Source organism: Petromyzon marinus, chromosome 48 (assembly GCF_048934315.1).
Source record: "Petromyzon marinus isolate PM22_M1 ecotype Great Lakes invasive population chromosome 48, UKy_Petmar_22M1.pri1.0, whole genome shotgun sequence".
Classification (NCBI taxonomy): Eukaryota; Metazoa; Chordata; class Hyperoartia; order Petromyzontiformes; family Petromyzontidae; genus Petromyzon; species Petromyzon marinus.
The window spans coordinates 10,080,933-10,151,385 of NC_133714.1; the positions used below are offsets into that span (position 1 = coordinate 10,080,933).

The window sequence follows — 70,453 nt, forward strand, 5'->3', positions numbered from 1 at the left end:
GTCCAATCTGGAGGGTTTCTCGTTGCTCTGACACCACCCCCACCACTCCGCCCCACCGCTCCCCCCACCACTCCCCCCACCGCTCCCCCCACCACCCCCACCACTCCCCCAACCACTCCCCCCACCACCCCCACCACTCCCCCCACCACTCCCCTCCACCACCCCCACCACTCCCCCCACCACTCCCCTCCACCACCCCCACCACTCCCCCCTACACCCCACCACTCCCCCCACCCCCCACCCCCCACCCCACCACTCCCCCCACCCCCACCACTCCCCCCTACACCCCCACCACTCCCCCCACCACTCCCCCCTACACCCCCACCGCTCCCCCTCCACCGTTACCCCCCACCGCTCCCCCCACCGCTCCCCCTACCACTCCCCTCCACCACCCCCACCACTCCCCCCCACTCCCACTGCTCCCCCCACCGCTCCCCCCGCCCCCACCACTCCCCCCTCCACTCCCCTCCACCACCCCACCCCCACCGCTCCCCCCCACCCCCGCCACTCCCCTCCACCACCCCCACCGCTCCCCCCCACCTCTCCCCCCACCGCTCCCCCCACCCCCCACCACTCCCCCCACCACCCCCACCACTCCCCCCACCACCCCCACCACTCCCCTCCACTCCCCCCACCGCTCCCCCCACCACCCCCACCACTCCCCCAACCACTCCCCCCACCACCCCCACCACTCCCCCCACCACTCCCCTCCACCACCCCCACCACTCCCCCCACCACTCCCCTCCACCACCCCCACCACTCCCCCCTACACCCCACCACTCCCCCCACCCCCCACCCCCCACCCCACCACTCCCCCCACCCCCACCACTCCCCCCACCCCCACCACTCCCCCCTACACCCCCACCACTCCCCCCACCACTCCCCCCTACACCCCCACCGCTCCCCCTCCACCGTTACCCCCCACCGCTCCCCCCACCGCTCCCCCTACCACTCCCCTCCACCACCCCCACCACTCCCCCCCACTCCCACTGCTCCCCCCACCACTCCCCCCACCGCTCCCCCCGCCCCCACCACTCCCCCCTCCACTCCCCTCCACCACCCCACCCCCACCGCTCCCCCCCACCCCCGCCACTCCCCTCCACCACCCCCACCGCTCCCCCCCACCTCTCCCCCCACCGCTCCCCCCACCCCCCACCACTCCCCCCACCACCCCCACCACTCCCCCCACCACCCCCACCACTCCCCCCACCACCCCCACCACTCCCCTCCACCCCCCCCACCACTCCCCTCCACCCCCCCCACCACTCCCCCCCCCCACCACCCCCACCACTCCCCTCCACCCCCCCCACCACTCCCCGCCACCCCCCCACCACTCCCCTTCCCCACCCCCACCACCCCCCACCAGCCCCCCCCATGCGCGTCTCGTGTAGAGCCCTGCCACTGATTGCGCCCGGCCATGCCAAGCGCGGCGCCCCCTGCGCCCCCACCCCCCTGCACCATGAAGCCGGTGTAGCAAACATGCGGCGCGGCGTGCGCGCGGCGACACCCGCCTTGCTCTCTCCACTGCTGCAGCTGTCGCTCGCAGCCGCGGTAGTGGTGGTGGTGGTCGCGGTTGTCGCGGTGTCCGCGGATGGGGCCTCGGGGCGATGTCCTCGCGCTGCCGCCGAGGGTGGCTCCTCGCCGGCGGCGAATCTATCCGAGCGGCGGGCAGCCCGCGGGACGCCGCGGAGACGACGGTAACGGTGGTGGTGGTGGTGACTAGTAGTGGTGGTGGTGACTAGTGGTGGTGACTAGTGGTGGTGGTGGTGACTAGTGGTGGTGGTGGTGACTAGTGGTGGTGGTGTCTAGTGGTGGTGACTAGTAGTGGTGACTAGTGGTGGTGGTGACTAGTGGTGGTGACTAGTGGTGGTGGTGGTGACTAGTGGTGGTGGTGACTAGTGGTGGTGGTGGTGACTAGTGGTGGTGGTCACTGCGTGGTGACTAGTGGTGGTGGTGACTAGTGGTGGTGGTGACTAGTGGTGGTGACTAGTGGTGGTGACTAGTGGTGGTGGTGGTGACTAGTGGTGGTGGTGACTAGTGGTGGTGGTGGTGACTAGTGGTGGTGGTGACTAGTGGTGGTGGTGGTGACTAGTGGTGGTGGTGTCTAGTGGTGGTGACTAGTGGTGGTGGTGGTGACTAGTGGTGGTGGTGGTGACTAGTGGTGGTGGTGTCTAGTGGTGGTGACTAGTGGTGGTGACTAGTGGTGGTGGTGGTGACTAGTGGTGGTGGTGACTAGTGGTGGTGGTGGTGACTAGTGGTGGTGGTGACTAGTGGTGGTGGTGGTGTCTAGTGGTGGTGGTGTCTAGTGGTGGTGGTGTCTAGTGGTGGTGACTAGTAGTGGTGGTGGTGACTAGTGGTGGTGGTGTCTAGTGGTGGTGGTGGTGACTAGTGGTGGTGGTGACTAGTGGTGGTGGTGACTAGTGGTGGTGACTAGTGGTGGTGGTGGTGAATAGTGGTATTGGTGACTAGCGGTGGTGGTGGTGACTAGTGGTCGTGGTGACTAGTGGTGGTGGTGACTAGTGGTGGTGGTGGTGACTAGTGGTGGTGGTGTCTAGTGGTGGTGACTAGTAGTGGTGGTGGTGACTAGTGGTGGTGGTGACTAGTGGTGGTGGTGGTGACTAGTGGTGGTGGTGACTAGTGGTGGTGGTGACTAGTGGTGGTGACTAGTGGTGGTGGTGGTGACTAGTGGTGGTGGTGGTGACTAGCGGTGGTGGTGGTGACTAGTGGTGGTAGTGACTAGTGGTGGTGACTAGTGGTGGTGACTAGTGGTGGTGGTGGTGACTAGTGGTTGTGGTGGTGACTAGTGGTGGTGACTAGTGGTGGTGACTAGTGGTGGTGGTGGTGACTAGTGGTGGTGGTGACTAGTGGTGGTGGTGGTGACTAGCGGTGGTGGTGGTGACTAGTGGTGGTAGTGACTAGTGGTGGTGACTAGAGGTGGTAGTGGTGACTAGTGGTGGTGGTGATTAGTGGTGGTGACTAGTGGTGGTGGTGTCTAGTGGTGGTGACTAGTGGTGGTGGTGGTGACTAGTGGTGGTGGTGACTAGTGGTGGTGGTGGTGACTAGCGGTGGTGGTGGTGACTAGTGGTGGTAGTGACTAGTGGTGGTGACTAGTGGTGGTGACTAGTGGTGGTGGTGGTGACTAGTGGTGGTGGTGGTGACTAGTGGTGGTGACTAGTGGTGGTGGTGGTGCCTAGTGGTGGTGGTGGTGACTAGTGGTGGTGACTAGTGGTGGTGGTGACTAGTGGTGGTGGTGGTGACTAGTGGTGGTGGTGGTGACTAGTGGTGGTGGTCACTGCGTGGTGACTAGTGGTGGAGGTGACTAGTGGTGGTGGTGGTGACTAGTGGTGGTGGTGACTAGTGGTGGTGGTGACTAGTGGTGGTCACTGCGTGGTGACTAGTGGTAGTGGTGACTAGTGGTGGTGGTGATTAGTGGTGGTGGTGACTAGTGGTGGTGGTCACTGCGTGGTGGCTAGTGGTGGTGGTGACTAGTGGTGGTGGTGACTAGTGGTGGTGGTGACTAGTGGTGGTGGTGGTGACTAGTGGTGGTGGTGACTAGTGGTGGTGGTGTCTAGTGGTGGTGACTAGTAGTGGTGGTGGTGACTAGTGGTGGTGGTGGTGTCTAGTGGTGGTGGTGGTGACTAGTGGTGGTGGTGTCTAGTGGTGGTGACTAGTGGTGGTGGTGGTGGTGTCTAGTGGTGGTGACTAGTAGTGGTGGTGGTGACTAGTGGTGGTGGTGGTGACTAGTAGTGGTGGTGGTGGTGGCTAGTGGTGGTGGTGACTAGTGGTGGTGACTAGTGGTGGTGGTGACTAGTGGTGGTGGTGGTGACTAGTGGTGGTGGTGTCTAGTGGTGGTGACTAGTGGTGGTGGTGGTGACTAGTGGTGGTGGTGGTGACTAGTGGTGGTGGTGGTGACTAGTGGTGGTGGTGACTAGTGGTGGTGGTGACTAGTGGTGGTGGTGGTGACTAGTGGTGGTGGTGACTAGTGGTGGTGGTGGTGACTAGTGGTGGTGGTGGTGACTAGCGGTGGTGGTGGTGACTAGTGGTGGTAGTGACTAGTGGTGGTGACTAGAGGTGGTAGTGGTGACTAGTGGTGGTGGTGATTAGTGGTGGTGACTAGTGGTGGTGGTGTCTAGTGGTGGTGACTAGTGGTGGTGGTGGTGACTAGTGGTGGTGGTGACTAGTGGTGGTGGTGGTGACTAGCGGTGGTGGTGGTGACTAGTGGTGGTAGTGACTAGTGGTGGTGACTAGTGGTGGTGACTAGTGGTGGTGGTGGTGACTAGTGGTGGTGGTGGTGACTAGTGGTGGTGACTAGTGGTGGTGCCTAGTGGTGGTGGTGGTGACTAGTGGTGGTGACTAGTGGTGGTGGTGACTAGTGGTGGTGGTGGTGACTAGTGGTGGTGGTCACTGCGTGGTGACTAGTGGTGGTGGTGACTAGTGGTGGTGGTGGTGACTAGTGGTGGTGGTGACTAGTGGTGGTCACTGCGTGGTGACTAGTGGTAGTGGTGACTAGTGGTGGTGGTGACTAGTGGTGGTGGTGACTAGTGGTGGTGGTCACTGCGTGGTGGCTAGTGGTGGTGGTGACTAGTGGTGGTGGTGACTAGTGGTGGTGGTGACTAGTGGTGGTGGTGGTGACTAGTGGTGGTGGTGACTAGTGGTGGTGGTGTCTAGTGGTGGTGACTAGTAGTGGTGGTGGTGACTAGTGGTGGTGGTGGTGTCTAGTGGTGGTGGTGGTGACTAGTGGTGGTGGTGTCTAGTGGTGGTGACTAGTGGTGGTGGTGGTGTCTAGTGGTGGTGACTAGTAGTGGTGGTGGTGACTAGTGGTGGTGGTGGTGACTAGTAGTGGTGGTGGTGGCTAGTGGTGGTGGTGACTAGTGGTGGTGGTGACTAGTGGTGGTGACTAGTGGTGGTGGTGGTGACTAGTGGTGGTGGTGGTGACTAGTGGTGGTGGTGACTAGTGGTGGTGGTGACTAGTGGTGGTGGTGGTGACTAGTGGTGGTGGTGACTAGTGGTGGTGGTGGTGACTAGCGGTGGTGGTGGTGACTAGTGGTGGTAGTGACTAGTGGTGGTGACTAGTGGTGGTGACTAGTGGTGGTGGTGGTGACTAGTGGTGGTGACTAGTGGTGGTGGTGGTGACTAGTGGTGGTGACTAGTGGTGGTGGTGGTGACTAGTGGTGGTGGTGGTGACTAGTGGTGGTGGTGACTAGTGGTGGTGGTTAGTGGTGGTGGTGGTGACTAGCGGTGGTGGTGGTGACTAGTGGTGGTAGTGACTAGTGGTGGTGACTAGTGGTGGTGGTGGTGACTAGTGGTGGTGGTGACTAGTGGTGGTGACTAGTGGTGGTGGTGGTGCCTAGTGGTGGTGGTGGTGACTAGTGGTGGTGACTAGTGGTGGTGGTGACTAGTGGTGGTGGTGGTGACTAGTGGTGGTGGTGGTGACTAGTGGTGGTGACTAGTGGTGGTGGTGGTGCCTAGTGGTGGTGGTGGTGACTAGTGGTGGTGACTAGTGGTGGTGGTGACTAGTGGTGGTGGTGACTAGTGGTGGTGGTGGTGTCTAGTGGTGGTGGTGGTGGTGTCTAGTGGTGGTGGTGTCTAATGGTGGTGACTAGTAGTGGTGGTGGTGACTAGTGGTGGTGGTGTCTAGTGGTGGTGGTGGTGACTAGTGGTGGTGGTGACTAGTGGTGGTGGTGACTAGTGGTGGTGGTGACTAGTGGTGGTGGTGGTGACTAGTGGTGGTGGTGACTAGTGGTGGTGGTGGTGACTAGCGGTGGTGGTGGTGACTAGTGGTGGTAGTGACTAGTGGTGGTGACTAGTGGTGGTGACTAGTGGTGGTGGTGGTGACTAGTGGTGGTGACTAGTGGTGGTGGTGGTGACTAGTGGTGGTGGTGGTGACTAGTGGTGGTGGTGACTAGTGGTGGTGGTTAGTGGTGGTGGTGGTGACTAGCGGTGGTGGTGGTGACTAGTGGTGGTAGTGACTAGTGGTGGTGACTAGTGGTGGTGGTGGTGACTAGTGGTGGTGGTGACTAGTGGTGGTGACTAGTGGTGGTGGTGGTGCCTAGTGGTGGTGACTAGTGGTGGTGACTAGTGGTGGTGGTGACTAGTGGTGGTGGTGGTGACTAGTGGTGGTGGTGGTGACTAGTGGTGGTGACTAGTGGTGGTGGTGGTGCCTAGTGGTGGTGGTGGTGACTAGTGGTGGTGACTAGTGGTGGTGGTGACTAGTGGTGGTGGTGACTAGTGGTGGTGGTGGTGTCTAGTGGTGGTGGTGGTGGTGTCTAGTGGTGGTGGTGTCTAGTGGTGGTGGTGGTGACTAGTGGTGGTGGTGACTAGTGGTGGTGGTGACTAGTGGTGGTGACTAGTGGTGGTGGTGGTGAATAGTGGTATTGGTGACTAGCGGTGGTGGTGGTGACTAGTGGTCGTGGTGACTAGTGGTGGTGGTGACTAGTGGTGGTGGTGGTGACTAGTGGTGGTGGTGTCTAGTGGTAGTGACTAGTGGTGGTGGTGGTGACTAGTGGTGGTGGTGACTAGTGGTGGTGGTGACTAGTGGTGGTGGTGGTGACTAGTGGTGGTGGTGACTAGTGGTGGTGGTGACTAGTGGTGGTGGTGTCTAGTGGTGGTGACTAGTGGTGGTGGTGGTGACTAGTGGTGGTGACTAGCGGTGGTGGTGGTGACTAGTGGTGGTAGTGACTAGTGGTGGTGACTAGTGGTGGTGACTAGTGGTGGTGGTGGTGACTAGTGGTGGTGGTGGTGACTAGTGGTGGTGACTAGTGGTGGTGGTGGTGACTAGTGGTGGTGGTGGTGACTAGTGGTGGTGGTGACTAGTGGTGGTGGTGGTGACTAGCGGTGGTGGTGGTGACTAGTGGTGGTAGTGACTAGTGGTGGTGACTAGAGGTGGTAGTGGTGACTAGTGGTGGTGATGATTAGTGGTGGTGACTAGTGGTGGTGGTGTCTAGTGGTGGTGACTAGTGGTGGTGGTGACTAGTGGTGGTGGTGGTGACTAGCGGTGGTGGTGGTGACTATTGGTGGTAGTGACTAGTGGTGGTGACTAGTGGTGGTGACTAGTGGTGGTGGTGGTGACTAGTGGTGGTGGTGGTGACTAGTGGTGGTGACTAGTGGTGGTGGTGGTGCCTAGTGGTGGTGACTAGTGGTGGTGACTAGTGGTGGTGGTGACTAGTGGTGGTGGTGGTGACTAGTGGTGGTGGTGGTGACTAGTGGTGGTGGTCACTGCGTGGTGACTAGTGGTGGTGGTGACTAGTGGTGGTGGTGGTGACTAGTGGTGGTGGTGACTAGTGGTGGTGGTGACTAGTGGTGGTCACTGCGTGGTGACTAGTAGTAGTGGTGACTAGTGGTGGTGGTGACTAGTGGTGGTGGTGGTGACTAGTGGTGGTGGTCACTGCGTGGTGGCTAGTGGTGGTGGTGACTAGTGGTGGTGGTGGTGACTAGTGGTGGTGGTGACTAGTGGTGGTGGTGGTGACTAGTGGTGGTGGTGACTAGTGGTGGTGGTGTCTAGTGGTGGTGACTAGTAGTGGTGGTGGTGACTAGTAGTGGTGGTGGTGACTAGTGGTGGTGGTGGTGTCTAGTGGTGGTGGTGGTGACTAGTGGTGGTGGTGTCTAGTGGTGGTGACTAGTGGTGGTGGTGGTGGTGTCTAGTGGTGGTGACTAGTAGTGGTGGTGACTAGTGGTGGTGGTGGTGACTAGCAGTGGTGGTGGTGACTAGTGGTGGTAGTGACTAGTGGTGGTGACTAGTGGTGGTGGTGGTGACTAGTGGTGGTGACTAGTGGTGGTGGTGGTGACTAGTGGTGGTGGCGGTGACTAGTGGTGGTGGTGACTAGTGGTGGTGGTGGTGACTAGCGGTGGTGGTGGTGACTAGTGGTGGTAGTGACTAGTGGTGGTGACTAGAGGTGGTAGTGGTGACTAGTGGTGGTGGTGATTAGTGGTGGTGACTAGTGGTGGTGGTGTCTAGTGGTGGTGACTAGTGGTGGTGGTGGTGACTAGTGGTGGTGGTGACTAGTGGTGGTGGTGGTGACTAGCGGTGGTGGTGGTGACTAGTGGTGGTAGTGACTAGTGGTGGTGACTAGTGGTGGTGACTAGTGGTGGTGGTGGTGACTAGTGGTGGTGGTGGTGACTAGTGGTGGTGACTAGTGGTGGTGGTGGTGCCTAGTGGTGGTGGTGGTGACTAGTGGTGGTGACTAGTGGTGGTGGTGACTAGTGGTGGTGGTGGTGACTAGTGGTGGTGGTGGTGACTAGTGGTGGTGGTCACTGCGTGGTGACTAGTGGTGGTGGTGACTAGTGGTGGTGGTGGTGACTAGTGGTGGTGGTGGTGACTAGTGGTGGTGGTCACTGCGTGGTGGCTAGTGGTTGTGGTGACTAGTGGTGGTGGTGACTAGTGGTGGTGGTGACTAGTGGTGGTGGTGGTGACTAGTGGTGGTGGTGACTAGTGGTGGTGGTGTCTAGTGGTGGTGACTAGTAGTGGTGGTGGTGACTAGTGGTGGTGGTGGTGTCTAGTGGTGGTGGTGGTGACTAGTGGTGGTGGTGTCTAGTGGTGGTGACTAGTGGTGGTGGTGGTGTCTAGTGGTGGTGACTAGTAGTGGTGGTGGTGACTAGTGGTGGTGGTGGTGACTAGTAGTGGTGGTGGTGGTGGCTAGTGGTGGTGGTGACTAGTGGTGGTGACTAGTGGTGTTGGTGACTAGTGGTGGTGGTGGTGACTAGTGGTGGTGGTGACTAGTGGTGGTGACTAGTGGTGGTGGTGACTAGTGGTGGTGGTGACTAGTGGTGGTGGTGTCTAGTGGTGGTGACTAGTGGTGGTGGTGGTGACTAGTGGTGGTGGTGGTGACTAGTGGTGGTGGTGAATAGTGGTGGTGGTGACTAGTGGTGGTGGTGACTAGTGGTGGTGGTGACTAGTGGTGGTGGTGGTGACTAGTGGTGGTGGTGACTAGTGGTGGTGGTGGTGACTAGCGGTGGTGGTGGTGACTAGTGGTGGTAGTGACTAGTGGTGGTGACTAGTGGTGGTGACTAGTGGTGGTGGTGGTGACTAGTGGTGGTGGTGGTGACTAGTGGTGGTGACTAGTGGTGGTGACTAGTGGTGGTGGTGGTGACTAGTGGTGGTGGTGACTAGTGGTGGTGGTGGTGACTAGCGGTGGTGGTGGTGACTAGTGGTGGTAGTGACTAGTGGTGGTGACTAGAGGTGGTAGTGGTGACTAGTGGTGGTGGTGATTAGTGGTGGTGACTAGTGGTGGTGGTGTCTAGTGGTGGTGACTAGTGGTGGTGGTGGTGACTAGTGGTGGTGGTGACTAGTGGTGGTGGTTAGTGGTGGTGGTGACTAGCGGTGGTGGTGGTGACTAGTGGTGGTAGTGACTAGTGGTGGTGACTAGTGGTGGTGGTGGTGACTAGTGGTGGTGGTGGTGACTAGTGGTGGTGACTAGTGGTGGTGGTGGTGCCTAGTGGTGGTGGTGGTGACTAGTGGTGGTGACTAGTGGTGGTGGTGACTAGTGGTGGTGGTGGTGACTTGTGGTGGTGGTGACTAGTGGTGGTGGTCACTGCGTGGTGACTAGTGGTGGTGGTGACTAGTGGTGGTGACTAGTGGTGGTGGTGACTAGTGGTGGTGGTGACTAGTGGTGGTCACTGCGTGGTGACTAGTGGTAGTGGTGACTAGTGGTGGTGGTGACTAGTGGTGGTGACTAGTGGTGGTGGTCACTGCGTGGTGGCTAGTGGTGGTGGTGACTAGTGGTGGTGGTGGTGACTAGTGGTGGTGGTGACTAGTGGTGGTGGTGGTGACTAGTGGTGGTGGTGACTAGTGGTGGTGGTGTCTAGTGGTGGTGACTAGTGGTGGTGGTGGTGTCTAGTGGTGGTGGTGGTGACTAGTGGTGGTGGTGTCTAGTGGTGGTGACTAGTGGTGGTGGTGGTGGTGTCTAGTGGTGGTGACTAGTAGTGGTGGTGGTGACTAGTAGTGGTGGTGGTGACTAGTGGTGGTGGTGGTGACTAGTAGTGGTGGTGGTGGTGGCTAGTGGTGGTGGTGACTAGTGGTGGTGACTAGTGGTGGTGGTGGTGACTAGTGGTGGTGGTGACTAGTGGTGGTGGTGGTGACTAGTGGTGGTGGTGACTAGTGGTGGTGGTGACTAGTGGTGGTGGTGTCTAGTGGTGGTGACTAGTGGTGGTGGTGGTGACTAGTGGTGGTGGTGGTGACTAGTGGTGGTAGTGACTAGTGGTGGTGACTAGTGGTGGTGACTAGTGGTGGTGGTGGTGACTAGTGATGGTGGTGGTGACTAGTGTTGGTGACTAGTGTTGGTGACTAGTGGTGGTGGTGGTGACTAGTGGTGGTGGTGACTAGTGGTGGTGGTGGTGACTAGCGGTGGTGGTGGTGACTAGTGGTGGTAGTGACTAGTGGTGGTGACTAGAGGTGGTAGTGGTGACTAGTGGTGGTGGTGATTAGTGGTGGTGACTAGTGGTGGTGGTGTCTAGTGGTGGTGACTAGTGGTGGTGGTGGTGACTAGTGGTGGTGGTGTCTAGTGGTGGTGGTGGTGACTAGCGGTGGTGGTGGTGACTAGTGGTGGTAGTGACTAGTGGTGGTGACTAGTGGTGGTGACTAGTGGTGGTGGTGGTGACTAGTGGTGGTGACTAGTGGTGGTGGTGGTGCCTAGTGGTGGTGGTGGTGACTAGTGGTGGTGACTAGTGGTGGTGGTGACTAGTGGTGGTGGTGGTGACTAGTGGTGGTGGTGGTGACTAGTGGTGGTGGTCACTGCGTGGTGACTAGTGGTGGTGGTGACTAGTGGTGGTGGTGGTGACTAGTGGTGGTGGTGACTAGTGGTGGTGGTGACTAGTGGTGGTCACTGCGTGGTGACTAGTGGTAGTGGTGACTAGTGGTGGTGGTGACTAGTGGTGGTGGTGACTAGTGGTGGTGGTCACTGGGTGGTGGCTAGTGGTGGTGGTGACTAGTGGTGGTGGTGACTAGTGGTGGTGGTGACTAGTGGTGGTGGTGGTGACTAGTGGTGGTGGTGACTAGTGGTGGTGGTGTCTAGTGGTGGTGACTAGTAGTGGTGGTGGTGACTAGTGGTGGTGGTGGTGTCTAGTGGTGGTTGTGGTGACTAGTGGTGGTGGTGTCTAGTGGTGGTGACTAGTGGTGGTGGTGGTGGTGTCTAGTGGTGGTGACTAGTAGTGGTGGTGGTGACTAGTGGTGGTGGTGGTGACTAGTAGTGGTGGTAGTGGTGGCTAGTGGTGGTGGTGACTAGTGGTGGTGACTAGTGGTGGTGGTGACTAGTGGTGGTGGTGGTGACTAGTGGTGGTGGTGACTAGTGGTGGTGACAAGTGGTGGTGGTGACTAGTGGTGGTGGTGACTAGCGGTGGTGGTGTCTAGTGGTGGTGACTAGTGGTGGTGGTGGTGACTAGTGGTGGTGGTGGTGACTAGTGGTGGTGGTGGTGACTAGTGGTGGTGGTGACTAGTGGTGGTGGTGACTAGTGGTGGTGGTGACTAGTGGTGGTGGTGGTGACTAGTGGTGGTGGTGACTAGTGGTGGTGACTAGCGGTGGTGGTGGTGACTAGTGGTGGTAGTGACTAGTGGTGGTGACTAGTGGTGGTGGTGGTGACTAGTGGTGGTGGTGGTGACTAGTGGTGGTGACTAGTGGTGGTGGTGGTGACTAGTGGTGGTGGTGGTGACTAGTGGTGGTGGTGACTAGTGGTGGTGGTTAGTGGTGGTGGTGGTGACTAGCGGTGGTGGTGGTGATTAGTGGTGGTAGTGACTAGTGGTGGTGACTAGTGGTGGTGACTAGTGGTGGTGGTGGTGACTAGTGGTGGTGGTGGTGACTAGTGGTGGTGACTAGTGGTGGTGGTGGTGCCTAGTGGTGGTGGTGGTGACTAGTGGTGGTGACTAGTGGTGGTGGTGACTAGTGGTGGTGGTGGTGACTAGTGGTGGTGGTGGTGACTAGTGGTGGTGACTAGTGGTGGTGGTGGTGCCTAGTGGTGGTGGTGGTGACTAGTGGTGGTGACTAGTGGTGGTGACTAGTGGTGGTGGTGACTAGTGGTGGTGGTGGTGACTAGTGGTGGTGGTGGTGACTAGTGGTGGTGGTCACTGCGTGGTGACTAGTGGTGGTGGTGACTAGTGGTGGTGGTGGTGACTAGTGGTGGTGGTGACTAGTGGTGGTGGTGACTAGTGGTGGTCACTGCGTGGTGACTAGTGGTAGTGGTGACTAGTGGTGGTGGTGACTAGTGGTGGTGGTGGTGACTAGTGGTGGTGGTCACTGCGTGGTGGCTAGTGGTGGTGGTGACTAGTGGTGGTGGTGGTGACTAGTGGTGGTGGTGACTAGTGGTGGTGGTGGTGACTAGTGGTGGTGGTGACTAGTGGTGGTGGTGTCTAGTGGTGGTGACTAGTAGTGGTGGTGGTGTCTAGTGGTGGTGGTGGTGACTAGTGGTGGTGGTGTCTAGTGGTGGTGACTAGTGGTGGTGGTGGTGGTGTCTAGTGGTGGTGACTAGTAGTGGTGGTGACTAGTGGTGGTGGTGGTGACTAGCGGTGGTGGTGGTGACTAGTGGTGGTAGTGACTAGTGGTGGTGACTAGTGGTGGTGGTGGTGACTAGTGGTGGTGGTGGTGACTAGTGGTGGTGACTAGTGGTGGTGGTGGTGACTAGTGGTGGTGGTGGTGACTAGTGGTGGTGGTGACTAGTGGTGGTGGTGGTGACTAGTGGTGGTGGTCACTGCGTGGTGGCTAGTGGTGGTGATGACTAGTGGTGGTGGTGACTAGTGGTGGTGGTGACTAGTGGTGGTGGTGGTGACTAGTGGTGGTGGTGGTGACTAGTGGTGGTGGTGGTGACTAGTGGTGGTGGTGACTAGTGGTGGTGGTGTCTAGTGGTGGTGACTAGTAGTGGTGGTGGTGACTAGTGGTGGTGGTGGTGTCTAGTGGTGGTGGTGGTGACTAGTGGTGGTGGTGTCTAGTGGTGGTGACTAGTGGTGGTGGTGGTGGTGTCTAGTGGTGGTGACTAGTAGTGGTGGTGGTGACTAGTGGTGGTGGTGGTGACTAGTAGTGGTGGTGGTGGTGGCTAGTGGTGGTGGTGACTAGTGGTGGTGACTAGTGGTGGTGGTGACTAGTGGTGGTGGTGGTGACTAGTGGTGGTGGTGACTAGTGGTGGTGACTAGTGGTGGTGGTGACTAGTGGTGGTGGTGTCTAGTGGTGGTGACTAGTGGTGGTGGTGGTGACTAGTGGTGGTGGTGGTGACTAGTGGTGGTGGTGGTGACTAGTGGTGGTGGTGACTAGTGGTGGTGGTGGTGACTAGTGGTGGTGGTGACTAGTGGTGGTGGTGGTGACTAGTGGTGGTGGTGACTAGTGGTGGTGACTAGAGGTGGTAGTGGTGACTAGTGGTGGTGGTGATTAGTGGTGGTGACTAGTGGTGGTGGTGTCTAGTGGTGGTGACTAGTGGTGGTGGTGGTGACTAGTGGTGGTGGTGTCTAGTGGTGGTGGTGGTGACTAGCGGTGGTGGTGGTGACTAGTGGTGGTAGTGACTAGTGGTGGTGACTAGTGGTGGTGACTAGTGGTGGTGGTGGTGACTAGTGGTGGTGACTAGTGGTGGTGGTGGTGCCTAGTGGTGTTGGTGGTGACTAGTGGTGGTGACTAGTGGTGGTGGTGACTAGTGGTGGTGGTGGTGACTAGTGGTGGTGGTGGTGACTAGTGGTGGTGGTCACTGCGTGGTGACTAGTGGTGGTGGTGACTAGTGGTGGTGGTGGTGACTAGTGGTGGTGGTGACTAGTGGTGGTGGTGACTAGTGGTGGTCACTGCGTGGTGACTAGTGGTAGTGGTGACTAGTGGTGGTGGTGACTAGTGGTGGTGGTGACTAGTGGTGGTGGTCACTGGGTGGTGGCTAGTGGTGGTGGTGACTAGTGGTGGTGGTGACTAGTGGTGGTGGTGACTAGTGGTGGTGGTGGTGACTAGTGGTGGTGGTGACTAGTGGTGGTGGTGTCTAGTGGTGGTGACTAGTAGTGGTGGTGGTGACTAGTGGTGGTGGTGGTGTCTAGTGGTGGTGGTGGTGACTAGTGGTGGTGGTGTCTAGTGGTGGTGACTAGTGGTGGTGGTGGTGGTGTCTAGTGGTGGTGACTAGTAGTGGTGGTGGTGACTAGTGGTGGTGGTGGTGACTAGTAGTGGTGGTGGTGGTGGCTAGTGGTGGTGGTGACTAGTGGTGGTGACTAGTGGTGGTGGTGACTAGTGGTGGTGGTGGTGACTAGTGGTGGTGGTGACTAGTGGTGGTGACAAGTGGTGGTGGTGACTAGTGGTGGTGGTGACTAGCGGTGGTGGTGTCTAGTGGTGGTGACTAGTGGTGGTGGTGGTGACTAGTGGTGGTGGTGGTGACTAGTGGTGGTGGTGGTGACTAGTGGTGGTGGTGACTAGTGGTGGTGGTGACTAGTGGTGGTGGTGACTAGTGGTGGTGGTGGTGACTAGTGGTGGTGGTGACTAGTGGTGGTGACTAGCGGTGGTGGTGGTGACTAGTGGTGGTAGTGACTAGTGGTGGTGACTAGTGGTGGTGGTGGTGACTAGTGGTGGTGGTGGTGACTAGTGGTGGTGACTAGTGGTGGTGGTGGTGACTAGTGGTGGTGGTGGTGACTAGTGGTGGTGGTGACTAGTGGTGGTGGTTAGTGGTGGTGGTGGTGACTAGCGGTGGTGGTGGTGATTAGTGGTGGTAGTGACTAGTGGTGGTGACTAGTGGTGGTGACTAGTGGTGGTGGTGGTGACTAGTGGTGGTGGTGGTGACTAGTGGTGGTGACTAGTGGTGGTGGTGGTGCCTAGTGGTGGTGGTGGTGACTAGTGGTGGTGACTAGTGGTGGTGGTGACTAGTGGTGGTGGTGGTGACTAGTGGTGGTGGTGGTGACTAGTGGTGGTGACTAGTGGTGGTGGTGGTGCCTAGTGGTGGTGGTGGTGACTAGTGGTGGTGACTAGTGGTGGTGACTAGTGGTGGTGGTGACTAGTGGTGGTGGTGGTGACTAGTGGTGGTGGTGGTGACTAGTGGTGGTGGTCACTGCGTGGTGACTAGTGGTGGTGGTGACTAGTGGTGGTGGTGGTGACTAGTGGTGGTGGTGACTAGTGGTGGTGGTGACTAGTGGTGGTCACTGCGTGGTGACTAGTGGTAGTGGTGACTAGTGGTGGTGGTGACTAGTGGTGGTGGTGGTGACTAGTGGTGGTGGTCACTGCGTGGTGGCTAGTGGTGGTGGTGACTAGTGGTGGTGGTGGTGACTAGTGGTGGTGGTGACTAGTGGTGGTGGTGGTGACTAGTGGTGGTGGTGACTAGTGGTGGTGGTGTCTAGTGGTGGTGACTAGTAGTGGTGGTGGTGTCTAGTGGTGGTGGTGGTGACTAGTGGTGGTGGTGTCTAGTGGTGGTGACTAGTGGTGGTGGTGGTGGTGTCTAGTGGTGGTGACTAGTAGTGGTGGTGACTAGTGGTGGTGGTGGTGACTAGCGGTGGTGGTGGTGACTAGTGGTGGTAGTGACTAGTGGTGGTGACTAGTGGTGGTGGTGGTGACTAGTGGTGGTGGTGGTGACTAGTGGTGGTGACTAGTGGTGGTGGTGGTGACTAGTGGTGGTGGTGGTGACTAGTGGTGGTGGTGACTAGTGGTGGTGGTGGTGACTAGTGGTGGTGGTCACTGCGTGGTGGCTAGTGGTGGTGATGACTAGTGGTGGTGGTGACTAGTGGTGGTGGTGACTAGTGGTGGTGGTGGTGACTAGTGGTGGTGGTGGTGACTAGTGGTGGTGGTGACTAGTGGTGGTGGTGTCTAGTGGTGGTGACTAGTAGTGGTGGTGGTGACTAGTGGTGGTGGTGGTGTCTAGTGGTGGTGGTGGTGACTAGTGGTGGTGGTGTCTAGTGGTGGTGACTAGTGGTGGTGGTGGTGGTGTCTAGTGGTGGTGACTAGTAGTGGTGGTGGTGACTAGTGGTGGTGGTGGTGACTAGTAGTGGTGGTGGTGGTGGCTAGTGGTGGTGGTGACTAGTGGTGGTGACTAGTGGTGGTGGTGACTAGTGGTGGTGGTGGTGACTAGTGGTGGTGGTGACTAGTGGTGGTGACTAGTGGTGGTGGTGACTAGTGGTGGTGGTGTCTAGTGGTGGTGACTAGTGGTGGTGGTGGTGACTAGTGGTGGTGGTGGTGACTAGTGGTGGTGGTGGTGACTAGTGGTGGTGGTGACTAGTGGTGGTGGTGGTGACTAGTGGTGGTGGTGACTAGTGGTGGTGGTGGTGACTAGTGGTGGTGGTGACTAGTGGTGGTGACTAGTGGTGGTAGTGACTAGTGGTGGTGACTAGTGGTGGTGACTAGTGGTGGTGGTGGTGGTGACTAGTGGTGGTGGTGGTGACTAGTGGTGGTGACTAGTGGTGGTGGTGGTGACTAGTGGTGGTGGTGGTGACTAGTGGTGGTGGTGACTAGTGGTGGTGGTGGTGACTAGCGGTGGTGGTGGTGACTAGTGGTGGTAGTGACTAGTGGTGGTGACTAGAGGTGGTAGTGGTGACTAGTGGTGGTGGTGATTAGTGGTGGTGACTAGTGGTGGTGGTGTCTAGTGGTGGTGACTAGTGGTGGTGGTGGTGACTAGTGGTGGTGGTGACTAGTGGTGGTGGTTAGTGGTGGTGGTGGTGACTAGCGGTGGTGGTGGTGACTAGTGGTGGTAGTGACTAGTGGTGGTGACTAGTGGTGGTGACTAGTGGTGGTGGTGGTGACTAGTGGTGGTGGTGGTGACTAGTGGTGGTGACTAGTGGTGGTGGTGGTGCCTAGTGGTGGTGGTGGTGACTAGTGGTGGTGACTAGTGGTGGTGGTGACTAGTGGTGGTGGTGGTGACTAGTGGTGGTGGTGGTGACTAGTGGTGGTGGTCACTGCGTGGTGACTAGTGGTGGTGGTGACTAGTGGTGGTGGTGGTGACTAGTGGTGGTGGTGACTAGTGGTGGTCACTGCGTGGTGACTAGTGGTAGTGGTGACTAGTGGTGGTGGTGACTAGTGGTGGTGACTAGTGGTGGTGGTCACTGCGTGGTGGCTAGTGGTGGTGGTGATTAGTGGTGGTGGTGGTGACTAGTGGTGGTGGTGACTAGTGGTGGTGGTGGTGACTAGTGGTGGTGGTGACTAGTGGTGGTGGTGTCTAGTGGTGGTGACTAGTGGTGGTGGTGGTGTCTAGTGGTGGTGGTGGTGACTAGTGGTGGTGGTGTCTAGTGGTGGTGACTAGTGGTGGTGGTGGTGGTGTCTAGTGGTGGTGACTAGTAGTGGTGGTGGTGACTAGTGGTGGTGACTAGTAGTGGTGGTGGTGGTGGCTAGTGGTGGTGGTGACTAGTGGTGGTGACTAGTGGTGGTGGTGACTAGTGGTGGTGGTGGTGACTAGTAGTGGTGGTCACTGCGTGGTGGTGACTAGCGGTGGTGACTAGTGGTGGTGTCTAGTGGTGGTGACTAGTAGTGGTGGTGGTGACTAGTGGTGGTGGTGGTGACTAGTGGTGGTGGTGTCTAGTGGTGGTGACTAGTGGTGGTGGTGACTAGTAGTAGTGGTGGTGGTGTCTAGTGGTGGTGACTAGTAGTGGTGGTGGTGACTAGTGGTGGTGGTGACTAGTGGTGGTGGTGACTAGTGGTGGTGGTGGTGACTAGTAGTGGTGGTGGTGGTGACTAGTGGTGGTGGTGACTAGCGGTGGTATCTAGTGGTGGTGGTGGTGACTAGTGGTGGTGGTCACTCTGTGTAGTGGTGGTCACTCTGCGTGGTGGTGGTCACTCTGCGTGGTGGTGGTCACTCTGTGTAGTGGTGGTCACTCTGTGTGGTGGTCACTCTGTGTAGTGGTGGTGGTGGTCACTCTGTGTGGTGGTGGTCACTCTGTGTGGTGGTGGTCACTCTGTGTAGTGGTGGTCACTGTGTAGTGGTGGTCACTCTGTGTAGTGGTGGTCACACTGTGTAGTGGTGGTGGCCACACTCTGTGTGGTGGTGGTCACTCTGTGTAGTGGTGGTCACTCTGTGTGGTGGTCACTCTGTGTAGTGGTGGTGGTGGTCACTTTGTGTGGTGGTGGTCACTCTGTAGTGGTGGTCACTCTGTGTAGTGGTGGTCACACTGTGTAGTGGTGGTGGCCACACTCTGTGTGGTGGTGGTCACTCTGTGTAGTGGTGGTCACACTGTGTGATGGTGGTCACTCTGTGTGGTGGTGGTCACTCTGTGTAGTGGTGGTCACTCTGCGTGGTGGTGGTCACTCTGTGTGGTGGTGGTCACTGTGTAGTGGTGGTCACTGTGTAGTGGTGGTCACTCTGTGTAGTGGTGGTCACACTGTGTGGTGGTCACACTCTGTGTGGTGGTCACACTCTGTGTAGTGGTCACACTGTGTGGTGGTCACTCTGCGTGGTGGTGGTCACTCTGTGTAGTGGTGGTCACTGTGTAGTGGTGGTCACTCTGTGTAGTGGTCACTCTGTGTAGTGGTGGTCACTCTGTGTAGTGGTGGTCACTCTGTGTAGTGGTGGTCACTCTGTGTAGTGGTGGTCACTCTGTGTAGTGGTGGTGGTCACTCTGTGTAGTGGTGGTCACTCTGTGTAGTGGTGGTCACACTGCGTAGTGGTGGTCACTCTGCGTGTTGGTGGTCACTCTGCGTGTTGGTGGTCACTCTGTGGTGGTGGTCACTCTGTGTAGTGGTGTTGGTGGTCACTCTGCGTGTTGGTGGTCACTGTGTAGTGGTCACTCTGTGGTGGTGGTCACTCTGCGTGGAGTCATCGCAGTGCTGCAGTCGCCACTAGCACCTGCACAGTGCTACAGAGTTCCATGGCGTAGCATTGAGGTGTATTGTGTTTAATCGGGTTAGGTGAGAACTCCCAGAGACCCGGGGGTATATTAAGAGGATCATTTGCAAGAGCGACCTGGGGACATGATTGCTGCTATGGGTGTAGAATCCCAATTGAGAAGCTTGCGGTGAAATTTTGCAATTTGGCAAAGGCGTACCCTGGCACACAGTGGCCAACTCTTGCGAATTCCGTCACGGGGTCTTTTAACGTCAGCTGTGGAGCAGACGGCGCGAGGTATTATCGAGGTTATTACACCCGCAGGAATGAATGACCAGGGCGGCCGTTGGAAGCTACGTTGCCACCCCCGGGTTTTAACGGCACATTTAGATATTTACGCGATCTAACCCAAACAACCTCTGTTATGGATGATGTTGGTCGCGAAAGCCTATGTGTTAAACTAACTTTACTAATCACCTTTGGTGTGCAGTGGTTATTGATAATTACCACAAACCCGTATTATTCGCTTATTACTACACATGGAGTTAATATTCTGACAAAAAGCCAGGAATAGTCAATATCGTCAGAAATCTAAGCAGCCTCTGAGCCTGCATAGCGCTTAGATGGGTGACCACCAGGCACAAGCGGGATGATATTGGCTTGCAGGCTTCCGTGGTGTGTGGTGTAGATGTCTGGAGCGGTTTTAGTACTGTATTGATAGTGGGTGTGTGTCCACGCAGCGTTCTTGCCAGTGTGCTTGAACTTTCACGGATACCTTTGCGGTTGTCTTAATGGTTAAGTCTAAATTCACTCATTGCTGCAATTAACACTGCCTCTTTGTCCATGTAGGTGTGACAGCGAGCAGAGCTGGTGGAACCCTTACTGGATGCTTCCTGAAGACATGAGTGGGGCTGATTGTTTCTGGGAATCGGCAAAAAGGTCGCCCCACTGATTGACAAGAGGCACTCGCACTGCAAACCACACAACTGCATTTCTTTTGGAATGCTGTGAACTCGAGTCAGGGTCAAACCCTCAGGAGGCGTATGCCGTGCAAGCACCTCACCACCGCTAGATCCCACCCTTGCTGGAGTCGACGACAGAGCTCCAAAGACAATCTGCAATATCCCACAATCTGTCGACGACCTTTGAATGGCCCTACGATCCGTCTAACCTGCCCTCTTCCCTCCTCCACATGTACCCAACCCACGACAACCTATGCCTGATGGCACATACAGTGCTTTCTTGCCATTTGCTATCTGAACTTGCACATTTATTACCTAATCCTGCCATGGAATTCCAGATGATGTCCGCCGATATTACAAAGCCTCGAGTTGTTTGTGCGCCATTCCTCAAATGTCAATCATCTCCAATGTTGCACCATTGAACTGAAAACAATAATCACGCAATGCATCAGTGCTTCAATTAAAATCAATTTTCATGCTCAATACATGTATCGAACCCTGCGTATAATTATTTATTCATATTGAAATTTGAATTAAAATTGCACTGCAGTAATATGCACCCTTGGAAAAACCAACAAGACAGAACAAGCGAGATTGACAATATAAATGCCGCCAGTGCTCTCCACGCTTGCCCGTCCCTCGCACTGTCCCGTCAGCAGCGGCTGCGCCGGTTTATCCGTCCGTGTCATCACATTTGTCATCCAATTGATCTTGCGTCATCCTCTCCTCCTTTCCTCCTACATGGCCTGTAAGATAAGACGATCAAACAGGACAAAATAAATGAGCCTCAAATCTCGTGATGACCTGGAATCGTGTTAGTAGATTGGGTGATGCAGCGGTAACACCTGTGCCTCACAGCTAGAAGTCCCTGGGTTTGATTCCCAACCTCGGGGCACCTTTCTGTGTAGAGTTTGTATGTTCTTCTCCTGTCCTGCACAGGTTTCATCTGGGTTCTCGTATTCCTCCCATAACTAAACACGATAATAATGTAAGTGGTCTTGGCCAATACGCCTTAAATATTGAAAATGCATAATATTACTCGGCTGGGATGACGCATATCGGCAACATCGCCCCCATTCTGCGAAAACTCGGCAGGACCCTCCCCAAAAAGAGTTGAGACTCGGCGAGGCTTCCCTGGGTAATCAAGGGTAGCAACCATCGGCCTGCTCGGGGGGTGGCGTCGGTGGACGGTTGCTTGGCGAGCGTTTGGACGCTGTGCGGCTGCGCTTGTCCTCGTGTGGGTGCGCGACCGTGCTTTTCGTCGTGTGGGTGTGCGACCGCGATTGTCATTGTGTAGGTGTTCACGCGGAGGGAGCGTGGCCGAGTCGCTGCAGCTGGCGGTGGTGGCGTGTGGCTCTCGCCTCGAGGAGACCATGGTCATGCTGAAGTCCGCAGCGCTCTTCAGCCGCGCACGCCTGCACGCGCACATCTTCGCCGAGGACGAGCTGCACGCCGGCTTTCGGGAGCAGGTGAACGCACAGCAGGGCCGGAACGCGTGGCGCCGGCTCCACCACCACCTTGTCACGTCTGTGGTTCTAGCCGCGCCACCACCTTGTGCGCGGTGCTGGTCACCATACACCCGTCGTGTGCCGTGTTGGCTCTTAATTCCGCTCGTAGCAATCGCCCGGGCAGTGCGCGAAGTTCAATTGGGAATCTTCTCCTCCAGCGTGGTGGCGTGGTGCCTCTGCCGCTTGTTAGACTTTTGCGATTTGAATCCGACGGGTCACCCTGGTTACTACTGTGGGTATATTAACTGTACAAATTGTAGGCGCTGTCTGATTCACGGTGGATGTTAGACCTCCTCCAATGTCATTCAAAATGAGTATGCCATTGTGTGCCGGAGTCTTTATCCAAATTACCGGCAAAAACTACAGGCAATACACTAAATTGGGATTACACAGGAACGTCACCCCCTGCTGTAGAACTATTGGAGGCTATAACTATGAAACAGCAGCATCTACGTGCTAGCGCTGCACTATAAGAATGGTGTAATTACCAAATGTCCTAAATTATTATTAAGTGTGGTCTTCCCGGTTTGCCCGCGTGTTGAACATCTCGTCTGCCAAACTTTTGCTGCGCACTGCTGCGGGGATTTTCACCTCAACTCCCGAAGGCGTCCACAGTAGTCCGTGGCGAAAGCTTGAGAGAAGATAGGCTCAACACGCGGCCTAGCCGGGAAGAGCACGCTCGGATTCCGAGTGGCTGTGAAAAACCCCCGTTTTGTAAATGTGCGTGTTCGTTCCCCACCCATTCAGCTGCTGGCGTGGCCGTTGCGGTACCGGAGGAAGCTGCCATTCTCGCTGTACCCAATCACTTTCCCCGCCGACAACGCGGACGCCTGGAGGAAACTCTTTAAGCCCTGCGCCTCTCAACGCCTCTTCCTGCCTGTAAGGGCCTGGAGACACGGAACGCTCCGCTGCTGCGAAACCTGAAGGCGCAAGCAGCGTTGCCACGATATCACGTCTCACGATACGATATTTATTTTCATAATCATCGGGTTTCTGCGTAAATAGCCAGTGCTTTGTAAAGCGGTTCTTGGCCAGAGGGCGTTTTTCCCAGTTCTCCTCGAACGCTAATAAAATGTATATGGATGGGCGGCTTGATGGCAACACTTACGACTAACGTCTGGTGCTTCACAGCAGGATACGCCGCTCCTGTGCCTCTCGTGAGAGCACTTAGAATTCCTGACGCCAGGGCGCTCGCACCATAGCACGTCGACCCGGGAGTGTAGGGCGGCACTCATCTTCGTTGCCGGCCCAGTGGGGGGGGACGGTCGGGGTGACATCTGTAGAGGGGTGAATGGTATCTGGCCACGTAGCTCAGCGGTGGAGCGAGCACCTCGCTATTGGAAGCTTGCGAGTTCAAATACCGGTCGGAGGTCCGTTCGATGGTTCACGGGAAAAGCCGATGTTTTCTGGGCTTCAACTGCAGAGCGCCGAACCTGGCAGTAGGTGGCAATGTTCACCACCACCACCACACCCGGTCACAGTACAAATTATAACCCCGTTTACAACAGAATGTAAATTGGATTCGCCCAAGGATTTTGGCCAAAACGTAAATATCCCACCTCATTGAAGTGGATTATGATTTGCAACATTGAGAAATATTTGTACCCGTCATGCTGTACACCGTACGACTCGGCCAGGTGGCTTGGCGGTTGAGTGAGCGGCTCGCAATCGGAAGGTTGGGTGGTTGACTTGGCCTATCATCTCCACGGACGATAAAATAACTTCCACTTACTTTGCTTTGAAGTCAACAGTGGTTGTCCTGTAGGTCGACTCACTAGCTTGATGCTAATGTGAACCGGACATCACTGCGATTTTATGTGGAATTCCACGAAATAAGTAGATATCCACTCGTACAGAGATAGTTACTGCCGTTGGAACGTTGGTATCGTCTCAATAATTGTTAAACACCGCTCTTCGTGCCCCTCACAAAATTAGTTTTCACACCGACCGATCATTACCGTTAAATAATTTGCAGCTGCTGCTCAAAGCTTTGCACGATTGGTCGGCTCTTATAGCGTCAAGTTGTCCGGCTTCAGGGCTTGTCTTTGGCGTACCATGCCCTAGAAATTAAAGTTCTCATTTGGGATCTATAAGAACCACATTGCCTGTAGCAGCACTGCATGGCACTGCAGTTGTAATGTCCTCAGGCCTGTCCCCATTGATCACATTTAAAACACGTACAACTGAACAAGTGTTAGAATGCGTTATGAAACGTAACTCATTCCTACTGGAAAACAAGTACTGCTAGAAATAATTTTAAATCTATTTAACGTCTAAATGCCCAAGCGCCACCGTATGGGAAAGCCAACCAACAACGGTTGTCAGTGGACATACTTGCCCCCTGCCATAGGCATGAGGAATGTTCACCACTGGCTCCGGGCTGTAAACAGGGGACGAGCGCCGCCTCGTTGCTCAAAATGCCCCCCCCCCCCCATCCCGCGCGCCTGGTGGTGGTGGTGGTGCCGCAGCTGCTGCTGCCCCACGTGGGCTGGCTGCTCTACGTGGACACGGACGTGCTCTTCCTGGCGCCAGTCGACGAGCTGTGGGCGCTGCGTCGCCGCTTCAGGGCCTCGCGCCTCGCGGGCCTCGCGCCCGAGCACGAGCTGCTTCAGATCGGCTGGTACAACCGCTTCGGCCGCCACCCCTACCTGGGCCGCACGGGGGTCAACTCCGGGGTTATGCTCATGGATCTGGCGGGCCTGCGCACCGCGCAGTTTAAGGTGGGAGCCGGGATCGCTCGGTCCGGCGCCGGCATTTCTGAATCCTTTCCCGTGGGTTAATGCGTTAACTCTGTCCGTCGGTCTCCAATAGGTTCGGGGGAGGCATGGTAGCTCTCGTAAAGGCGAGGCGGCGATTTAAGCTTGGGAACAACGTTGCGTCGCTACGAGGGACCGAACCGTGTTTTGCGATCCCTCAGAACGACATGAGCGCCGTGCCGCTGGGCTGGAGCGAGATGCTGTTGCCGCTGTACAACAAGTACCGGCTGAACATCACGTGGGGCGACCAGGACCTGCTCAACATCATCTTCCACTACAACCCCGGTGAGGCCCCCGCCGAATCAGTAGCGGGGCGGGAGCGTGTCGCCAGACAGAGCCGCTCTGCATCGAGGGTTTCTGTCCGGCGGGGCCCGGGAGGAAACGTGGCCTCCTCCCACGCGCGACCACCGTCGGCCCTGCGCTTTGACGAGTACAGCGGCGCTGCCGTCGCTTTGGCATTGAGAAGAAAACCGCAGAGCGCTTGCTGAAGAGCCGCCGACAGAAGGTCGCCATACGAGGCAGCGGGCGGTGTGGTGATTTGTAGCGTTGGCGCTCGCGGTCGCTGGGCGTGCGCCAACAGGCTCGGGTGGCACTACCGCGGGTGGCGGTGGTGCATTTGTTCAATCCTGGCCGCTTATCAGCAAGTTTATTTATTTACACAAATGTATTCATTCTAGATTTGAAGTTTTCGTGACTGCAAGGATCCATACTCTTGGTTCTTTCGGTAAAGTCACGTAGGTAAAGAAAATTTTAAAAATAAAATAAAAATAAATTAAATCACGACGTTTCGGGCCTGATGATGGACAAGCGTCCGTCATGAGGCTTGTGTTGCGCCCGAAGCGTCGTGATTTTTTTTATATTTTTTATTTTCATTTTCCTATTTTCTTTACCTACGTGACTTTACCGAAAGACCCAAGAGTATCGAAATGTAGTTTATTTTTGGCCCCTCGTTTACGTTTAATTTCACCGGGTGGCGCTGTTGGAGTCGTCAACTCACAACTGCAATGTCACCGGTGTTTGGATGATGGACCGCCAGGCGAAACGCCGGTGTCGTGCTCCGCCGCAGGGCAGTGTTGTCAGCAGAGGGTAGCGCAGCAAAATACCTCGTGGTCTCCACCAACCCCACACTCGCCTGCATGGTGAAGTATGGTCAATTAACTTCCATGACCCACGTGGTATAGGGAAGGCTTCACCCAGGAGTGGGTTGACAACAGGATACTCATTATTAAGTGTATTATTGTTATTATTATGCTGGTTTATCAGGAAAGCCTCTCCGAGTCACATGACCTTGTTTTCGCAGTAGGGGGCGATGTTGCTGTTGTGTGTGTGTGATCACGACAGTAATTCTCAGGCACATTTTTCAGCACTGGGATGTTTGCCCACTACCAGGGAGCCCATAGGAAACCCATGCAGGCAGGGGGAGAACTTACAAACTCCACATAGAGAGGCGGCTCAGTCAGGAACGCAGCCTAGGCCCTTCTACCCTAACCATAACTGTATAATTGTGTCACGAAATACCTTGACACTGCTGCGGTCTCCTCTTTAACGACGAGGCGGGCAATCACGACGGGCCCCCGCCTGGTTAAATAGTGGCCCGGCGCAAGGGCCGCACGGGTTGACGCGCGTCTCCCCCGCCCCACAGAGATGGTGCACGTCTTCGATTGCCGCTGGAACTTCCGTCCAGACCACTGCATGTACGGCAGCAACTGCGGCGGCGCCGAGCGCGACGGCGTAGCCGTGCTGCACGGCAATCGCGGCGTGTATCACGACGGCAAGCAGCCGGCCTTCCGCGCCATCTACCAGGCGCTCCTGCACGTGCGTACCAACTTGGCCACCACACCAGTACACCCGCGCCACGTGCATGCTGGCAACAGGGCACGGGGGATACATTATTTGAGCGGCAGCCTCAAGCTGGGTCCACATCGGCGCGGTCAGTTGCACAGCTCCGTTGCATGCAACCAAATGGGTTGGTGCAGCTTCTTAAAAGGGGCCTCGCCTCCCCAATTAAATGTTTCCTCTTCTTCTTAGCCGGGTGCCAGCGCTCCTCCGGCCAGTAGCCCGTGGTGCACCTCCTGCACACTCGATAGCTCCTCTGCTGGCCTGCCCGCTCGAATGCAGACGCTCTGCGTGTGCAGCGGGTCCGTCTGGCACGGACGCTGTGAAGACACCGCCACTCCCTCAACTTCACACAGTCGCGGTGCGTGCGTGCGTGCGCGCGCAGTACCGACTTGGCAGCGGCGACCTCGAGTCCGGGCTGCTGGCGCCGGCGCGAGCCGCCATGGGCGAGGCGGCGCACACGTACTGCGGCCGCGTGCCCCACGTGCTGCTGGGGCAGCTCGAGCGCAGCGCGGCAGCGGCGTCTGCGGAGCCTGCGGAGCCGCGGTAGAGGACTGCGCGTGGACGTCGGTCACTGCTCTCATTCTCTCTCTCTCGCTCGCTCGCGTTCCGGGTTGTGCCTCGCGTCGTCCGATGTTTCGCTCGACGAACTGGGAGCTTCTTCAGAATGGAGCAGCGCCCCCCATTCTCTCTGTTATCCGACGTCACTTGCTGGCTGCGATTGATGTGGGCCGGCCGACGTTACTACTCCTCACGAGCTTCGTCAGCCGGTGCGCACGGGCTCGCCACTTGTGCGCCAAGTGATAAACCTGGGTGAGACCACTCTGTAACAGTCCGCTGAACAGACAGGCTTACGTGCCCACTTACTGTACTGCTGTATGTGTGTGTGCGCGTATCTGTGCGAGTGTGGGTGTCAACAACATGCAGCACAACCCAAAAATCTAAATCGGGAGCCATAAAGCACAACCGCGAAAACCGACGTAGTGGAACTCCATCACTACACGGACGTCTCACGGGAACGCGTGTTCCCGTGAGAACCACCACAGAGAGAACCGCTGCTGTTTTCTAGATACATACCTCAGCTGTGCATCACGGGCTGTCCGATACACGTGGGAGGCTTGGTTCGAGTCACAGCCACGAGACTTCAGGGCCACCGCTGTAGCGCCCCCTAGTGGCGATATAGCCACACGGAGCCCCTCGCCCTGCCTACGCGGTGCATGCTGGGAGACGCTCTGTGTCAGTCTGCAACCCAGCGCATGGGGGGGGGGGGGTTGAAACCCACAGTGGCAGAGCTTGGAGTTCAGCAGCCACATTGCGGATACTTTTTCGGTAGTGTGACACAATCGGTATCGGTACATTTTTTGTGCTGCATTTTCCAATTCAGTTTATTTTCACGTGAAGAAATGAGTGCGTTCCCTCAACTGAAGCATATGGGTTGTGCCGGTTAGTGGCTCCAGGCCAATGATAGAAATTCCACATTCCCACGGTAGAGGCTGGTATCCAGAGGGGGAAACCACTTGGCGTCCCAACCTCAGGAGGTTGTGGATTGGTTAAATCACTCCCCAGCCCTTCTGCAGGAATTTAATGTGGAAATCCTGTAAGGGTGTGGGCGACTCAGGATGTTAATGTCTACATTGTGAGAGGCGCGTTCTGACCACGGTGCCACTGGGTCAGATTGTCGCATCTTGACCAGCAACACTAACCTCTCGTGTATCAAGACTTCAGTATTTGAGCAATAAAGCTTTCAATTACTGCACGAGCGCTTGCCACGAATGAATCACTACACCTTGCCGATTTCGTCAAGGAATAAACCATCATGCAAACTCCGGTCGTCCTTGCAGTGGCTTTCGGCGTTGTCACTGTTTAATGACTCTCGGGCACTTCTTTATTTATTAAGGCGCAGATAACATACTCTCACATCCTACAGTACTTAGCTATGACCAGCATACAGTACCGGGCTAGGATAACAACAGATACTTGGGCTAAGACAGCACCCAAGCAACGACCGCACGGAGACAGCGACGGCCCGAAGGTGACGGCGGCGTACAGACAGTCCATCCCGATCCCACGGCAGCCCCGAGCTCTCTCAGCCTCCGCCTTTATATTCCCCCCGGCGTGGCCTCGCCCCGCCCCCGGCCACGCCCTTCCCCCGGCCACGCCCTCTTTCCCGAACTGGCTCAGCCAAACCCGAACATCCACTCATGGTTCCCTCCTGTTATTATCCCTCGTGACCACCTGGCCATTATCTCCACCCACGCACCGTCTCTCTCTTTCTGCACCGCCCCGACAGCTGCATCACGTGCTTTCAAGATGCACCTCCTCTGCTGCCGTCTGGAACGCTCTTCCGATATCAGGAAGCCACTAGAGCTGCTGCACTTTTAAATCATCCGGAGGTTGAAAACGAATTTCTTTCAAACGTATTTTTGTATTTAGTTTGTTGTCCTTTAATAGGATCTTCGATTAGCGCATTTGGCTAGGTACGGTGCAAAAGAAGTTCAACAAATTAAAAAAATATGAAGATAAGTGTAACGTATTCTTGGTTCTTTCGGTAAAGTCACGTAGAAGGAAAACATCTTTGCATGGCGCCAAGGCATCCGATGCATAACGTTAGCGGCATTAGTTCAAGACAAGCAAACTGGACCAGTTTGGCTGTCTCATCAACAGTCACTTCCTTGAACGAATGTCTGTTGACTGCCACGCGTTAGAGGCTAGGACCCGCTGTTTGATTTGGATTCTAGCTCGATGTAAGACGATGCAATACACAACTAAAAATAATAAATCAGACGAGGTACGCCGCCCGCATTAGAAGGAGTAACCGTGCAGGCCGCGTGTAAGCACCACTAGGCCTCTGTGCAACACGCAAACCCCATCAGCATTAACGAACCTTATGGCGGGACCCCGGGGTCCCATAAGCCCCGGGCTCTCACGTAAACATGATATTATAATGTGAACAAAAACTTTGCTCTTTTTCATTAATGTGTTTGAGGGATGGTGGTAAGTGTTGTCTTGTTAAACTGTGCCTTTAAAACTGAAAATTACTTACCTGCAGGACCTCTATTTAAATACACTATCGAAAAAATACTTTACACCTCGCTGTCAATCGTCGTCGTCTTTCTCAGTGTGGATTTGTAAACAGTACATCAAAGAGTTCGCGTTTTCAATGCGCTGTTCACATTGTAACAGGCGTTTATACCAATGTTACTCTACAGAGTAGTGGGTCGACGCTCCTCTTATCCGCATTGATACGAGCGGTATGTGGAGACTATGGCTTAACCGCAAAAAAAACCTATCTGCACAGATGCATACGGACAAGAGAAGTATTATCAAACAGGAGGAATTAACGGTGCCACGCATCTCATCTGTTAAATATGTGCAGGTAATAGGATTGTCATCGATTGATCCTGGCTGCAGACATTGGTAGGTCACAAATAATCATGAGAATAAGAGAGCAGGTTCACTGTATTATGCATTCCGTTGTGACAAATAAAGGACCTAAGTCGTGTAGGCAGTTTGAGCAGCTCCCACCGCTGATGGATGGGCGGCACGTGACGGTGGAGCGCGTGAAGGTGGAGCGAGTGAAGGTGGAGCGAGTGAAGGTGGAGCACGTGACGGTGGAGCGAGTGAAGGTGGAGCACGTGACGGTGGAGCGAGTGACGGTGGAGCGAGTGAAGGTGGAGCACGTGACGGTGGAGCGAGTGAAGGTGGAGCACGTGACGGTGGAGCGAGTGAAGGTGGAGCACGTGACGGTGGAGCGAGTGAAGGTGGAGCGAGTGAAGGTGGAGCACGTGACGGTGGAGCACGTGACGGTGGAGCGAGTGAAGGTGGAGCACGTGATGGTGGAGCGAGTGAAGGTGGAGCACGTGACGGTGGAGCGAGTGAAGGTGGAACACATGACGGTGGAGCACGTGACGGTGGAGCGAGTGAAGGTGGAGCACGTGACGGTGGAGCGAGTGAAGGTGGAGCACGTGACGGTGGAGCACGTGACGGTGGAACACGTGATGGTGGAGCGAGTGAAGGTGGAGCCACGCTCACGACAACGCCTCTTCTCGTACTTAATAAAACAAGCGCTGCATTTCTTTTGTTGAACAGTTCGGAAGCACAGGCCCAAAAAGGTGAAGCGGGCAGCAGCAAACCAACAGGGCTGTCAAAATTGTAACAGATAACAGTGTAACACGCTTCGTGAAATTATTAGAAGTGCTCGGGAAAAAGAGGCGACGATGATGGGAGGAGACAATTATCAAGTGGAGTGGTGTGAGCGGAGAAGCAGAGAGAAGTGTGGTCACCTGCAGGGTGGGTGAGTGCAGCACGGAGAAGATGAAGCAGTTCCCCGTTGTCCTCGGCATGGGTTGAAGGAATCGTTGTGAGCCGGATCGCCGGGTTCAAGACGAGCCGTCTGCCACGAGTAGACCCAGACGAAGGAGTCAGACGGAGGATCCATCCGTTGGGGAGGCCAGTTCTGGGTGTCGAGACGTCCGTCACAAATTCAGACCACTCGATCCCACCGGGTGCGCCGTTGACAGCGCCTATGGAAAGCCTCGTGACGCTCATGGTGAACTATAATTTGTATTCTTTGGTTCTTTCGGTAAAGTCACGTAGATAGAAAGAGAATAATTACTTTTTAATATGATTATGTTTCTATCTCCGTGACTTTACCGAATGAACCAAAAGAATATGAATTCCTGCAGTGGCGAAAGTTTTAAGTAAAAATGTAACTGTAATTTGTATTTCTTGCGCTAACAGTGCTATTTCTTCGGACACAAAACCAGAGGCCTTCTCATGTTTGATGACAAATTTATTGTGGAAAGGTTCGCAGTTATGAAGCTTACCGAGATACAGATATACAAATAAACATGACCAACAGTGAAAGTATTTCCCAGAGAGGGACAATACACTGGCTTGTGCAACTCAGGCCGAGTTACATAATGTACAGACTTATCTACACGTTTCGCTTAATCCTCCAGGGACTGGCCTATTTTAAAACATTCTTACAGTCTTCGCTTAAATAAGGGTTTAGCGTCATGCGTGTACAGCCGCCACGGCGAATCGCTGTTCGCGAGACAAACGATTCCACGTTACCCTCGCAAACAATCAGGGGCGGCGATAAACGTGGCCCTCTTACGGGACCGGTGGCTTGAAATCCAGCCTCACCGCTGGGCCTTGCATCACCACGAGGGCCTCGTGGCCTGAAGCAGCCGATTCTGCTGCCCAACGCAGACCACGTGGCCACAGCAGATGAAGCCGTGGCGAGGATTGTGCGACGATGATGATGATGACGATGCATCAACGTAATCACCTGGGGGCATAGCGTATCCTCTTGCCTCCTGCTGGTTACACAACTTAATGTTTAATTGCTGCTGTTGTTGTTATCGATGTCTTCGGTGTAATTTGACGTTATTGTGTATTTGTCGTCATGTTCGAGTTGTTTTACGAAAGCCGCCGGGTTTAACCGAGTGTTAAATGTTTGAAGTCAGTCGTGTGCACTTGCGCTTGCAATGTTGGTGAAATGGGCCCCGGAAATTCCTCGTGTTTATTTGATTAGTAATAACAACACCAGATTTGTTTGTTCATGATATATCGTCATTAATACCGTTGAGTGTTTTAGTTGACAAGGTTGAGATGAATGTGTGCGTGTTGTAGATTCATGATGTATTATGTTAGGGTGGTGTGCATGTGTGTGAGCGTGCGTTCATTAGTTCTTAGCCTACGTTTTGTTAGTGAATGTTACCATATGTTTGCACGTGTATTTGTGTGTGTGTATGTGGTGGGGAGCGGTGGTGCAGCGGTTAGCGCCATGCGCTACGAACCTGGCGACCCGGGATCGATTCCCGCTCACGGCAAACACCGGTGACGATTATCTGAACCGGTTCTGAAACTCCCCTAGGTCGACTCGGCCTCAAATTAGTACCTGGTGCGATATGTAAGTATCGCCACTTGGGAGACAAAGGCGGCCGGGCGTGGTGTTGGCCACCCACCCCCTCGTGTGCCGTGCCAGCCTTCATAGGTACTCGCTAACAGCACTTGCCCCTACAGTCTGTTAAGGCTATACGGGGGATCTTTGTTTTCTTTTACACGTAGTGTGGAGCACTGTCGTGTATAATGACGTGTGTCTGGTGTGCAGTGTAGTGTGAGTTGCAGTGATTTGCGAGGGTGAATGCGGTGTGAGGTGGAGGTGAGCGCGAGTAGGTATGGGATGGGGTTGTACGAGGTGTGTCTCTCTGTGAATATAGTTTGGTGGATACTCCCGATTAGCTTGTGCTGGTGTGGGAGGCCACGGAGGATAAGGCATTCACGACGTCTTCTAAACCAACTCAATTTGGCGGAGCCAGCAAACGGCAGGGACCCATTGCGGTTGGCCACGTGGGGGAGATGCTGCCATTCCTCTGTCAGGAGCTGGACTGGTACCATCTAGACCTCTGTGGATGACAGGTCCTGTGGACTTGTTCTGCCTCCAGTTATCACGAGAGGTGGACAGTCCTCCATTCGGGGTAGTGAGTGGCTCTCCCTCGGAACAAAATAATTAAGGGAGCGTGGGAGCATGGATGCAAGGTGTGGGTGGCTATGAGTACGAGGCTGTTGTGGGCTTGCCTCCCCATCAACGGGAGGCGGGGATTGGTGGTGGAGTGGCTTCTGTCCCCACTGAAGATTAAGACTCAGATGCCTTCTATAACCACCTGTGACAGGTGCTGGCTAAAGTGGGCCCTCGGAATAGTCATCCTGTCGAGTGACTGTAATGCCCTTGTGGGTTATGTTGCAGGCACCTGGGCTGCAGTTATTGTAAGGCATGGGCCAGATCAGCTCAATAACAATAGGAGGCTGCTAGACTTCTGTGCAGCTCATGGCTTGTAATCACCAACACGCTGTTCTGGCATCGGCGCATCCACACATCGTGGATGCATGCCGGGTCCATGGTGGAGCATCTGCTGGACCCTAGAGTAACAGAAAATCCGGTTTAAACAACCCCGTTGCCTGAATCAGTACCGATTTGACATTGACATAAATTACTAATGGCTTTTTGGGGTGTGTTTCCCATGAATTCTAACGTGCATCACGTTAGCCTAAGCATCACGTTTACATGTGGCCTGGTCTTCAGTGTGAGGAATGTGGCAGCTCGTGCGCCCGCCATCCACAAAATGTGTTTGCAAATGACAGCAGCTCGGGAAGCACGCTCGCGAGCACCAACTTGGCCGGCGCGCTCCATGACAGTCCAAGGCCTCGATGCTGCACGTCCCTCGACGCAGTGGAAGTTCGCTCCACCCCCCCCCCGGCGCCAGCGGTTGGATGCGCGGCCACCGCGGGTCCCGTCACACGGTGGTGACCGACAGCAGGGGGTTGTACACCTTGCCGTTTCCGTCGGGCGACTTCTGCCCGTGGGCGAGCATCTCCTGGATGGTCATCCAGTTGTCCAAAATCTTTTTGTTGCGCTTCTTCATCATTTTGCGGTGACTCAGCTCGAGGATGCTCAGCTCGCGCGCATGGCCAGCGAAGTCCGAGGGAGGCACGGCCGCCGGCACTGCGTCACCGACGCCCGCAGCGGCTGCCGTGGCCGACGCCATGGCTGCTGCCGCCGCCGCCGCCGCTGCCGCTGCATCCGCTGCGGGAGCCACCTTCTCCCCGAGCCAGTCGAGGCGGCAGCGCTGCATGAACTCGCGTCGCCGCCGCTGCTCGCGCGCCCGCACCAGCTGCTGCTTGCGCTGCTCCTTGCTCCAGTAGCGCCCGGTCTTCACGGCCACAGGCCGAGGTGGAGAGGAGGAGAGGATAGACGGGGGAAAGAGGTTTTATTATTTTCATATTGCGCTTGTTTGCCGAGGAAGGCCTCTCTGGCCCTCAAGACAAATTCCACGCAGAAAGGCGACCGAGTCGGGAAGCGAACCCAGGCGCTTTTTGCTGCGAGGGGCGAGTGTCACCACTGCGCCGATGTGACATTGTCGGGCAGAGTGGAAACATAAATGAGCGGCAGCGAGCGTAACTCCTCTTGCAGGAGCAAGAGGAAAGAAACTAATAATAGGGTTTTTTCCCCTTTTTTCTGGCAACAAAACTGAAACCTTTTTACAAGGATTCATGTCTGCATTAACCACAATACCTGCAGTCATAATGCAAACAAAAAACACACTATGATAATATATAATGCATTGTCCTTGAAACTGCTTGGTCCACACCAAGGGACGGCTTTCTTTTGAGCCTCGACCCAATTGGTGCTCGACCAGATGACGCCAAAAGGCGTACAGCTCAAAGACAATGCACTATCAAAGTAATGAGGGCTCGGGGTGAGCATCTACATCATTAGAGCCCTCATTACTTTGATAGTGCATTGTCTTTGAGCTGTACGCCTTTTGGCGTCATCTGGTCGAGCACCAATTGGTCAAGGGGAAAAAACCCTATTATTACATTTTGGTACTGGCAAAGGAGGGCTAATGATGAGGAAAGAAACTCACCGCTGCGATTGTCAGTGACGAGCGGGAACGAGGTGAAATGACGCGTGCCTACACCCGGGGCTTGCGCCATTCACCGGCCATTTGGACATGGTGGCGCGAAGAAGCAGTTCTTGGGCCAAAATGCCAAATTATTGCTTCAGCCGTCAAATCTTGCTGTAATTTTAACCCTGTTATTCATTCAAACTGGGGCAATGGTCTGGGGAAAGTTCTCCAGAAAAATATACATCCATACAGTTGAGAGCATATACTGCTGAATGGAGGCCCCTCCCCCTTATAATTCGGTTATGGGGTTTTTGACCATACTTCACACTGGTCAATGCAAAACATGAAAGGGGGTGGCCCAACATCGATTCAGATATCACTTAGCCACTGATGTTAGCAGTGGCCGGGAATCAAACTCAGGTCGTCAGGTTCATGGGGAAGTGCGCAAATCTCTGCGCCACTACTCTACCCTTCAGCCCTTCAGCATTAATGTCAGGATTATGCACAGAGCACGAGCGTCTTACACAATGTGCCTTCCTTGGACCGGAGTCCGACTTTAACAGCACTTCTCTACAGCCAAACTGTATCTACAGGGAAGTTCGGCTAGCCACGATTTAAATAAAAATCACCGTGTAGTATATGTAATATCGACATATATTAGCATGTGCAGTGTGTGTGTGTTAATGTAGACAATGTGCAGAGTGCGTGCTGGACGGTGTTCACACTATAACGCTGGAACGCGGTCCTTCCTTTCGGGAACACTTCTCACACAATGCGGAACGCGCGCCGTTACAACCGTTAGAACGCGGCTTCCGAGCGGTTGAAGACGAACGACTCTCTCGAGCCGACCGCCCGTACCAGGGGCGGTATCGCGCGGAGCGATCCGGACCGACCTTCATCTCGCTGAGCACGTCGTCGTCCGTGGTGACGCCGCTGCGCTCCTCGCGGATCCTGAGCGCGCGCTGCCGCAGGAGCCGGTCCCGCACGGGCCTCCGCGCCGTCAGGCATCGCGAGCCCTCCGCGCCGCCCGGCCCTCCTCGCCCTGCCGCGCCGCCACCGCCGCACGCCTTCACCTTCCACTCGTACGGAGAGGCCGGCGCCGACGCGGACTGCGGCAGGGGCCGCGCGGCGCCGGCCTCGCGGCGCTCGAACCGGCACAGGCTGGCCAGGCTCAGCTGGCTCTGTGCGTATTCCACCGCCGACTTCTGCTGCACCAGCTGCATGTAGCTGCGGTAGTGGCGCGCGTGCAGCGGGACGGGGGCGCCGTCCGCGCCCGCGTCCGCGCTGGCCGCCGTCGCCGCCGCCGCCGCCCTCTCCGGTCGGCATCGCCCGGCACTTGCCGCGGGCCGAGCTCGGGTCGTCGCTCCGGCGTCGTTCGAGCCGCGAGGGCCCTGGCGAGGGTCGCGGTCGCCGGGCGGCGAGCTCCCGCCGGCTTCCCCGTCCGCCTGTGGCGACGGCGCCGTCGCAAAAGCGGCGGAGGCAGGATCCGGGTCGTGGCCCTCGGGCAACTCGGCGATGTTCGCGAGTCCTGGTTCCGTGCCGACGTCGCGCGGCGATACGGCGGCGGCCGCGGCGGTGGCCACGGCGGCGGCGCCGTGGCCGTGGCCGTGGCTCTGGACGCGCAGCTCGAAGCGCCGCAGCTCGTCGTGCAGCAGCGCGATCTCGCGCCGCACGTCGGCCACGCCGCACGCCGTCCCCGCCTTCGTCCGCAGGTGGCGCCGCAGATCTGAGCCGACGCCGCTGCCACCGCGGGGCCCTGCGCACGACGGGGGGGCGCCCCCAGCGCCGACGCCAACGCCGCCGTCGTGCTCCGAGCTCTCGTCCGTGCGGCCCAGGCCGCTGTCCTTGCCGTGGCCGTGCGACACCGAGTCCGTGAGGCCCGCGTCGTCGTCCGGGGGCGCCCTCGCCTGGAGGGCGAGTGAGAGGCCACGCGGAAATTTATTTCAGACACGTTTAATTGCGCGAAATTGGGAAAAGAAACAAAGCTCGTATCGGGTTCTGTGACTTGTCATTTGGGTCGTGGTCTCTGTAGTGTTATTGTGGTTACTGCTAAAGCAGCGTAGACTGCAATTTCAGGCCACGTTTGGGTGTAAACAGCTGACCGCTTGTCATTACCAATTACTCAGCATCCTAGAAGCAACTGCACGTATTCATGTGTTCGGTTTATTTATAGTAATGTATCGACTGATCAACGCAACTATTTTGACCTAACCTCAGAAACAAAACCAGTCTGCACTGGCGAAACGCTTTTGCCTTTTCCCCACGATTTTATCAAAATTGTGCTTTTGTCACCAAGTCACAAGACCCAGTATCCTCGTGAATCTTTGAGAATGGCCCGTGGAAGCGGATATCACAGAGCTGCATCTGAGAGCCCTTCGAGTGACCCTCCTGTCCACACATAATAGAGGGTGGCACTTTCCCCACTCGCTCTGCCTTATGAGAGTAAGGTTCTCAGAATTTAGCCAAATTAAGTGCAGAACCACATTTATCGTGGTTTATTTTGTCCAGACCATCAGCTTTCAATTTGAATCACAGGCAGCTGCTGCCCGGATTCAGACTCAAGACCTCGGCGGTGCCAGCTCAACGCTCTGACCTCCGAGTTGCCCGGCGACCTCAAGGCGGTCAACGTTGAAGTGTAGCTAGCACGCCTTGTTGCACTGTAGCCATCACATTGGCCAAGCTGCTGACGTTACCACCACCGCTTCCTTCAAAGTGTTGCTAGACACTTTATATATATATATAAAAAAAGAAAGCACTCAATTTAAAACTGTCAAGAGTAATGCGAGAGGAAAGGTAATACTAATTATATGCTGAACACGGAGTAATAATATGGGATTAATGATGCCTTCTTGTGTAATTTGATTACAGTAACCTATTACCCTCCACCACTCCAACAAGGGTGGTGACATGACCCAGAGGTAGCCCGTTCATCACTTGTTGTGGAGGTTAGTGTTCGGCAGGCCGCCCTGGTTAACACCGGAGGTTAATGCTGGAGGAGTGTGAACCACAGCAATATGCACCCAGGTGTTTTTCATAGGCCGTTGTGCTGCCAGCATCATGGTCCAAAGCTGTCCAAACAACGGGCAAATTTCTTCACGGTTAGTGGTGAGGAGTGTGCACCTGGATGAGACTGGAGCCGATGTAAGCGATGGGCTCCAGCCGCTCGTCCTGCAGTATCTCCACCCTCAGGGTCTCCATCATTGCTCGGTGCTCCTCCTCCACCCAGCCGTCCTCGAGCTGAGCACCACGCCACGATTCATCAATCAACATCGACCCTCCGTGCTCACCATAACGTTGTGATTTAACTTTCATTCCGCTAGTTTATCCAGTCTTGGTGGCCACCCATCCAAGCAGTAACACCAGACTCTTAACTGCTTAGCTTCCAATATCTAACGAGGGTGGGTACATTCAGGGGGATTTGGTTATCGCCAAAAATACATTTCGGAAATCATAAGGAAATCAATAACCTCTTCTCGGACGCCCGACCCCACACGTGCATTGCGAGCGGTAGAATCCGCTCCGAAGGTCGACTCCGCGAATCCCCGCTCGCCCAGTGTCTGCAGCGGTGCACCACGGCCGCGTTTCCTGCGTATCGGGAAGCTGCGTACCTGCGTATCGGGAAGCTGCGTACCTGCGTGTCGGGCCGTGCCAGCAGCAGCGACACGTCGGTGCCCTCCTCCTGGGTGAGGCGCGCCACCGCCTGCCGCCGGTCGTGCACGTCCAGCCCATTGATCTGTGCGAGAGAGAGGGGAGAGACGTGTTGCCATGCGGGCCCCAGCTCGCTCGCCCAGGGCACGTCCGGGTGGCCATGGCATCCGCCGGCGTGCGTACGCTGGGTCCTCCGTCTACGTTGTGATGCAGCGCTCGCACGCTCACTCCCCTCACGCCGCTCACCGGCGGCCAGTCGCCTCCCTGTCGCCGTCTATCGCTCCTACTGCCGTGGTTACCGTTCCCCTGGACGTCACTCGTCGATTCCTCCGCCCATGCCGAGGACTAAGGCCGACTGTTTCGGCTCATAAACTTCCCCGCTCTGCAGTCCCAGCAACACCTTTGCTCACACGTGCACTGCAGGCCACCTCACTTCTCTTTCTGCGTCTTCCCTCGCATCGCAATCCCTTTACATCAAAATAACATTAGCTGAATTCAAGAAAAATATTCACTCTTATCCATTACAAGTTTTACAGGGTTGTTTGTTTCTGGCTGCGTCACGTTGTGGGCCTGTGCTCATTAGCTGGGTATAATATACACTAGCCTATAGCCCGTCCAAGGACGGGTGTATTGCAGTTAATCGGAAATGTTAAATCGAAAATAATGACCCGCTCATGATTATTAATGAGGGGGAGCTCCATGTGGAGTGACGTCATCCGCTCATGATTATTAATGAGGGGGGGTGCTTCATGTGGAGTGACGTCAACCGCTCATGATTATTAATGAGGGGGGGTTGACCTCATGTGGAGTGACGTCACGTGCGGGACACACAAACATTCTTGGCTCATTATTAGTAGTAAATTATATTTATATATATGCACCGATTTATCATTTAGAAAGCTAGAAATCTAGGCTTGCACATTAGACTGGCTGCCAAATGACGATAGCTCGGCAATTGGTGCGGGAGGCAGGCATGGTCAAAATACTTTCACGATGTCAAGGGCTACTGGTCGTAGGACCCTCCAAATCTTCAGGGCTTCACAGCCCCAATTGCGCGTGACGCAAGCCGTCTGTGACGTTCTAACCGTACGGGTGCATCTCAGTTGTAAGGTGAGGCTACCTGGAGGATTCTGTCGCCCTCTCTGATGCGTCCGTCTCGTGCTGCGATGCTGTTGGGATTCACCTGCAACGATCAGACACGTTGGCAATTCGACATCGCGTCCGTATAACAGCGCAGCCCCTCTCCACCCCCTCCTCCTTTTGTTTTCTCGCCGTTGCTTCCACTTCTGGCAGAAGCGCCTCTAACAGAGGGAGCCCGAAAGGAGCTTGGATCTATTTTTCCTAGCTGGCCAGATGTCTTTGAGAAGGTGGGAGTACCCACACTTTGAAGCCCACCACACGCGACCTGCCGAAACGGACACTCATTGTGGTGAACGCCAATTGTGGTGAACCCAACGAAGGTGATGCAGAGGAGGATTTTCGAAACTTGTGCTTTCCTTGCAACTGCCGTGCCGGGATATGGAGTGACCTATGAACTGCAAGTCCAATGCGCTGCTAACCGTTTCACCACTCTGGCAGCGTGCACACTACGTTAAATACGAGTATAGTTCATCAGGAACAGTTCAAGACACATGCAGACACGTGACCTAATTTGTGATGTCGACTCCTCTGAGTGTCTCTGCGTCGGTTTGTGTTGATCGCCAGGCCAAGTGTGAGGTCATGACACCTATTTAAGAAGCCGGGTCACATGACGTGGTTATTCTGACTCACTGCATCTTGTCCTTAAGATACTTGATGCAGTTGCAAGCAAAACGCCGTGGATATATTTATCATTTTGTTTGTTAGAATTGTCCTTCAACTTTATGGTGAGCTGAAACAATCATAATTGATGCACAACAGGCTCACTATGATGAACGCTATGTTGGTGTTGCTGTGATAATGCTATGTACATGCTGTGTCAATATGGACACTATGCAAATGCTGGGAAAACACTATGTCGAAAGTATGTGGATGATATGTGGATGCTGTGTAGATGCTGTGTGGATGCGAACTGATGTATGTTGAACTTCTTTTGCACCGTACGTAGCCAACCGTGGTAATCAGTTGTGTGATCACTATGTAGATGCTATTCATGACACGTGGATACTGTGTGGATGCTATGCACGCTGGGTGGATGCTGTGTGGACACTGTGGATGCTGTGTGAATGCTATGAACGCTCTGTGGATGCTATGAACGCTCTGTGGATGCTGTGTGGACACTGCGGATGCTGTGCGGATGCTATGAACGCTGTGTGGATGCTGTGTGGATACTGTGGATGCTGTGTGGATGCTATGAATGCTCTGTGGATGCTGTGTGGACACTGTGGATGCTACGAATGCTCTGTGGATGCTGTGTGGACGCTGTGCGCGACAGGCGGACGCTGTGACAGGTGGACGCCGTGTGTGACAGGCGGACCCCGTACGTGACAGGCAGACACGGCGTCGTTGCTGCTGCTCGCTTACCTGGCTTACGTAGATGCCGGCGTCGTCCTCGTCCTCCGTGCGGTAGCACACGGTGAGGCCTAGCCGCTCCCGGCTTGAGCCACGGTGCAAATCCACCTCCTGTGGGCAACAAGAGGGAGGAGGGGGGGGGGAAGATGGTTGCACCCAGCATCAGGCAACAGTCACCACCCACAGTCAACATCCTCACATTCGCATGTCCTTAGATTGGCTCGTGTTGGTGGTGTGGTTAAAAAGGCTTGAGTGACAATTGGCACATCATTATTTCTAATACCATTTCCAGCCAACTCAACCCGTCAGCCCTCCAGGGTCAATAAAATAAGCACAGTCCAAGCATGTGGGAAGTCTACAGTGTTTGTGTTCCATGCAGGTCAGGCCCCTAACAACCAAATGCAAAACCTGAGCCACTGCCTCTGGGCCACCACCCACGGAGAAGAACACTGCCCCAATTCCCCCCTCCGTGGGCAGGAGGCCCGGACTCTACTTGGTGTGTTGAACTTCTTTCACACTGTACGTAGCCAACCGTATTAATTGGAGGTGTGTAAAGCCACTTGGTAATGGGATACATTCGCAAAAACAAATACAAGGTGTTTTATTTCTTGTCATACAGCAAGCATATCACATTATTATGCGTGTTTTCCCAGGAACGCCTGAGTCTCAAGCCCTATTTTCAGGAGGCTCCCGTAAAGTTCTTTCAGTAGGGGGTGATGTTGCGACTCTATTCCCAATTGAGCCATTTTCAGGTAATTTTTTGGCATTTAGAAGTTTTTCCAATGCCAGTAACATTGTGTGCATTTAAGATTATGACCAGATTACCCATAATGCACCCGATCTCATCAGCTATCAGAAGCCAAGCTGGGTTCAGTTTGGATAGTGCTTGGATGGGTGACCCACATGCAGAACAGGTGCTATAGGCTGCTGGGGGTATATGTTGCCACCACCGGTCAGCACTATACTATACTACAACATCTGCTCCCAGGTGTCACACACCACCCGCACTGACCAGCATGGTGAAGTATGGTAAAATAACCCCCAAGACCTGCAATGAGTAGGGAGATAAAACACACGTGTAGATATTTCACGTACACATGTTATACAGCAGCATAAAAAATAAACAGATTTAATTATATCGTAAATTAATCTTAATGTGGGATTATGGAAACACGCCATTTGCAAGCCTCATTCATGACATTTGCTGTATCGTATGTATTTATATTCATTTTCAGGAATATTCTATTTTCCAGAAGTTTAATAATTGAATTGGATTTTTGCAAATGACCAGGCTCTATTTATAATGAGCTAATTAAATCTACATGGTTGACTTTAATAGGAAACAAACTAGTCTCAAAGTAAGAACAAATGTTTCTGCTAAAAATTAATGGTGCTTCAGACAATTATCATTTGGTTACTAATTGGCTGCATTGTTATTACAAGGACGACCGTACGATCTGCTCCGCAAACGACAAAAGACTTTGGCAAGTCGTTCCAAGCCAGCCATGTGCCAAGGTAATGGGTTTCTCTGCTATTTGGTTTCACAAGTCATGGTCATTATTTCAGCACCACAGCCCAGCGTATACGAAACAAATATCACAGGGATTGCGCCTGTGGTGATACAAGCACAAGGCCTGGCGCAAATTTACAGCTTCACGTGTGAACGTTTTTAAGTGGTGGGACCCATTTTCCAGCTCATGCCCTGGAAATGTCAAAATGTTCCGTATATCAAGCTGTAAAATGTGTGTCGACTTTCACACTCGTATCACTAAAGGCAAAATTCTTTAAACATCACCCTGGGCTACCGTGTGATATGGTGGTAGTAAGAATATTTGAGTAAGTGATTATTAGAGGAACGATCTAGATTTGAAGTTTTCGTGACTGCAGGGATCCATATACTCTTTGGTTATTTCGGTAAAGTCACGTAGGTGGAAAATAAAATAAATTAAAGCACGACGTTTCGATTGCAACACAAGCGGTCATCATCAGGTGGGAAACCACAGCAACATTTTTTTGCTGAAATGGGAGAAAGATGCCGAGGTAAGTGGTCTTGCTGTGGTTTTCCCACCTGATGATGATTGCTTGTGTTGCAATCGAAATGTCGTGATTTAATTTTATTTATTTTATACCTACGTGATTTTACCGAAAGAACCAAAGAGTATTAAGAGAAACGGGCCAACATTTGAAAAAAAACTTTCGTTCCAACAGCCTCCAATACCAAAACGCAGGGATTCCAACAGGTTTGTGCATAGTGTAGCAATATATTTTTTTTATTTCAGGGCGCTCTCAACACGATAAGTGATGTAAATCGAAATCGAAACACATTGTCCTCGTGGGAACAATGTGACTCGGCACCTGGCCTGCAAATGGGCATGAGTCTGCCAGTCGGGGGAGATGACTGCTCTACCTTATCATGTCTCCAGATAATTAATATAGAGCCTTATCCAAGGCGCTTTACACGGAATTAATAATAGTACATGTAAATGTAATGGAGGAGATGAGGTGACTCAAATAGATGAGAGGCTGCAATGGGCAAATCTGCGATGTGTGAAATCGGCGAAAGCGAAATTGATGACAGTAAATGATGATGAATATATTGAATGAATGGGGAATGAGTGAGAGCCAAATGATGAGAATATGGAGAGGGAAAAGTAACGGTGGCGGATACGAGGTGGAGATTAAGGGGGTTGCGGGATGAGCTCGGGAAAATAAGTGAGTTTTGAGTGTGGAGCGGAAACTAGAGAGCGTTGGTGACTGTTTAATGTGGAGGGGGAAGTTTGTTCCAGTGAAGTGGGGGTGGGCAAGAAGAGAGAAAGAGCGAAAGCGTGGATTGAGTGCAAGGAGAAGGAGGAACAGAGAGAGAGAGAGAGAGACAGCAAAGATTGTGAACGCAGTGGGCGAGAAGGCGACACGTAGAAATAAATTAACGTGGCAAGATATGGTGAGGAGGCAAGACCATGAAGGGATTTGCAGAGCAGGGCGAGGAATTTGAACAGGCAACGGTAATGGACAAGGAGCCAATGCAGTCGTGCGAGGAGGGTCGCCGTATGGGAATTATAGGGAAGGTTGAATATGAGCCGAGGAGAGTAATTTTGGACTTGTTGAAGGGGGGCAAAAGAGTAAATGGGCAGACCGAGCATAAGAGAGTCGCGGTAGTCCAGGCGGGTATGGATAAGGGAATGGATTAGAAGCGTTGCAGCAGAAATGGAAATAAGCGGTCGGATTTTGCGAATGTTGAACGAATGAATCCGGCAAGTACGAGTAGTGGAGGAAATGTGATCGTGAGAGGGGGAGGGAAGAGAGTCAAAGATAACAGTGAGGTTGCGGGCCGAGGAAACAGGGTGAAATAGAAAAGGAGTTTTGGAAGGGTTGAGAGGCAGAGAAAGTCACGTGACATCCAAGATTGGATAGAAACCAGACAGGATGAGATGGGGGAGGCGAGGCCAGGGGAAGAGGAAGGAAAGGATAATAAAATGTTGATGCCATCTGCGAATAAATGATGGGGAAAGTTCAGCGAAGAAAGGAAAGATGCAAGCGGTGAGAGAGAGAAGAGTAGGGGACCAAGAAAAGACGCTTGAGGAACACCAACAGTGAAGGGGGCTGGGGGAGGGGGGGGAAGCGGCGATGATTGAACGAGACCGCATAGGGGCGCACAGAGAGATAGGACTTTAGCCAGGAAAGTGGTGCGCACAGAGATACCAGGAGAAGAGAGTGTAGAGAAAAAGAGTCGGATGGTCAACCTTTTCGAAAGCCGAGGACAGATCGAGCAGTATAAGAATAGAAGAGAGGCTACCAGGGGCAGAGTTAGCCAGGTGAGTCTGAACCGAAAGAAGAGCCGTTTCGGTTAAATGAGAGGGCCGAAACCCAGATTGGAATTAGGGGTAGAGAGAGAATATACGTAGTGGGTAAGATGAGAGTGTACCAGGCGTTCTAAGAGTTTGGGGAAATAGGGGAGAAGGGAAATGAGCTGGTAGTTGGCAGGAGAAGAGGTATCAAAGAGCATTTTTTGAGCAGCGGTACAATAATGGCTGACTTATAGATTGCAGGAAAGACACCAGTGGAAAGGGATTAATTTAACAGGGACACTAGGTCGGGTAAAATTAAAGGAAAGAGTCGGGGTCAAAGGGAAGCAGGGATGGGATCGAGAGCAAGCGAGTAATCTGGCAAATTTGGACCGTGACGTGGCACACAATTTCAAATGGTGTCAGAGGATCTTTAGTATACACCTTGAAGCAGACGTCGCGTAGATATATTTTTATGATTAATACAATCAGCAGTATTAACCAGGGCGGCTTCAGGGCTCAAACTGTAAATCTTTGTAACAAACGGCAAAAGCCCTACCGCTTAGTTACGCTACCGCCCCGGAGCAGAAAATTCCCAGTTTAACTTCGTGTAATGCAAGTTCTGCGAGAGCGAGCATTTGCTGAGGCCAACACGGCACTTGGGGGTGGTGTTGTCAGTGCCTCTCTCTCCCTAGCGCTGAAGTTTTATTTGCCGACGGATGTGCGGTGGCACGTGGAGGTGCAGCAGCTACGCAGGAGCACGATTATAATGCGGCGCTAACCGCGCGTGCAGGCTCCTCACCTCGTACTCCAGACCCTCCGCATGGTGGGCGTCCTGTTGCATGCTGGGAAGGTAGTCGCTTGAGTCAAAGTATTCGGGTGGCAGCTCACAGAGGCTGCACGGGAGACACCAAGCGCGGAAAATGCCCTCGAAGTTACACGCGACGGAAGGCGTGAGCAGCGCTCGTCTCGTGTACGCACACGGGGGCTTCGTGGTGCTGGCCCGATGCTTTGTTAATTAACTAATGCCTCGGGTGACGTGTCACACACATGCAAGTAAACGCTGCACCGTGCGATTATGGATTCGTTTCAATTCTGCGTCTCGATTCGTCTCAAGAATCTTCTTTTGAGTCTCCTCTATTATTACCGTCCTGTTAGTAGTTGTGTCCACTCCATAAGCATAATTGTAACAGGAGCAGATATATGTTGCTTGCAATTAAAAACCGATACTTACACATGCAAGTTGACGCTTTGCGAGCCTTAATAATTAATATTAAGCTTAAGGATCGTGGCAGCATTGTATGTATGGACAAATGAATTTTACACTGCACAAAAATTGATCAAGATAAAAGCAAGGTAAAAATATATAGCTTTGGTCCACTTACTGGATTGAGTCTGAGGATTGAACCAATTTGTGCTGTTATTCCCTCGTATGCCTGGGTTTTCTCTGGCTACTCCAGCTTCCTCACACAGGAAGCCAAACACCCATAAGCGGAAGAGGCCAAACATCGCAATGCACAATCCCCTCCTGAGAACAAGTCTTGGGCCACATTGAGGCTTTCCCAGATACATAATCAGCATTCTTATTATTGTGGCACAAGAGAGTCTGGTGGCAGTAAATCCACGACCCCTGGCAATGCAGAAGCACGGGCCACTGACCCCTGGGCCAGCAGCAGAGGATGCACGTTGGGCAGGGGCGGCGTGGCCGGGCTGCGCGGACCGCTTGGCGAGGGTGGCAACTCGGTCTGCGTGCTGGCGTCCGTGCGGGCGCGTCCGCCCGGTGGCCTCGGTGGGGCCAGCGAGGGGCGACCCCTGCGCAGCACCTCCACCACGACGGGGTCGCGCGCCGCCCGCAGCAGCGCCGCCTCCGCCACCGCCGCCTCCTCGTCCCCGTGCACTGCCTTGCCGGAGTCCTTGCCGCCCACCTAGACGCGCGAGGGAGACTCCGGGCGTGAACGCACGCGGGCCTGTGCGTCGCCGTGGCACTCCGGTGCCAATTGCAGACGCGGCTGCGTCACGGGCGCCCGCTTACAAAAGATAACGCGGCACTGAAAGCAAGAAATGCAGACATCCCTCCGGCGAGTGCTTGGGTGGTACCGCGTGCCGTTGGGCACGATGCCTCGCGCTTCTTCAGGAACTGCGGCTCTAAAACACGTCGGAGAGTTACTGCACAGCACAGCCGCAAAAACAGAAACATCTGGAAACAGAGAGATGGAAAAAATATGGCATCTCCATGCTCCAATGAGCATTAGTCAGGCCACATCTCCATTATAATTATCGGTCATGAGACGCCGGTGGCATTTTTCCACATTATCAAGGTAGGACCCAGTCTATCCGTGAGATATTCAATGTCACGTTCCGGCGTGGTAGAGGTTCTCATTTCATCAAGCATTAAGCGACGATTAGCCGAGCAGATCTGCAGCAGGCATTTGAACTCACGGCCTTCTGACTGCTGGCCAGGTTAATGCAGTATTTGTCTGATCAGGAATCGTCCCTTGCGCAACGCACCGCTCTCTCGCGCATTAAGCTCAGCCAAGTTATCCAGCGGTCGACTGCCTTCGTCGCAAGGCAAAATGCACAGCGACCGCACTGGCACAGATCTGCACGGACGTATCCACACACTTCATTCAACAGCGGTCCCGGTGAAATGAGCGCATGTAATAGGCGCGATTTGAAAGGCAAATGTGATTACGTGCGCCGCAAGTATGCTCACACATTCCACTGTAAGCTCTCTCATGAATGTGCCCCGGGGCTCGTGTGAAACCTCTTAAACAGCCAGGGAGCACTTAACGGCAATGCCCGTGCGCCGACACAGATTAACCCATGACGAAGAACCTCTCGCGAGCCCCCACCGCCCGCGCTTCCTTCCTCGCGTTTGCGAGAGGCGCAGTGCGAGCGTCGGCGCTGCGGTAAAAGTCGCACTGGGACCGAGAAGCGCGCGATCGCTGGCAAGGCCATCCCGCTCGGAGCTCACTGGACAGAAGCAGACGAGAATAACCGGATGGGGCCTGTGATGGGCACTGTTAACACCAAAACTAAAAAGTGAACAGAAATTAGGGGGGGGGGGGTAGGGGGCTCCTGGCAGTGTGTTATGATGCTTCGCTTCACGAATGATTATCAAGTTCCTTGGATCACAACGCTTGCATTGCATCTCGAATATGAAGATCTATGCTTTTTTTTCGGCCAATGCAAATAATGATAAACGCATGATATGCTAATTTTACACTGAGGCTAATGGAGGGAACACAAATGTACAATTGAGAAAACGAGAACATAGATGAGAATTAATTATTTCACTGGACCACCCCCTAGGTCACGGTGAGGGACTTGAGGTGGGGGTTAGGAGTTGGGCTGATGGGAGAGCTGGCAGTAGCAGGGCTTAGCATTTCACTGAATATCTTCCAGGCTGCAAGTAGACGGGTATCCACGTAGCACTTGCCTCCTCCCCCGACCCCTCACAGCAACCCCCCCACCCCTACCCTTACCTTGGCTCCTTCCCCCCCCCCCTTTTACCCTATATAGTCGCGTTTCTCTATTAGCTCTCTTCACTTATTAGTGGTTTTGGCTGTAACGGTTCCATCTGAAGACGGAAGCTTGTGTTGCCTCCGAAACGTCGTGATTTAATTGAGTTTTTCCATTTGTTTTTTACCTACGTGACTTTATCGAAAAAAAACAAAGAGTATGAATCCTTGCAGTCAGGAAAACTTTAAATCTAGAATTAAATCTAGAAATAGACTGGGGTAGGCATGTGAATAGTAGCCAAAGCGAGAGATATACTGGATGCAGTGTTTTTCCAGGTCACCAACTTGGAGACACCCGGCTAAAACAAAACCCTGGCTTAATTGGGAAAATTCACTTGGCAAAATTGCCCCCTTTTGCCAAAACTTGGCAGGACCCTCCTGAAAAAACAGTCTTGAGACTCAGCGAGGCTTGCCCAGGTAAATGAGCATATTGATAACAAAGATGAAAAGAAACTGCACCTGATTGACATTTAACAAAACCAGAATTTTTAATTGGTAACTATTTCATTTAAGCAGAGGCATCATGATTAGCACACTGCGTACGCTCTGAATCCAGTGACCCAAGTTCAATTTCCAGCCACCGCTAATGTTTGTGGGCGAGTGATATCTAAACCGGGCCCGGGTCCCCTCCCTACCCCAGTCACCAACCCACACTGACCAGCGTGTTGCAGTCTGGGTACACAAACCCTTTGACCGACACGGAGTGGGCAGACCTTCGTCATACATCATTGGTGTATGACGCACCTCCGATTAGCATGGTTGGCTAAATACGGTGTGAATGGAGTTCAACATGCATACATTGGATTGAGAAATGGACACAACTTATCATTTAACCCCATACAATAGTGTGTGTTTCGATTTAAAGCTTTCGTGACTGCAAGGATTCATCTTCTTTAGTTCTTTTGGTAAAGTCACGTAGAATGAGAATAAAATAATAAATTGATAAAATAAAATAACAATAAAATTCTCACGACGTTTCGGCCACAACAACAGCGCTGTCCTCCAGACAGTCTCGTCCCTTCACCTGATGAAGGCCGCTTGTGTTGTGGCCGAAACGTCGTGATAAATTTTATTGTGTTATTTGATTTTATCAATTTATTATTTTATTATCATTCTACGTGACTTTACCGAAAGAACCAAAGAAGAATAGTGTGTGTGTGTGTGTCACTCTGAAGTCATCTTGTACTGTTTGGTCTATTTTTTTTAGTATGGAGATGCGATGTCTCAATGGGCCATAGCCTGGTTAAATTAAGGGCTGGTGCAATGTGCACAAGTCAGTCGGGGTCTAACAATTAATTCCCCTGGCAGTTATATGACTCAGGGTCACAATCTAATTTAAGTATTGATTCTGTTTTTGTCTCGTTGTTACAGTCTCATATTTGTATGTTCTCGTGTTCACGAAATTGAACGGCATCGATGTTTACACGCGTGATTTGACACATGCATCTGGAGTCTGAAACAGGCTATGAATCTATGAATCCTTGCAAACCTACCACTCAAGACAAAACCATTTTCATTAAATGTTGTGGGGATGTTTGGTTTCTTTTTTTTTTAACAGTCATTCTCCATCCACTACTGGATGATTGAAGGCCTCCATGCACTGTATCGATCGTGGAAGGGTTGCTTTGACCAAACTGCAGGATATTTGGTCAGTGCAGTTTGGTGAAACGGGGGCCCATGACCGGTTGGGATATCACGAGAGGATTACTTTAAAGGCTGTAGGGGAAAGTGCTGTTAATGGGCATCTATTAAAGAGGGTGGTGTCTCCATCAGTCTGCCACAGATGTCTCCTCAGTACTCGTGTTTACACTCCGCATCAGCTACTCATTTCAGGCTGGACCAAGTGCAGACAGATACCACTTGCTACCGATGTGAGCCATGGCGAGGAACTGAAACCAGGTTGCCAAGTGCATAGTGCAAGACAAAGATCCCCCATATAGCTTTTACAGACTTTTAGGGCAAGTGCTGTTAGCGAGAACCTATGAAGGCTGGCACAGCTCACGAGGGGGTGGGTGGCAAGCACTACGCCCGGCCGCCTTTGTCTCCCCAGTGGCGATATTTATACACCACACCTTGTCCTCATTTGAGGCTGAGACGACCTAGGGGAGGTCCACGACCGATTCAGATAATCGTCACAGGTGTTGGCCGTGAACAGGAATAGAACTCGGGTCGCCAGGTTCCTAGTGCAGTGCGCTAACCACTACAGTGACTACACCACCGCTGCCCACACACAAAGATCCCCCGTATCGCCTGAACAAACTGTTGGGGCAAGTGCCGTTAGCAAGCACCTATGAAGGCCAGCACGGCACTCGAGGGGGTGGGTGGCCTTCACCATGCGCGGCCGCCTTTGTCTCCCCAGTGATGATGTTTAAACACCACACGAGGTATTCATTTTAAGGCTGAGTCGACCTAGGGGAGGCCCAGGACCTGTTCAGATAATCATCACTGGTGTTGGCCGTGAGCGGGAATCGAACTTGGGGGGCCGGGTTTGATGCACAGCGTGCTAGTCGCTACACTAGCGCTCCCCACAGACATTGACAATGTCTCACTCCTGCACACACACTACAGTAATATATTTTGCATGACACATGCTGACACACACACACGGGTTTACAATTAAAAGAAATGATTCCACTTAAACGAACAAAAAATTGAATATGTATTATTCCCATTCACCGTGTCCAAAATATAAACACTGTATTCATTCTGCCCTTAGGTGGGGATACATGTAAGGAGATGTGATATTTCGATTTTTCCAAGCATTTATACTGAAATGAACAGCATCTACTGGGGCAAATGATCCGTCAGCTACCCCACGGACACACTGGCAGACAGATCGCCTCTGCATGCACAGTGTGCCTATTAACATTGGACTGCTGCTGAGTGAACACATTTATTGTCGATGCACTCATACACACAAGCAGCACTTAGAACTGCGTGCATATTGTACTGCATAGGACTAGCTGCGCACTGAACAAAACAATAATCACACCACCACGATAAACCGGGGTTGCTAAAATCAGTTATTTTATATTTCTGGTTTGCCGCAAAGATAGAAATGTCAAGAGAAATAAACTTAGCAGGTTTATAATTCAGGAGGTTTTTTTATTGGGGTTGGATTATGTTGGTATGGAATATTTTTTTACGATAACCATCCACCATCCGACAGGGCCCAACAAATGAAGTTGTGACCCCATGGGGAAATATGCCAAATTTTGTTTTTTTGGGGCAAAACCAATATTGAAAAAAATTGGCATTATACATTCACGATCTAATACAAAAGTAACTAATTATGATTCGGTATAATAATGGTCGTGAAAACGTACATTTGAAAATTTTCAGCTTTAATTCTCCGAGCTGAGAAACGAAGGGAGCTCTCAGAGTGGCGGCACGGTGAGCAGCGGACTGGCCTCGCAATTCAGAGGTCGTAGGTTTGATTCCATGTCCCCGCGCCGTAGTTTAAGCAACGGTGCAAGTGTCTTAAACCAGCGCATTCATGACCAACATTCCATTGGAGACGGTTACCGGTTCGTGACTTCTGTTGGACAGTGGTAATCGATTTTGAAAAGGAGTTGTGGTCTCTGCTTCGCAACCCTGCAGTGAATGCACTCCTGTAGGGAAAGTAGTTGCAATGTCCCAGCATCATTTTACAATATTACTTTTAATGCAAATTATATTTAGTCATTTTCTTGATTATTGTTTCAGTAAAGTCATGTAGATAGAAAAAAAAATAGCGACCGCTTGTGTTGCGATCGAAACGTCGTGATATATTTTTTATTCACTTTATTTTCATTTTTATTATTTAATTGTTATTATTTTTTCTATCTACGTGACTTTACCGAAAGATCCATAGAATATGAATTCCTGCAGTCACGAAAGCTTTAAGTCAAAATTTAATTATTGATTATTGAAGGAGTCGTCTGTTACTCAATAGCTCCTAATAGGGAATGATTCAGATGCCAATTAAAAACTCATCATCAGCAAAACTTTCTTTAATTCATTCTTATTCATCCCAACCCAAATATGTAAAGGGCAGTCTGCAACTCTCATTACCCGCTCTATGTGTGCCTCTCTTATCACGTGCTATAGAAGAAGGACCAGTGCCCGGAACGTCAGCCATAATATATTTATCTTTTAAAGGCCACAATGTCATTAACGAATGTTGAGGGTTTTGGTCAGACGACAGAAGATGCATCATGTAATACTGCATGTCTGTTAAACACTGCACATAAAACACACGTGGGTACGACCTATGCGCAACACTGCAGTTACATGCATTCACAATGGTACAACTTGTGTAGGAGCGCCTACCCACATTCACCACCTGCCACCACCACACTCCACTCACTCCCCTGTGCCCAGTGCACTGCATATACTCCAGGTACAGCATGTACACCTGAGGAAGACCAGTAGGCCGAAACGTCGATATATTTTTGTTTTTTGTTTTACAATACTCTGAAAAAACTGTTCATTTCCAAGCTGTTATTGTGAACAGTTTGACACGAGGCTGCCCATCGCGATGAGACGTTACACGCATCAGCAGTCTGCTTGCACACGCCGCTGTGACATGTACATTAATGCAGGGTCTCTCCACTGCTGGATGAAAACCTCCACACGCCATAATCGACCGCGGTCCATCCGCTGGTGGATGAAAGCCTCTCCAGTGCTCATTCACATCGCGAGCACGAGATGCCACAGACAGTATTGCTGCAGCCGTACAGTCTATTAACATATATGCGCCTTATTATACATTAATGCACAAAATGTCGCACCTCGCTTCTGCATAGTGGCTGCAGTGTAACATCAACAAAACGCAAGCTCGAATCCAGCCAATCATCACTCCCGGGGCCGATAAAACTAAATAACGCTCTACGAACGGACCACGATAGTGGTCGGACCTCTTGGGGGACGCTGCCTGGGCACCTGTCCCGGGAATGTGACGGTGTAATATAATATACATGCAGCTATGCAGCACAGGCGAGCAATGTTATATAAGCATGCACACTATACACGTCTCGGAAGCCAAGCTGGGCTGATCCTGGGTAGTGCTTCGGTGGATGGATGCGCGCCATGTACGTCAGGTTGCAAGTATTTAAAAAAAAATAAACTCTGGCTCATAAAGGCCGCGTGAGCAGAGCAGCAGTATCCGTCATTGTGCTGTACTTCTATGCTCGCCTGGCCTTTACACAACCCAGCATTGACCAACGCGGTGAAGTATGGTCAAATAACCCCTCACCACCACAAAACCGCACAGGCCCTCGTCCAGCAGAAAAGGATTGCACGCGGTGTCTGATATACATACGGCCAAGACTAGCACACATCAAGAGCATCCATGCCAATGCAATCATATACATCAGTTTATAGCGGCCACGTCCCTTGCAGCGCACGGGGGCCCCGCCGTGCCGCGCTTCTCACTCAAAGCCCCGCGCCTGCAGCCTCGCGACCTCCTGCCGCGAATTAGAAATCGGCAGAAGCTCCCAACCCCCCGGACTCACCTGGCAAACTTCATACAGCAGCTTGTACTGCTCGTCCTTGGAGCGCAGTGCGCACAGCGTGCAGCCCATGACACACACACACAGACACCTCCCCCCCCTTTCCTCCACGCCTCAATGGTTTCTCCCACCCCCGGGCCCCGCTTGCCCCGCTTGCCCCCCCCGCCCCCTGCCCCCTGCCCCCCGGGGTTGTCGCGCGCGAGGGCTCCGCTCGGTGCCCGCTCGGTGCCCGCTCGGCGCGCGCGCGCGCCACACTGAAGCCACGCGCCGGGTGAGCCCATTAATAGTCGAGCGGAGGGGGGGGGGAGTCGTGAGGGTGCGTGACGGCGGAGGCGGGGATTTAGTGGGACGTGCCTCATGAATATTTATCAAACCCTGCGATACGCGCCTACCAATGATGGTAGACGGGCATTGCTAACTCGATGAATATTAATACGGCGAGTACCAATGAGATCCTATAGAAATCGCGTATCCAATGAATATTTATGATAATTCCCGTTTGCCAACGATCAGCGCAAAGCTCATGAATATTAATTAGTCCGTAGGTGGCGGTTCCAAACCGACCAATGGGACGCGGCCCAATCTCATTAACATCTAATTAGGCGAGCGGGTCGACCTGGGGCCCCCCGCCCGCCCGCCCCGCGTTTTTTTTGGCGCGAACGCCGCCTTGATGAGCAGCGCGCGGTGATGGCTGAAATTTGACTAATTGCGAGAGAAGAACGCTTTGGAGTGAGCGCCTCACGGGCCGTGGTGGTGGGGTGGGTGGTGGGGAGCCTCGCGATGGCCATTCCGCTCGCTACGCCGCGATAAGGCGTCGGTAGCCGGGGGCATGCACAGCGCAGAGACGCGGCGGTGATGGTTGCGATGATGAATGTAACATTGCACGCACACGCTTCAGCGCGCGCTGTCTCCGCGCGCTGAAGCGAAATTAAGTGAAATTAGCGACGAGCCTTTGTTGATCCGCGATTCGATCATCGATTGCTGTGTTTAACGTGCGCTCGCGCGCGCGTGTGTGTGCACGTGTGTGTGTAGCGGCATCTAGTGGCGGGTGGGAAATTACAAATCGATGCATGTCGTGAAAGGTTCCGATGCATTTTGGAGACGATGTGTGTGTGTGGGGCCATCGGCGATTTCAACGCGTAAGAGACGGAGCCATGGAATGGACATCGTGTGTGTAGGTGAGCTGATGGCCGGCGTATCAGCAACATCGTCCGAATCGTGAGTGATTGTGCTGGCTTTGGGGAGGGGGGGACTTCCAAATTGTGTGGGGTCCATCGGGTGTGGCGCTACGATTCTTGCGCCCATACCCAGCACGGTTGACCTTTACCAGCATGGTTGACCTTTACCAGCATGGTTGACCTTTACCAGCATGGTTGACCTTTGCCACATGGTTGACCTTTACCCAGCATGGTTGACCTTTACCCAGCATGGTTGACCTTTACCCAGCATGGTTAACCTTTACCAGCATGGTTGACCTTTGCCACATGGTTGACCTTTACCCAGCATGGTTGACCTTTACCAGCATGGTTGACCTTTGCCACATGGTTGACCTTTACCCAGCATGGTTGACCTTTACCCAGCATGGTTGACCTTTACCCAGCATGGTTGACCTTTACCAGCATGGTTGACCTTTACACAGCATGGTTGACTTTTACCCAGCATGGTTGACCTTTGCTACAACGATTACGATCCCTTACCCAGGAAAACGTTACCGAGTCTCGATTTTTAGCAGTCGGGGGACGTTGCTGCTTCTGCTGCTGATGAGTTTCATCCCAAATTAGTAAAATGACGTCACGCACCTGGTGGGGGGGGGGCAGATATTTGTGACGATGTGTGACGAGGTCGAGAAATGTGACGTCATATCAAATTGCGCAACTTTAAATAGATATAGACAACACGTTCTACTTAATTAAATAGACTTTCTAATAAAAGTTTTCTCCTACAACATCAGAGTGCAGCGCCGCATTAAATACGCACTACAATGACAATAGTTTAAAGAGATTTGAGGCATGTTTTTTTGGGGGGGGGGGGTGTGGGGGGCAGAGCTTTGTGGCGTCATATTTGAGGGGGCGGGGTCTGACTTTTTGTGACGCCGTGTGACAAGGGGGGGAGGGGTCAAAAATCGCGTGACGTCATTTTTGGACGTCCCCTAATTTTTCAATATTGGGATGTGATTTGGCCAATACCAATGACATTATAGGTTTGTGTTTTGATACGGTAGAACATTGGGGAATCTGGACAAAACCCAATCAGAACCTCCGATTAGCACGGTTGGCGATGTACGGTGTGAAAGAAATTCAACATACAGAACAGGGGGAGGCCATACAGACTCCATACAGAAAGCCATCCGAGTTGGGAATCGAACCCTGGACTATCTTGCTGTGTGACACAATTGTTAACCCTCCGTCATTCTTCCGCGAGTTAAAATCCCAGTCAGCGGTTGACTCGGTTCATTATGACAACATAAAATAGTTAAAGGTCAGGTAAAGGTACAGCCCTGCAATTGCCTGCTCCCGCCGCTGCTGGCAGAAGGGCCTCCACTACGTAAAGTTCTCGAGTGCCCCTCTCGTGGATATTTGCCTACTCTTCCACGCTGGTCAGACGTCTTGGATGAGTGGGAGTACCCACACTTTACCCCACTACACACGACCTGCCAATCGGCCAACGTACCCATGTATACTGCTGGGTGGACAGGTCGCGGTAAAGGCGCTTTAAAAACGCGTCCAATATTTCAGTTGCCGAGCAGGGAGATTGAGCCGGTGACCTTGATCTGCACGTAATTATGACAACAGCTAAAATAGGGAAGTAAAAAAAAATAATTATTCCGAATTGCGCAACTTTTTTGAAAGGCAACGCGATATATTTACAATGATTTGCTGTGGACAGAATTTCATTGTGATATATACGCGCGCCAAGTAATTGCACACTCACAGAGCCGCATACCATGTTAGCTATGATGACGCTGGTTAGAGAAACGAAAGCATTATTCTGCCAAAAGGGAGATAATATTTTACTGCCACTTAGACAGTTTTACAAGCTGTTAACAGTTTATAGGCAGTTTGCAGAATCACAGGCAGTCGAGTTCACAGTCAAAGTAAAAATATCCAAACTCATGAACATGAATAATCATAATCACGACTGCACACTTTTACGATCTATGTATGCTGCTGTGCGCTTGCTTTTTCAAAGTCAATTCTCACAAAGTGTTCAATCACTGTTAAAATAAGTTTGTTTTAATGAAATCCATGCTGGTTCAAAAGGGCAGTTGAAATTTTAGCGTAAGGCAATTTCTGCACATACAGTATTTGGTATAAAATTGCCAATTGCCACTATTTTCTGACGATTTAGACATTTTTCAAAGAAAAATCTAATCTAGGTTCAGGCACCGGCACAGCACATCATCCCTCTGAGGTCAATAAAATGAGTACAACGATGCAAAGTTAACGGTGGTTATCCTTTGGGGAGACCAGTCTCACACCGTGGGAATTGTGGAATTTTCACAACCCAATGAATCCTCTTGCAAATGGGATCCTTACCCGCGTCTCTTTGAGTTCTCACCAAGTCGTATGTATGCTGCACTTCTTTCGCACCGTACGTAGCCAACCGTGCACCACGCAGACCTGGCTGCTACACAATGATGAAAGGGATGAAAAGGACGTCCCGGCTCGAGGCGGACAGGCAGCGAGGGGCACGAGGTCACGTGACGCAGGCGAGAGTGAGAACCCCGGCGTTCTCAGACCGTGCCGTGAGTCATTGCTCGGACGTGACGCACGAAGCCCCCCCCCACCGCTCCCCTTGTTGGCACTGGGCACCCGGCTTTGGAAGCGGAGTTGCAAGGTTGTGGAGAGGAAAGTTCGCTACACACTCCACATGGACGCAAGCACTCGCAGCACCCCTCACCCCCCACCCCCACACACACAAGGATCTAATTGTTAAATTGTTGGGTCAAGTGCTGCACGCAAGTGCTTATTATTAAGGTTGCTCTAGATAGGACCCAGGCTTAGATAAGCAGGTTCAGATAGACCAGGCTCAGTTACACAAGACTAAGTTAGATATTGAGGCTGCGTGCAGCTGTTTAAAAGGTAGCAGAAGTTCAACATACTTAATCCATATTCTTGGTTCTTTCGGAAAAGTCACGTAGAAGGGAAATAATAACGTGACTTTACCGAAAGAACCAAGAATATGAATCCCTGCAGTCACGAAAGCTTTAAATCGAAAAATACTTAATCCAGCCAGGTCGTGTTAATGTCATTTATTTATCCAGGAAAGCCTCGCCGACTCTCAAGACTCTTTTTGCGGATGTTTGACAAACGAGCGTTTTGCACGGCGAGTTCATGTAGCACACCCACATGGACGACGGGAGAGTACCCGGAGATCCGTTCAGACGAGTTGGTTCAAACGTCCACTTGCTGTACCGCCTTCTCCTGGTTACTTCGCATTTCGGCGGGTTTGGAAGCGTCACAAATCTCTCTGTGATCCACCAACCCTCGTACTGGATCACGGGCGTGCGCCAATCCAGCACGCTGGCCGTGCAGATTGGTGTGGGTGAAAGTCTGAGACGAGAGCGAGGGGAAATCCTCGTGTACGCCGCTGCGCTACACAAGTGTATGCGTCGTATTGAACACGGTATTAAGCCGTGCCCGTGCGTGGTGAATTTTTAGTTTGATTAGGCTCAGCGTTAGACAGAGGAGCAGCAGAGAGGCAGCGACATTAGAGCGAGTGTGCACACATACAAGCCATGCCAATCGGGTCTGAAACTGATTATCGCATTGCAATAGAACAACAGCCTTTGTGTGTTTGTGCATTGCTTTCCAATTACTGTGGCCGCATATTGTTGCATTACAGCTCTTGAGAGCTGGCCAGGTGAGTTCTGTGCCAAATGCTAATGCATCTGTTCTCCGCTAACCTACCAAAATATGCCATAGCGGAGGTGGACGGGTGTCTCTCGGGGGAGTAGGCCAATATCTGAGCCCAGGGCACTGGGCCACCACCGCTTAAATGCTCGGTTCAAGCCCTGGGTTCTGACAGGGAGCAGCGCACCCCACCCCCCCTCGCCAAATGCAGCAAACAGTGAACTTGACAGTCCTGCACGGCAACGTGTCTCGACATGGCTAAGAGACACCCACAACATTTTGGACAAATATCCAGGTATTTTTGAGTCCGCGTATTATATAGCTTCAACGAGGCCACGTAAATGTTGACTGTGCCAACGATGACACCTTTGCAGGCCATGCTCTGATGGGCACTTTAACTGCTGCATGACCAGAAAGTGAACGCAGGCAGCAGTCGCTTATAAATACAAACGCATGCACAGAAATAATTTACAGCCGTTTGTCAATCCACTGCTGGATGATTGCCTTTGAACACCGTGTTGGCTATGGCGGTTGGCTCCGTACGGTGCGAAATAAGTTCAACACACGTGGTGATTTTTGACCATACTTCACCACGCTCGTCGGTGTGGCTTGATGAAGTGGGGGGCATGGGGAGAGGCTTCTCTCCTGTAGTTGCCAAAATTACTAAACGTATATATTTTGTTACAGAAATCACCCACCACTGATGTTAGCCGTGGCCAGAAATTTAACCGAGGTCACCAAAGTTCAGAGCACAGTGTGCTAGCCACTGCATGACCACCCCCGATAGAATCTAAATTGGCACGCAACAACTATCAACATAAATGAAACAATTATAATTGATGAATCAATGAATCACTTCATCCTCCATACCAAAGGTACATTTCCCCTCATCATCTCTCTCATCCTCTCACAGCACGGGCGCTGGGCTTCACGCGCCCACCCCGAGTTCACCGTTAATTTGCAAACCGTTTGTACGCACCCCCACCCGCGAGCAGCGCTCGTACGCTCACAGCGGTGCTGAACAGTCAAGAGCCTCCATAAAAAAACAGGTATTGCTCTAGCTCCTCTCGGATCGGGGGGGGGGGCAGTAGAGCCGCTGTGTAGGGGGCCACCGTGACCGCCCTTCACCGTTAAGCGGAGTGAGCGTGGGTGGGGGGCCAAAGGGAGGTTTTGGTAGTGCAGGGCTCAGTCCAGCGGCCCGCTAGCGCGGGGCCCGGTGAGAACTGTCCCATGGAGGTCGTGGGTTGCGAGCTAGTTCTCAAACTGCGTTACATTTGAGGGCTGTTTTTCACGCTAACCCGTTACTGGCCTAACCGGCAGAGTGCCTCAATCACAGCCAAGCGATACGGTCTTTCCAATGCAGAAGCCGTCCCGTGCCACTTATGTCACGAGCAATGAATTAGTCGATTCGCTTGTAGATGACGCGGTGACGCTGCGTCCTCACGGCATACTGACTGATGTCACGTGCAATGAACGTGCCATTAGCCCTGCCCCTGGCCCTGCTTGGCTCCGAGGCAAGTGTTTTGCGAGTCCAGGGCATCACAGTTTTGGTTTTGGTCGGACAGGGAAAATAGCCGGTGTAAAATCACCCGTGCCCCACGCCTGCTCGGCTCGGATGTACCGGTGGAAAAACACTACGTCTGGGATACAACGTCAAGTCCAGAGCTGGGATACAACATCAAGTACAGGAAGGAAACTGCACGGCCACGTCCGCCACGCTTCCGCAAGCGCAGCCTGAGGTCACGAGCTCTTGACCGTCTGGTTGCTCCCCCCTGTTTTATTGCGAGGGATTTAAATGGCTAGCTTTCAAAATCTATCAGCGATGACAATTGACTTTCCCATTAGACGTGGAGCGCCATTCACACAGCGATGAGCCTCGTAACGAAGGAGCATATTAAAGGGTTACCGCGGGGTTCTCCAGCTCAGCGGAGCGGAGTGGTGGTGCTCATCTCTCGCCCACGGGGCCCGGCCGAAGGTGGAACGTCCACATTCCTATGGAAAGGGACAGTCTATCCATAGGACAACCACCGATGGCCTCCTGTAAAGTGGTACTTTTCTTATTATGAAGCACCCAGGGACGATGACCTGCCGTTGGAAGGAGTCAATGGTGATATAGACGTCTATAGTTGCAATTTTTCTGTATTTAATAAGGTTACTTTAAAGCATTTTTTTTCTAAAGTACACCGCTGCAAATAACGCGCGTCCGACGCAGTGATGCAGCCTGAGGTCACAAATGAACTTAAAACTTTGGATGCAGTACCACACATGAATCCACGTAATCTAATAAACGGCAACAGCAACTCAACTGGCAAGGCCATTTGCACACGACGAACTGAAATTATAATTCACGAACCGACATTTAATTCAGTCCCCAAAGATGCTCTCACTCGGCACGTGGAGTGAAACGTCGGACATCACGCGGAACAACAACGCACGGCACGATCCCGCCACAACTCATCGGAGAGGCCCGTATCACCGCGTTGCTTGTTTAAAGGACAAAACCTGAGTTAAACTCTAAGAATTTATTGACCAGAAAAACCCTGACTTGCACATCAGTAACCCCAGACATACATGCGTAGAAATTTGCATAATTTACTCAGGAACGAGCGCGGCGATGATGAATCAAGCGTTGTCTGGAACAGCCACGGCGCAGCGCCTGCCAGCCGCGGTGAATTGCCTGCCGTGAAACAACCCCCAAAAAAAACACCACCCACGACATAAATACAACGGAGCGCATCGGGGCCGGGCAAGTGCGGCAGAGGCATTGTAACTCTGCCTTTTAGAGCCGTCATCTTTTACAGCGCAGCAGCGTTCTCCGCGCGGCATAAACGCGGCGATTTACATACGGGGCTGCGCACACACAGCGCGAGGTGGGCAGGCTGGAGGTGCATTAACCACGCCGGGATGTGAAGGGTGCGATAACGCCCAGGCTGGGGACTGGAAGGGGAGGGGAGAGAGGGGGTTTATTGCTGCTGGGCTTTGACAGCTGCTGGTGCTGCTGGTGCTGATGCTGCAGGCGGGCGGGCAGGCAGCGTCCACTGCTGCTACTGAGAGGCACAACAACAACAGGCGACGTGGACGCGCCCGTTCGCACAAAGAGAAAGATCCCCCCCCCGTGTAGCCTTCGACAGACTGTTGGGGAAAGTGCTTTAAGCGAGCACCTTTGAAGGCCGCCGCACACGCACGTACACACACAAAGACACACACAACAACACAACCGCCATTCGCCACTAAGTGGCGGTGACGTCACCACGACGCTTGTGCCAGGCTATGTGCACCTTGAGGCCAGGTGAAGTGTCGAACGCCTGCTGGCAGGTCACGGGGCAGACCCAGGTGCCACGGGTCGACTGACTGGGATGACTGGCTGGTGCACCACCTGTGCCCCCTACTGTGCCAACTTGCTGTGCTTTAGCCACCCGGCGCTCCGCTCGTTGTTGTGAGCGTCGCTCCTCCACCCTCCGTTGTTGTTGGAGGGCGACTGCCTCCAACTGCCCAGTAGCGTCCTTCACGAGCCTCCTCCACAGAGGCCGATCTTGACACCGCTGGTACCAGTCATCGGCAAGTCCACTCAGCTCCACATCCTCCTGTACCACATCACTCCATCTCTTCTCTAGTCCGTGCCGCGCCCGTTTAGCCCCCTCGATCCGGCCGAACAAAAGCTGTTTGTGCATGCGGTGACTGGGCATAGGGGCTACATGGCCCAGCCAACGCAGCCTTGCCTGCCGGAGGAGCTCACCGATGGGACTTTGTCCAGATCTTTTGAGGATTTGTGAGCTCCTCACACAATTCAACCTGGTTAAACCCAGGATTGATCGTTGGCAGGCCAGCCTAAATGTTTCTAACCGGCAAAGATGTTCCATTAGGGGGGTCCACGTTTCGCAAACATAGAGAAGGGAGTGAATGACTGTGGCCGAGAAGACCCGAAGCTTCGTGCGGAGCGACAGACCAGGTAGCTTCCACACAGTCTTTGGTGGGGGCATAAGTAACCATGACAACCACTCCTCGCTTCCGGTTGATTGGAAGGCGAGCTCAAAGTAGCCTGGGGCTTACACCTTCCCACACCATCACCACCACGCTCCCACGCCCCCTTCATTCTTTTGTTCAGAAGAAGAGCCACTCCCTGTTGGTTGGCAGTCTCCTGCCCCGAGTATAGGACTGTCCACCCCTCATGATGGCAGGAGCCAGAGCCGGTCCACCGGACCTCCTGAATACCACAGAGATCCAGGCGGTACCGGTCCAGCTCCCGACAGAGGAGTGACAGCCTCTCCTCCGCAGTGAGCGTTCGAACATTCCACGTGGCCATCCGCAGTGGCTTTTTGTTGTTTCTGGAGGAGCCCCCAGGGTAAAGATTCAATCTCCTGGCTCCGCCAAATGGGGTTTAGCCAGGAGACGTCATAGACGCCTGTCCCCCCGGGGCCTCCGGCACAAGCTTGTGAATAAAAAATTTCGGTCGTAGTTTAGTGGTAGTTAATTGAAGGTGGAGGGGTTACCAGCCCCTCGCACCCATCCAGAGCCCCCATTTAGCCACTGTGGTGGTCACAAACGCCATGAGGGGAAAAGGCCAATCGGTATTGAACCTCCCCCCCACAGCACTGTCCACGACAGCGTTGCCCGTCCGGCACCACGAGGAGGTAGAGGGTTGTTTTACCGGACACAGACACACACAGGCGCACACCCTTACGCCCACAGAGACACACACTCAGACACCCACACAGACACACACAGACACCCACACAGACACACACACAGACACACACAGACGCACACCCTCACGCCCACACAAACATACACTAAAACACACACACAGACACACACAGACACACACCCTCACGCCCACACAGACACACACACAGACACACACACAGACATCCACACAGACACACACACAGACACACACACAGACACACACAGACACACACACAGACACACACACACCCTCACGCCCACACAGACACACACACAGACACACAACACCTACACAGACACACACACAGACACCCACACAGACACACACCCTCACGCCCACACAAACATATACTCAGACACCCATACAGACACACACACAGACACACACCCTCACGCCCACACAGACACACACAGACACCCACACAGACACACACCCTCACGCCCACACAAACATACACTCAGACACCCACACAGACACACACACAGACACACACCCTCACGCCCACACAGACACACACACAGACAAAGATAAAAAAACAAAGATCCCCCCATATAGCCTTAACAGACTGTAGGAGCAAGTGCTGTTAGCGAGCACCTATGAAGGCCGGAACGGTACACGAGGGAGTGGGTGGCCAGCACCACGCCCGACCGCCTTTGTCTCCCTAGTGGCAATGTTTACACACCGCACCAGGTACTCATTTGAGGCTGAGTCGACCTAGGGGAGGCCCGGGACCTGTTCAGATAATCGTCACTGGTGTTGGCCGTGAGCGGGAATCGAACCTGGGTCGCCAGGTTCATAGCGCAGCGCGCTAACCGCTACACTATCGCTCCCCACACACACACAGACACACACACAGACACACACACAGACACACACACAGCCACACTCACCCTCACAGCCCGCGCGCGCACTCGGGTCCACGGGCAGGTGCACGTGGCAGGTGGGGGGGGGGGGGCCGTGGTTCCCGCCAGGTGAGCGAGCGCGAGCCCCCCACGGCGGGGGGGGTCTCTCCCGGTGCACCGCTCGGCCGTGCACGCGGCGAGCAGGTGGCGGCTACCCCCACCCGTGGTTCGCCAGGACCCCACTTTGACCCCTGCGCTGGACCCCACCCCAGCTCCTCACCCGGGGTCCATCCCTGCCGACGGCTCCGTCTCTCACACCCCCCCCCACCCCACTCCTCCTCCCGACTGTTGTAGGCAGCGGCCATATGGCCGCGAACGGCGAGGAGCCCCCCACAGTGACGGGAGGGCCGCTGTCTCGGAAAGTAATCGGTCCCTGGGAGCAACGGTGCAAGGTAAAGGTGCGGCCCTGCAATTGCTCGCTTGCTCACGCCGCCGCTGCTGCTGCCATCAGTGGCCTCTGACTCTTCCACGCTGACCAGACGGGTTGGAAGAGGTGCGTGCACCGTGGGTTTTTTGACAGCGGATGACGTACCTCTCTGGGACGTATCTCTCTCGGATGACGTATCTCAGACGTATCTCTTTCGGATGACGTACCTCTCTGGGACGTATCTCTCTCGGATGTACATCTCTTGGACGACGTATCTCTCTGAGACATATCTCTCTCGGATCACGTATCTCAGACGTACCTCTCTGGGACGTATCTCTCTCGGATGACGTATCTCAGACGTACCTCTCTTGGACGACATATCTCTCTGGGACGTATCTCTCTCGGATGACGTATCTCAGACGTATCTCTCTCGAATGACGTATCTCTGGGACGTATCTCTCTCGGACGACGTACCTCTCTGGGACGCATCTCTCTCGGACGACGTATCTCTCTCGGACGTACATCTCTCGGACAACGTATCTCTCTGGGACATATCTCTCTCGGATGACGTATCTCAGACGTACCTGTCTGGGATGTATCCCTCTCGGATAACGTATCTCAAACGTACCTCTCGCGGACGACCGACGTATCTCTCTGGGACGTATCTCTCTCGGATGACGTATCTCAGACGTAGCTCTCTCGGATGACGTACCTCTCTGGGACGTATCTCTCTCGGACGACGTATCTTTCTCTGGCAGCCTCGCTCGCTTATGAAAACCGTGCAGTGCACTGCAATGAAGTTCAGCACAAAGGCAGTGGCACCAGATCCCGGCACAAATCGCGTTCTGACACCCAAACAAAGATGCCAATTCCCAAATTGTTCCTGTAAAACCCGTTCAACTGTGGTGCACCCATTTATATTACTGGGTAGATCAGTAGTGGGGAAGGCGGCGAATTCAGTACTGTGAACAACTGGATGCAACTGTAAGTATTGAATTTAAATATCTCAGGCAGAGGCCCATGGCGTATTGGAGAAAGGACAAAGCTCACAAACAGCGACTGGAACAGAGGCGGGACGATTGGGTATACTTCCCCACTGTATAATGCTTGGTTACTTATATGATCATTTGCGGTAGCAGTTATGCCAGGTTTACAGCCATGATAAACGCAATGGAAATTACACATTGCTATGGCAGGGCTGGGTATAACCATAAGACAACCCGCACCTTACCGAAATGGTACGCATTTTACCAGCCTCAGAAGTATGATAGGCTGAGTTGACCCCTGACCGGGACTTGAACTTGTGACACTCTCTGATTGCGAGCCGCAAACCCCACGCATCGTTCCACACAGCTGTACGAGCAGACATGACGTAGATTCACCCCAAGGGATAAATACCGCGCTAATGTCACCGTGCTCAGCCTGTGTGGCATGCGCAACACTGTGGATGTTGCTGTCCATACGCCAATCCACGCTGCTGACGCCAGAACTTATTAAATCATTTTCAGAATTGTGTGTTTTTTACTTTTCACTAAAGGAAAAACAATAGTAATTGATGTGTTTGGGTGAAACTGCTTAATGATCTTACCAAATCCATGTCCATGAGAGCCCTCCGCCACCTGACACGGCTAAACAAAATGTCACTCGCACAAGTGATGACCAAGCCCAATTGCCGTTGCGTCATATCACCGGTCAGAGGAAAAATAATTCTGACAGCCGGGTCTCACTATGAGATAGGTACCCTGTTTGACTCGTCAGGACAACACATAGAAAGCTCGAGTAACGATACAGGAAGTCAGAATCCAATAAAGGGATTATATGAAAACAACTATGACGTGCGTGTAGACAGTGATCCATTTGCACACTAAGAACCGAGTAACAACACGGGCTTACCAAGCCACTGTGGGAGAGTATTGCATGCCCACGTTGTCGTTACGAAATGGGGGTTTCAGGCAGCAGTAATGCCCGTTTTGCTGCGTGGGTCTGGACTTTATAAGACGAAAAAATAAACGCACGCACCGCATGCTAGGATGTTCATTGAAGGATAGGGCACGCGACTTGGAAGATCGTATTCAAGCATTGTAAGTGTATTCAGGGAGAGGAGAAGGTTTCGAGGATACATGGGACTCGTGTAGAGGGTGGAGGAGGAGGGCAGGTCACTGAGACGGGCATCGGAGTGGCACCCAGTGGTTGGCGACCAGTGTGAGGACCTCATGCCAGACGGCGGTGGTGGTGGTGGTGATGGTGGTGATGAGACGGCGAGAGCGAGTCACCCGATAAACGCCGTGGATCTGACAGACGTGGTGGCAAACTGCCCATGGTGACCTCTTGTTGACCTTGACACAAAGTGTGCAATAAACAAATATCAAACCCGCGATACTCGAACCATAGCAATAATAAAAAGGCTGCGAGATGCCTCGGCGCAGCGTCCAACGCGCTGCTGCGCCTCCGGACGGCGGCACTCCCATTGCGAGCCGCGGCGCGCACGGCCAGCGCCGTTAATTAGGGAATGATTCACGCCCGTCAGCAGATGGGGTTCGTATGGTGCAGAGCACCTCCCTCTTTTTACGATGGAGACCCCCGCCGAGGGGCCATCGCCAGCGCATGAATGTGTAAAATCACCTTACCTCCCCGCAACCTCGCTCTCCAACGGACCATCACCTCTCCCCATACGCCACCCCTCATAGACTTTTTACGGCTCATTTTTACGCATCAAACCCACTCACCGTGAACATTGATAATATGGGTAGGAACATAAAAAAAAAGCAATTCCCATTAGCGAATGAGCAAACAATGAGTTCCCTCTGAACTCCCCCAGCCCCTCCCATCACTCTCCGCGCAATGAGATCGCCGCCTGCGTTAGAAATCTGTCCGGCTGCCCGTGTAAGGAATATGGTGCATCGTCGAGTCTGTCCCTGCGCTGAAATCTGCACTCAACACCTACGGCCCCTGGAGCGCGACCGAGCGAACGTCTCGCTAAACGTCACTAAACGTCGCTAAACGTCGCTAAACATCGCTAAACGTCGCTAAACATCGCTCAACGTCGCTCAACGTCACTGGCCAGGAGGCTCGGCGGGGAGAGTGAGCGCCCCCAAAACCTCGTGACCGAGCGAGCGTCTCGCTAAACGTCGCTCAACGTCGCTCAACGTCACTGGCCAGGAGGCTCGGCGGGGAGAGTGAGCACCCCCAAAACCTCGATACATCGAGTAACATTTTGTGGGGTTACTCAACGGCGGTTGTCCAACGGAGAGATTCGCCCACCGCCATAGCAATGCAGAATGTCCATCACGGACTCGGCAGGGCTGTAGTCAGCACCAATGCCTCAATGCTCAGTCTCCCCGAGAGGTCATGCGAGCACAGTTATTGTTTAGCGTTCACTCGCTGTGGCGACGACGGCTATTGTAACAAGTTCGGTTTCTCTCAGTACCAACAAGCAATGGGGCAGTGCTCGTATTGGTGGCCTATAAACCAGTGGTGGGAATTCTCAATTCTCTCCACAGCACAGAAACTGCTGACTTACCCCGCAAGGTGCTACTCATTTCACAGACCACCGGATGAAGTGAGAGGTGATCGCGGGCTGGCACGTGCATGGGCAGGAGCTGCACGAAGCCCACCAGGGGTGTCAACTCACCCTGCTGGGCGTAGTAATGTCACCTTGACACGCACAGCATGCTGAGGGGGGCTCCTGTAGAGTCTCGCCATGAAGTGAAACAACACCCTGTGAAGTGAAATAACACCCTGTGAAGTGAAACAACACCCTGTAGAAGTGATACGACACCCTGTGAAGTGAAATAACACCCTGTGAAGTGAAACAACACCCTGTAGAAGTGATACGACACCCTGTGAAGTGAAATAACACCCTGTGAAGTGACACGACACCCTGTGAAGTGAAACGACACCCTGTGGAGTGAAACGACACCCTGTGAAGTGAAACGACACCCTGTGAAGTGAAACGACACCGTGTGAAGTGAAACAACACCCTGTGGAGTGAAACGACACCCTGTGAAGTGAAACGATACCCTGTGAAGTGACACGACACCCTGTGAAGTGAAACAACACCCTGTAGAAGTGACACGACATCCTGTGAAGTGAAACAACACCCTGTGAAGTGAAACGACACCCTGTGAAGTGAAACGACACCCTGTGAAGTGATACGACACCCTGTGGAGTGAAATAACACCCTGTGGAGTGACACGACACCCTGTGAAGTGAAACAACACCCTGTGAAGTGAAACGACACCCTGTGAAGTGAAACGACACCCTGTGAAGTGATACGACACCCTGTGGAGTGAAATAACACCCTGTGGAGTGACACGACACCTTGTGAAGTGAAACGACACCCTGTGAAGTGAAACGACACCCTGTGGAGTGACACGACACCCTGTGAAGTGAAACGACACCCTGTGAAGTGAAACGACACCCTGTGGAGTGAAATAACACCCTGTGAAGTGACACGACACCCTGTGAAGTGAAACGACACCCTGTGAAGTGAAACAACACCCTGTGAAGTGAAACGACACCCTGTGAAGTGACACGACACCCTGTGAAGTGAAATGACACCCTGTGAAGTGAAACAACACCCTGTGAAGTGAAACAACACCCTGTGAAGTGAAACGACACCCTGTGAAGTGACACGACACCCTGTGAAGTGAAATGACACCCTGTGAAGTGAAACAACACCCTGTGAAGTGAAACAACACCCTGTGAAGTGACACGACACCCTGTGAAGTGACACGACACCCTGTGGAGTGAAACATCACCCTGTGGAGTGAAATAACACCCTGTGGAGTGAAACATCACCCTGTGAAGTGAAATTACACCCTGTGAAGTGAAACAACACCCTGTGGAGTGACACGACACCCTGTGAAGTGAAATTAGACCCTGTGAAGTGAAACAACACCCTGTGAAGTGAAATTACACCCTGCGAAGTGAAATTACACCCTGTGGAGTGACACGACACCCTGTGAAGTGAAATTAAACCCTGAAGCCATCCACCTTTCGTAGGAATATTTTACAGCAGCATTGGTTCAATGCACAGGTTTTGACTTCTCATCGTCCCATCAGCAGTCTTATCTGATTGTCTGTTTACCGATTTATTAAAACACAAATCCACTGTCTGGCACCGAGATGCTACCTGGCATTGACTCCTCCCTCCTGGGCCTGAAGCCCCAAGGTATCAGCAGGCACCAACACACCCTTCTGCAAGCATTTAACATTTCGGTGAGAAAGACCATCCAGAGCTCCTGGAAGAATCATGGGGCCACCTCATTCACCCTCTTCCACAGCTCCCTATTCGCCCTTGCAGCTTTAGAACACCTGAGTCTGAAACGGAGGAATAGGGAAGGGGAGTTCAACAAGATTTCGGGGGCCCCCCTCGTGAATGCCACTCCGGAGACCCTGAGTTTACTTGACTGAACTTGAAATAAGACTGACTCCCCCACCCTCTCCCCCTTCCTTCCTCGAAGGGGAATCTGACGCACATATCACATAACGCTACGGTCTTACATGTCCTAGTTGGTCTGTCCGAGCCACCTATCCTGCTATGCACCACTTACCCGTGCTTGGATCAATACAAATATTTTACAACCCCCCCCCCACACACACAAATCCACAATCTTCCATGGTTGGTGAATCATGAGTTTGTTGAATATTCCGTGTGCTCCAGGTACAAGACGCACGTGCCTCCCACCCCTGCGTGTTAGAGCAAAAGTTGGGGTGTGTCTTCTAATCCGGGAGCCGTTTGCGCGCGTGCTCTTGCTTGCATGCGTGCGTGCGCCTGCTTGCATGCGTGCGTGCGCCTGCTTGCATGCGTGCGTGCGCCTGCTTGCATGCGTGCGTGCGCCTGCTTGCATGCGTTCGTGCGCCTGCTTGCATGCGTGCGTGCGCCTGCTTGCATGCGTGCGTGCGCCTGCTTGCATGCGTGCGTGCGCCTGCTTGCATGCGTGCGTGCGCCTGCTTGCATGCGTGCGAGCGCCTGCTTGCATGCGTTCGTGCGCCTGCTTGCATGCGTGCGTGCGCCTGCTTGCATGCGTGCGTGCGCCTGCTTGCATGCGTGCGAGCGCCTGCTTGCATGCGTGTGTGCGTCTTACCAGATGTATTACCAGGCTGGCACAGTTGGTGCCTCTGCCAATCATCTCAATCAACCCATAGCACCTGGGTCTGTCCCGTGACCTGTCAGCAAGCGAGCCTTCCACACTCCACGTGGCCTCAAGGTGCACCTCAGAATCAAGAGACTGAGAAGCAGGAGTGCATCCCCCCATCGAGCTAAGAAGCTCTTTGTCAAGGGAGACTTGGCCGGCAGACAACACCTAGCCTGGCACGAGCACCGTGGTGACATCACCGCCACTTAGTGGTGAACGGTGGCTGCTGTTGTTACCATATTTGTGCACATTTATTGACACCGGGCGCAAATGTAGGGTGTGCGTCTGTGCAGGGAGTCTTGGAAGCCGGAGAATACGGAAAACACGAGTGTCACGTGACATTTACCTTTTTTACGTAAAAAAATAGGTGTCAAATATCTGTTTTAATTTCTCAAATCTATGTTAATTTGTTCGTATATTTTACAA

At 53.4% G+C, this 70,453-nt stretch overlaps 2 protein-coding genes and 1 long non-coding RNA gene across 3 annotated transcripts; 1 reads left to right on the forward strand and 2 right to left on the reverse strand.

Annotated features, from left to right (window-relative positions):
- Positions 1-1,355: 1,355 nt before the first annotated feature.
- LOC116952711 (glucoside xylosyltransferase 1-like) lies at positions 1,356-27,554 on the forward strand. Its single transcript, XM_032972311.2, has 8 exons — positions 1,356-1,697; positions 19,519-19,608; positions 20,929-21,100; positions 21,887-22,018; positions 23,608-23,859; positions 24,057-24,180; positions 25,538-25,710; positions 26,117-27,554. Exons 1-8 carry the CDS (start codon positions 1,375-1,377, stop codon positions 26,279-26,281), a joined length of 1,431 nt encoding a protein of 476 aa, XP_032828202.2. The 5' UTR covers positions 1,356-1,374; the 3' UTR covers positions 26,282-27,554.
- LOC142931090 (uncharacterized) lies at positions 20,126-25,543 on the reverse strand. The gene is made up of 2 exons (XR_012947099.1): positions 25,414-25,543; positions 20,126-20,377 (listed from the first exon to the last, which is right to left on the reverse strand). It is a non-coding gene; the product is annotated as an uncharacterized LOC142931090 (long non-coding RNA).
- A 2,948-nt stretch (positions 27,555-30,502) lies between the features above and the next one.
- Positions 30,503-53,201, reverse strand: LOC116952697 (PDZ domain-containing RING finger protein 4-like). Its single transcript, XM_076074527.1, has 9 exons — positions 53,082-53,201; positions 45,725-45,990; positions 44,868-44,961; positions 40,296-40,394; positions 38,914-38,976; positions 37,777-37,878; positions 37,266-37,382; positions 35,039-36,052; positions 30,503-33,449 (listed from the first exon to the last, which is right to left on the reverse strand). Exons 1-9 carry the CDS (start codon positions 53,148-53,150, stop codon positions 33,033-33,035), a joined length of 2,241 nt encoding a protein of 746 aa, XP_075930642.1. The 5' UTR covers positions 53,151-53,201; the 3' UTR covers positions 30,503-33,032.
- Between the last annotated feature and the right edge of the window lie 17,252 nt (positions 53,202-70,453).

Excerpts from the sequence above, each read along its gene's own strand:
- LOC116952697 (XM_076074527.1), bottom strand. The coding sequence starts at position 53,150 with ATGGGCTGCACGCTGTGCGCACTGCGCTCCAAGGACGAGCAGTACAAG. Across the intron at positions 38,977-40,295 it reads CCGGCATCTACGTAAGCCAG|GTGAATCCCAACAGCATCGC; the intron begins GTAAGCGAGCAG and ends TGATCGTTGCAG. Across the intron at positions 36,053-37,265 it reads TCGGCTCCAGTCTCATCCAG|GCGAGGGCGCCCCCGGACGA; the intron begins GTGCACACTCCT and ends CTCGCCCTCCAG.
- LOC116952711 (XM_032972311.2), top strand. The coding sequence starts at position 1,375 with ATGCGCGTCTCGTGTAGAGCCCTGCCACTGATTGCGCCCGGCCATGCC. Across the intron at positions 1,698-19,518 it reads GGGACGCCGCGGAGACGACG|GTGTGACAGCGAGCAGAGCT; the intron begins GTAACGGTGGTG and ends TTGTCCATGTAG. Across the intron at positions 24,181-25,537 it reads CATCTTCCACTACAACCCCG|AGATGGTGCACGTCTTCGAT; the intron begins GTGAGGCCCCCG and ends CCCGCCCCACAG.